The 66022-nt window shown below is 52.0% G+C and overlaps 1 protein-coding gene across 1 annotated transcript; it reads left to right on the top strand.

The window, feature by feature from the left end:
- Window positions 1-27402: 27402 nt before the first annotated feature.
- On the top strand, window positions 27403-60723 carry H6PD (hexose-6-phosphate dehydrogenase/glucose 1-dehydrogenase). The gene is made up of 5 exons (XM_032630622.1): window positions 27403-27715; window positions 43779-44415; window positions 45577-45694; window positions 57104-57373; window positions 58633-60723. Exons 1-5 carry the CDS (start codon window positions 27711-27713, stop codon window positions 59994-59996), a joined length of 2394 nt encoding a protein of 797 aa, XP_032486513.1. The 5' UTR covers window positions 27403-27710; the 3' UTR covers window positions 59997-60723.
- The last annotated feature ends 5299 nt before the right edge of the window (window positions 60724-66022 follow it).

Here is a 66022-nt window from a genome sequence, read left to right on the forward strand (position 1 = left end):
CTCATAAGAGGAAAGACAGGTTCTGAACCTTAATCAGATCTGCAGAGAATGGGCACAGCAGAGAAACCGCTGACTCTGCATTGGGTGAAAAGCAAAAACGGTCAGTGGGGAAGTGCCATGGGTCAGGACCTGGCCCTGGGGCCCTAGGGTCCCAGCAGCACCTTGGAGCCTTTTCCCACCACCCCAGCCTGCCTCCTGGCCCTCCCTGCCTTCGGGATTTGGGGTGCTACTCCTTAACCAGGTGGGGGCACCACCAGTGTCCCATTTCCTGCTGAAATCCAGGCCCGCCATTTGCTCTCACGGCCCTTACCTTTGCCTTATACCTTAGTCCTTGCAGGAGCCCCAGGGACTCGGCTGGCCAGTTGGCTCTGCCTGGAGGGCGCAGGCAGTCCCCCGAGAGCTGCCTGTCCCCACGTCCTTGGCAGGAAGACTGGCAGCCTCAGCACTGCGCCTGTCCCAGGCTGAGCAGGGAGGCTCCTCGTGTCAGATCTGTGCAGGCCCCCAAACTGATGACATCAACGGGGAGCAGGGTCTGCAGGCCCCACGACCCCTGACCCCTGCCATCTCCCCCTCCTCCTCCCCTTCTGCCATCTCCCTCCCCCTCCCAGCGCAATGCAGGCTCCAAGGGCAGCCTCCAAGGTGGAGACTCTCAAGCCAGCGATGGGAGGAAGCAGCCACCAGCACCCAGGCTCTCCCCGCAGAAGTCCGGCGTCCCGGACAGTGAGAGGCACCGGTCTCCGAACTGTCTCACAGCTGCGAACAGCCCCGGAAGAGCAGGCTCGTGTGTGCAGTGTGACATCACTTCCCATCTTGCCAGGAGACAGGGCTTTTGCCAGGAACAGGCCCCAGGGGACGAGTCGGGCAGCATTTTCATGCCACTGGCATAAACGAAGACCCGCACCAGAGGCTGCTGTTCTGGGCAGAAGGTGCTGTCTGGGCTCCCTGGGGCTGCCTTCTCTGTCCCCAGCCCCTGCCTCCTGCCACCTCAGCCCCTCACATCACCCAGGAGGGTCAGCAGCTACCAGACCCCACCCACATCTGCTGGCCCTGCTTCCCTCTGTAGGGGAAGCTGGACTTCTTCCACATCCAACTTTAACCTTCTGCAACTAACTCGACACTGGGAAAAACCCTTTCTGCCAGCGCCTTTGTGCCTCAATCTGTCTCCGGAGGCTTTCCCAGACATCCTGAGTGATGCATTCAAGAATACGTTCTGAGAAGGTCCCTCTGCCCTCACCCAAGAGGATGCCTGGGTTGGGAATCCCTTCTTACCTCCCCCCCCACCCCAATTGGAAAGACAGTCTCACTTTCCAGACCGGTGTTCACGATTCAGAGCTGGAGGTCCAAAGCCAGGGCCCAGTCACAGCATCCCTGGGCTCATCCCAAAGGCTTCATTAACCTCCCATCCCTTCCGAGGTGCCACACATCTTGTTCTTCTATGGAGGTTTCGGCAAATCACGCCTCACTCTTGCTGGGTGCTCCATACAGAAGCGCCTGTGAAAATGGCCCATCCAAGGATGCGCGAAGCCGGTCTGTACAAGAGCCTCCGTTTGTCATCCTTCCCAACCGGGGAGGCTGCCTCCGGCCCCAGCCCTCAACTCCGATGAAGTAGAGTCGTGCAGAAAATGTTGTATAAATAAAGCCCGAGACTCACTCACTGCACCAATCAGGGACCGAGTCCTGTCTCGGCGCTGGCTGCGCGCAGCCGCCGGGAGGTGGCCGTCGGGACGCGAGCGTGGCAGTGGCGCGCCGCCCGCCAGCCCGGAGCAGTGGTGCAGGGCCTCTGCACCGCCCGCTGCTGCAGCCCCGCGGCAGCCAGCACTGCTGACTTGGCCCGGGCGGCGGGGAGGGCGGGGGAGGGCCTGCAGCAGCTTGGGTTCCAACCGCCCCTGCGCAAGGAGACCCGGAGAACCAGCAGCACGGGCTCCGCGGGCCAAGGCCGGGGCAGGTGACGGGGCTGGGAGAGGAGAGCGCGCGGGAAGCACTGAGTCAGCACTGGTGCATTGCGAGCTGCCGCCGGGGAGCCTGGGACCAAGACGCACACCCGCTCCTGCCCCTCCAGGCACACCTCCCACCGAACTTAGGGACCAGCTGTAGCCTCACTGTTTCCCTGCCACAATTGCAGGGCTAGGATGCGCCTGCTCTAAGTGATCTGGGAGATGGAAAGAGAGAATTCTTGTTAAAGATCAACCCAGGCCCATGGCAGCCCCTAGATCTGCCCCGTGGGCCGGGCTGGGGAGAGTTTCTTCCTGCTCCCACCCTCCGGCAGCCCCTGGACTAGTGGGTCGGGCCTGGCGGAAATGGGGGCAGGGTAGTGGTCGTCATCAATTGCACTGGATTTTCTGCCTGAGGAAAACCTTGGGAAGCGCTGGTCCCTTGCTGTCCAGCATGGGGCCAGCTCTCGCCATACCAGTTCCTCAGCAGCTGGCTTCCCCATTCTACTCCCTGAGAGATGAGGGCGTCCAGGGGCCTGCAGGGGCTAGGACCCACCTGTCCATCCCTGAGGCTCTTGCGCCACTTCGCGCCACTTCTTCCCCGACTGCCTTGATGGGGTCACTTTGGCCCCGACAGCACCTGCTGAGGGAAGGAGAGCTCTCACAATGAGAAGCTTGTAGAAACCCCTTTTTTCATCTCATATTGGCAGTGCATGTCATTCATCTCACAAGCTCCAGTGATGTCTGAGGGCTGGGCTCTGGGGTCACCTGCTCCCCCTGGGGCTCATTTGTGAAGTTCCTGTCTCACCTGACCTCCCCTTAGGGGACCAGAGACTCGTGGATGTGGGTGGGCTGCTGGGGCCAACGGTGGCATTTGCTTTGCAGCCACGGACAAGAGTCCTTTCTCTTGGCTAATTCCAGATAGAAAGGAAATAATTCCAGGTGTAAAGGAGGCTCGTTTGTCATCCAGGCAGGGGAGGGAGGCACTGAATGGGAGAGGAGTTTGCCTGGGCATGCCAGCTCTAGCCTCTTGCTCCCCGGGGCAGAGAGCCCACTGACACCTCCATCCCACTGATGAGGGAAAATTCGTCAAGGTTTGTCCAAACAGCACATCCTAGCAGCTTTCTGGGGGGAGGGGCAAGTTCTGCCTGTTGCACCAATGAGGCTCCATCATCAGCACCACACGGTACTGACCACCAAAGACCCTAGTGTGCGGGACCCCAGTGATTCATCTGGGTACACCAGGCTCAAAGTGTTCCACATCCAAGGATGTCAGTCTGGAAAAATTAAGTTGCTCTATGTCTCAGGAGGCTCTGCAAGCCCATGCCACAGATCTATGAGCCGAGGTCAAAGATGGTGTTAAATACACAGGGAATATATAAAAAGCGGGTGGAGTGAGTCAGAGAGACAGGGATTTTGAAAGCAGAGAAGTATCAAGGTACTCCTAATTTGGGGGAGGTTTGTTTTCACCTGCAGAGGGCTTTTCCAATCTAGGCAATTATGTGGTCTAAGACCTTATAAAGTATCTGTCTATGAGCCCAAATTTTCCCAAATGCCTGCAGAGGTTTCAATGGGACCACCTCTCATGCCCCAAGGAGCTTCAGCTGTTGCAGCCCCTGCCAGAGTGCAGGCAGGGTTTTCTAAAGATGAGACTCCAAGTCTGGCTCCAGTCTACAGCAAGACCCAGAACACAATGCAGAACCCACAGAGGTCATGGCACGCTGCCAGCCTTGGCCCAGTTGCTGTTTCAGGGACTTGCCTGGATAATTTATATCTGAGAGGTTTGCTGCGCATCCTTAGAGCAGATTTAGTGAGAGACCTAAAGTTTTGTTTTGTTTTTTGTAAAAAGATACCGTTTTGCTTTGGGGAGAACTGCACAGGAGTTCAGCCCATCCAGTGCCCGGGACCACCTGGGTACATGCCACCATTGGCCCTGCGTGGCATCACCCCCAATGCAGACCTGGATCCAGGCACTGCACATCCCGGAATGCCACGCCAGTGGTGCCAACCTTGGCGCTCCTCCAGCCGGCACCTACTGAGGCATTGGCCAGATGGGGAGGAGTCTGGTCCCGGAGACCAGAGTTCAGACGCCTTGGGCTCCTTGTGCATTTCCCCCCCGGAAAGAGCCACTGCCCCAAGTGTGCTTTCTGCTGCTTCTGTGCGAACCCCATCCCCATCTAGATGGGCTTCTTCTGGAGCACCCCCCCCCCACAACGGCCTGGCACCCCATGCATCATAATTCAACACCCACTACTAACACGTCAGTGAATTCATCCGTTCTTAAATGCTACAGCCTCTGCCCCTGCGGTCGCAAATCATTGTTTCAAGTTTCCCTCCAAAGCACATCTCAATAAACCCACAAGAAGAAAACCTCCACCCCCCGTGAATAAGGCACTGAAGGCTGCCTCTGTGTTCCCAGGGTTCAAGCCAGGCTAGAAAGATCACAACAGAGATCAGACCAGAAATCTCCAGCCCGATTCCACACGGCTTAAAGAGCCAGTTAACCAGACACAAACGAACGCACGCACGCACGCACCGAGGCAAGGACTACGCTTAAACTCATCAGTTGAGTCTGTGGGGTCTCCCCCTGCCCAAGCATGTGAACCAACCCGAAGTCAGGTCCTGAACGCACTTTGGATTTCGCCCAGGGCTCGGCGCTCCCCAGTCTGAGTTACCCAACGGGCTGACCCGAGAGTGGGTATCCCTTTCTCTCTCCTCCTCCCCGCCGCTACTGAGGTTCTGCAGTCACTTGAAGGAGAAAGATTTCGCAGTACGGCATTCTTAAAGCTGCAGTGTCCAAATTCTCCTTCAAACCCCAAGTGTCACAGACATCAGCGCACTTACCGGGGTCCTCTGCAGAGGGTGGGTGGGCAAGGAGGTTGGGCATGGGAGGCCTGCTTGGAGAAGCCAGGCGGGTGGGAATCAGAGACTCAGACTCTAGCGAGGGTAAAGAGGAGAGGCAGACTGCACCGTGATAGCCTCTGCAGTTAAACCAGGTTGCTGGGACTGCAGCACGACTGCAATGGAGTAGTTTTTTTTTAAATCACAAAACCACCACCAAAATTGCCTCCACAAATTTATATTCATCGTAGCTGAATTAAAACACAAGGTGCAAACATAAAACCAACATGAGAAAGAAACCGAATTAAAAAAAATAATTCGAACAGCATTTAAAAATTATTTGGAAAATTTTACTCCTGTGAGCAACTGACTCAGCTTTCCTTGCACGGAAAGCCATGCGGGGAGGGACCTGGATGAACTTCATGGAGCCCGGAGTTGCTGTAAAGTGCAGGGAGAGGGCTTCAGCTTCTTAGAAAAGAAAGCTTTTTTAAAAACCCAAAGAAAAGGGAATCATTCTGCCGGCTACCTAAGGAGCGGGTAAAATGAGCTGATGATCTAGCATCAAGAAACCCACACACCCCTCCCGGAAAGTTACCTCTCTCCTCTGCTCAGCGGCTGCCGGCTGCCGTCCTGCCCCGACGCCGGCAAGTTGCAGACTTCTGCTGGGAAGGCAGGACCCAAAATAAGTGTCAGCTGGGTCCTTGCACCGAAATGATGCCAGGAGTCAACGCTGCAGGCGCGGGGATGGTGTCTCCCCTTCTCCCTCCCCCATCCTGGTTTAATTTAAACCCCTGACACTGCAAGATGCCCGCTCCTACAGAGGCGCAGCTCCAAAAACCCTCCTTACCACCAGGTCCAAGGCTTTGCTCCACCTCCCACGTTTGTTCACCTGAAGGTGCTTTTCCGGCAAAAGAAAAAAAACAACGAAATGAAGACAGGGGCTGCAGAATCCTTAATTCCTTCCTTCCTGGGACCACATTTTAGAGAAGGTGTGACTTGTTCAGAAGTTTGAGAACTGCAGCCTGATGCCCAGGAAGGAGCAGAAGCCACGAGTGACAAGTCTGCTTTGCTTCAGACAAAAGTCTACACCAACACTTTACCAAAAAAAGGACAGAGGTAGACACAGGGTAAGAAGAATAGGAAAAGTCCTCTCTGTCTGCTGGCAAATTTTCAGCAGTTTGGGGAAATCTCTATTTTTGCTTTCCCTTCAAGAAAATCCCGTTTTAAAAATTGGCAGGCACATGAAATATACAAGATGGCCACAAAGTGTAAATTTTTGCCCTGCCGCGTCTGTGATTCTTAAAGTTTCTGCTCCTACCTCTGTGAAAGTTAATATCTTTTAAGATTGAGATAGAGATTTCATTGGGAAAATTCCAGGAAAGAGCAACACTTTAAATGCAGTTACGGTTAAAATAGCACATCTTAATATAATCTACGAGAGATAAAGCAGAGTAGATAAATTGAGATGGAGAGCAGGGTGAGGGGAGAAGAAGGGATTCCCAGATTTTGAATTTAATATAGACTGAGAGTCTGAGAAAAGTCAATTAAGGAGAAAGGCGGGGAGAGAAACTAAGACTCCTAAACCAATTGCTCAGAAGGACCAACTGCATCAAGTTCATGTACATTTCATTACTGAAGTAAAACCTGGCGTGTGACTGGTTTCTAAACAGACCCAGGGGGAAGGCTGTGCTCTCGGCATCCTGCCTGGGGCACACAGGGCCACCCTGCTGCAGTGCGCCAGCGCCGAAGTGGGCACCGCATCTGCCGGCCACTCACCCACTTTCCTGGCTCTCAGGCTTTGGCAGACAGGTAAGGCTGTGCGGCACGGGCTATGCTGGCAGGCAGACCCAAGGACCAGCCACGGTCAGGCTGTTGGCACCCTCCACGCTGCACCCCTTGTTGTGGCAGGGGTGGCCGCAGACTCACGGAAGGTCCCGGTGGAAGGGACCCCAGAGAGCACACAGCCCCATCCCCCCATTTGACAGACAGGTAGTCCTGACACCCAAGAAACGGCAGGGCCTCACGCAAGGTCACCTGGCCAGTGAGAGGCAGAACCTGGATTAGAATTTGGATCTCCAGATCCTTGGTCCTGTGAACTTCGCACTGTATTTGCCATCCCCCTGCCCCTTAGATAAGCCGACTCCCTCTGCCCCTTCTTCATATGACCTTGAGGATCACCCCTCTGTTCTGTGAGTCAATTCCCCCTCCCTAGATGGTATGCCAAGGAGTTTCAGCTCTTTGAAAGTGGGAAAAATACCAAGTCATTTTCTCGCCTTCAGAGGTAAGACCATACTTAAGGCTTAGGAACCAAAGCAAGTGTTTTTCCGTCTCCTCCGATTTTGAGACCTACAGGGTCATCTGCATTGGGGCTACTGGAGCGAATTGCCTCAAACTTGGTGGCGTAAAACAACAGAAGTTTATCGTCTCACCATCTGGAGGCCGAAAGTCTGATATTAAGATGTCAGCAGGCTGGTTCCTTCTGGAGAATTCAGTCCATGCCTTTCTCCCGGCTTCTGCCGATTGCTGGGAATTCTGGGCATTCCTTGCCTTGTAGATGCATCGCTCCATTCTCTGCCTCTCACTGGCCAGGTGACCTTGCGTGAGGCATGGTCTTCATGTGCGTGGCCTCCTCCTCTGTGTGACGTCTTCCCTTCTCATTTGTCTCTTCTCGTATAAGGACGCATGTCATTGGATTTAGGGCCCATCCTAATCCAGCATGATCTTGTCTTGAGTCCCTTAATTATATCTTCAGAGACCCTTTTTCCACATAAGGTCATCACAGGTTCCACATCTGTTTTCCGTGGTGGGGGGCGTCCTTCAACCCACTGTGCTGTGCACTGAAAGGTTTCACGTGAGCGGCACCAGCAGTGGAATATCACGGTCTGATCCCATCCCAGCCTCTGGAGGTGCCATAACACAGAGCCCTTTAATGCCATTTGCAGCAACATAGTTGGACCTAGAGATGATCATACTAAGTGAAGTAAGTCAGACAGAGAAAGACAAATATCACGTGATATCCCTTATATGCGGAATCTTAAAAAAATGATACAAGTGAACTTATTTACAAAACAGAAGCAGACTCACAGACTTTGAAAACAAACTTATGGTTACTGAAAGGGAAAGGTGCAGGGAGGGGGGGAATAAATTAGGAGTTTGGGATTAACATATACATACTACTATATATAAAATAGATAACCAACAGGGACCTACTGTATAGCACAGGGAACTCTACTCAATATTCTGTAATAACCTATATGGGAAAAGAATCTGAAAAAGAATGGATATATGTATATGTATAACTGAATCACTTTGCTGTACACCTGAAACTAACAAAATATTGTAAATCAACTATACTCCAATATAAAATAAAAATGAAATTAAAAAAAGAGAAGTTTGGAACTCCCTGGAAGTCCAGTGGTTAGGACTCTGCATTTTCACTGCCGAGGGCCCAGATTCGAGCCCTGGTTGGGGAACTAAGATCCCACAAGCCTTGCAGTGAGGCCAAAAAAAAAAGGAGTTAAGAGCTCCGTGTACGGAATGCTTGGCCTCTAAGTGCTCTACTTGTGTCGACTTAGTTAATTCTGTCAACAACCCTCTGTGGTAAGTACTGTCATCATCAACCCCATTTTACAGTCAAGGAAACTGAGGCACAAAGAGGTTTGGGTCACACAGCTACTGCGTAGCAGGATGGAGGCCGTCTGGCTCCAGAACCCGTGCTCTTAACCACACTTCTGCTCAGTCGCGCTGGGGTTGTAGATACTTCTCTCTCTCTCAACTGGACACCATTGATTTTCTATCCAACCCACATCTCTGATTTGTTTCTTTTACAGATATTTATTGGGCATGTTTGAATGTGTGCTCTGTGCTGATCTAAATTCTGGGCCTTGTCCTTTGCCATCCCTACCAGGGATGCCTCTGCAGCCTTTAGACACATGGGAGGGAATCAGGAAAGTAAACCATGCAGATAAGCCCACGAGGTTACCCTAAGAACGGAGGGGACACGTCACTGCACATCTTTATCCCTCATGATCAACAAGACACCCGTCAGGTCAGTAATTAACACGAAACAAAAACAAGCATCCAGGCTTCCCTGGTGGCGCAGTGGTTGAGAGTCCGCCTGCCGATGCAGGGGACACGGGTTCGTGCCCCGGTCCGGGAGGATCCCACATGCTGCGGAGCGGCTAGGCCAGTGAGCCATGGCTGCGGGGCCTGTGCTCCACAACGGGATAGGCAACAGCAGTGACGGGCCCGTGTACCGAAAAAAAACAAAAACAAAAACAAGCATCCATTTTCAAAGCAACAAGAAAGAAGAAACTTGGGAACAACGGTGGTCTTTGGGAGATGCCAACATTGTGGTTCTTGCATTGGATCCTCTTTCCCAGGCTGTTTTAGCAAATCTGGTGAGTCTTTCACTTTCTTCAAGAACAAGTTCTAGGGGACTTCCCTGGTGACTCAGTGGTTAAGGATCCACCTGCCAATGTAGGGGACACGTGTTTGAGCCCTGGTCCAGGAAAATCCCACATGCTGCAGAGCAACTAAGCCCATGCGCCACAACTACTGAGCCCCCATGCCACAACTACTGAGCACGTGTGCCACAACTACTGAGCCCGCATGCCGCAACTACTGAAGCCCATGCGCCTAGAGCCTGTGCTCCGCAACAAGAGAAGCCACGGCAATGAGAAGCCCGCACCACAACCAAGCGTAGCCCCCACTCTCTGCAACTAGAGAAAGCCGCACGCAGCAACGAAGACCCAATGCAGCCAAATAAATAAAATAAATAAATTTTAAAAAAGAAAGAACAAGTTCTAATCCATGTTAGATTTCTTCTTAGGCCTGGAGAAATAACTTGAGCACTTTGCACCCAAACTGCTGGGTGGAAGGCAGACACAGCCCCAGTGTTTTTCATTGGCTGCCTTATGCGGGGTTAATATGCAACAATACCACTGTCTCTTATATTATATGTTCAGTAGCAGTAGTAGAAAACTAGGTTCAACCTAGGGAAAGTGTCCTATCTGGAAGTTGTTCTAAAATATTACTCTAGATCAGGGTCTTTCCCTTTTAAGGACAAGGCAGAACCCTTGAAGGCCCAGGAGAAGTGCTGCCTGGAGATAAGCTCGAGATGGCCATCTGACTCAGGAGATTCCCTGCCTCTTACATCATAGAAAGTCCCTTGACCTTTACATAGCAAAGCATCTGGGTTGGGCCTGGAGAACATCGTTGAATGCATCACAGTGGCTTTTCTTTGCGGATGAGTAAAGCTTTCTGTGATGACTGCCATGTGCTTGGCCTTTTCTCCATCAACACAAAATCACCATCACTAGGGAGGGGTCCAAGAGGGTGGCTTTCATCGTCTTCAACAGAAGATAAAGGCTTTGCCCACCTTGAATCTCCTACATTGTTTGACAGCTGCACTGAGCAGAGTTCTTTCTGCTCCGAGCAATGCCGTGTGAGGGCACAAGGATGGCAGAGTCAAATGCATTTTATAATTAGTGAGAACTCTTCCACCCCAAACAATCACACTGCTTCTTCCTCCTCCTTCTTCATGGTCAGCTGGGGGACAGCAATCTCCTACCCTCCTGATCTGCCTCGTAGTCTGTTTAAACACAAAACCCATAAATGCTCAAATATTAGATCTGCCAGCTTACATATGCACTTTGGGAGTTTTCTCAGTTGTTCATTTAAAAAGTGTTAATTGAGGGACTGCCCTGGAGGTCCAGTGGTTAAGACTCCGAGCTTCCACTGCAGGGGGCACGGGTTCGATCCCTGGTCGGGGAACTAGGATCCCACATGCTGTGTGGCACGGCCAAAAAAAAAAAAAAAAAAAAGTGTTGATTGAGCGCCTTCTATGTGCAGAGCAGCAGAGAGCCACACATTCTGTCCACACTGGGCTAAAGGGGAGCTTGTGCTCCATAGATTGTTAATGTATCTTTGCTGAGACATTGGAGGTTCACAGCTTAAGCTGAGATTCTTCCCCAGGATGTCTGTGTTAACTGCCAAGGGATGATGGGGGCATCTTCAGGCCGTGGCTGCCTGATGAAAAATATTTTCGGTGCAAGGAAGCCTTCTTGGGGTCCTCGGCCATAAGCATCTTTCACTGTGCCCATGGAACCTGCATCTCTTGGCCTGTGCCCAAATGTCCCCTTATCAGAGTCACTCTCTTCTTCAAAACAGCACACCAGGACCACCTCCTCACTCTATTCCTTGCCTTCTGAGCAGGTATATCAGCACCTGACATTGTACACCGATTTGTTTATTTGTTAGCATTTGTGTCCCTGCACCGGGGTGCCACCTGCCCCAAAGCAGAGAGGTTGGCCGTTTCACTCACTGCTGTGTTCACAGCACTAGGACGGTGCCTAGTAGGCAGTAGAGGCTCCATACGTTTTTGTAAATGAATGACTGAATGAACAAACATATTCCATTTCTTTTCGATCTGTGCCAGTGGAATTCTTCATTTCCGGGCAAACCTACGATCTCCACCACTTGGGGACTTCTAATTTTCCCCCATAAGTGAAAGCTGGCTTCCCACAAGCCCACATGACGACTCTGCAGATCACGTCCCACGGAAAGTCACTGCTGTCCTTCCCCGACACGCAGGCCGGGGGGAAGGGCGGGCCGAGCAGGCCGTCCCTCTGCCATAGGGCACCCCTTTGGAGTTGCCCTTCATCTCAGAATAAAATGCAAACACCGTACCAAGGACCAGGAGTCTGTGAGGTCCAGCCTTGACCCCTGCCTCCAGCCTCCCACCTCCTCTTGGCCGACCTCTCCCTCCTGCTCAGATTCAGCAGTTCCAGCAGCCCCTGGCCTCCTCCTGCTCTCCCTGAACAGCCCCTGACGGCTCCTTCTCACCTTCAGCTGTCAGCCCAGCTCCCTTCCTGGAAGAGCCTCTTTTGATGGGCTCCCTGGAGTGGCTCTTGGCTCCCTGCTCCTTCCCAATCTGTCCCCGCAGCCCGGCGTCTGTCACTGTCTGTGATTCTCTGGTTCATCTGTTCTCTCAGGAGAAGGACAGTGTTCATCCCTGGATACCCTGTGCAGGAGGAATACCTGGTATCAATGCCAGCCCCACCCCCCTCCAACATCAACGAGAATGTCTGTTGGATCAAGGGCCGCATGACTGCTCCTGGATGCTCAGCCTATGTCCGTGTTGCCACAGCCCTCTCTTTCGACACCTGTATTAACCTGTTGGGGCCACCGTAACAAAGCAGCACAGACTGGGCAGCTTACACGACAGAAATGTGTTCTCTCAGTTCTGGAGGCTGGAAGTCCAAGATCCGAGGTTTCGGCAGGGTTGGCTCCTCCAGAGGCCTCTCTCCTCGGTTTGCAGACGGCCGTCTTCTCACCGTGTCCTCACATGTTCTTCCCTCTGTGTGTGTCTGCGTCCTAATCTCTTCTTCGTATAAGGATGCCAGTCAGACTGGATCAGGGCCCCCTAAGGACCTCATGTTAAGGTAATCACCTCTTTAAAGACCTCATCTCCCAATACAGTCACACTCTGAGGTACCGGGGGTGGGGTTTCAGCATACGAATCTGGCGGGGGGCACCTAGTAACACACCTGCTATCCACTCACCCCCGCCATCACTGGCTGCCTCGCGTGAGCTCTCCCACTTTCCTCTGACTTTGGCCTTCGGCCCCCATTCTCCTTCCCACTCCTACTTATCTGAGTGTCCCCATTGCTCGTGTTCTGCTTATAGAAGCTTTCTGCTCAGAACCTTGTTTCTCGGGCTTGGCCATCCGGTTGCTCAGCCCACCACACAGCAATTACCCCGTCTGCTGAGCGCTCACTAAGGGCCGGTGCTGCCCCCGCACTTCCCACATTTATGCCTCACATAACCCAGGAGGGGGCTCTGACTGCCCCCATATTATGTAGGCAGGAACCAAACTTGGACAGGTCGAATGAGCTGCCCCAGGTCATAGAGTTGAAAGTGGGGGGGGGGACCTGGAGTGGAACCCAGACTTTCAGCTTCAGGGAATGTGCTCCAAACACCACGTTTGCCCACAGATTCCCAGGGCACATCATCGGTGGGGTGAGGGGCTAGGACAGGCAGGCTCACTTCGAGAGCAACAGACAGGGCAGTCGATAGACTGGCAACCAAAGAAGAGATGGCAACATTAGAAAGAGCGGAATAGGAATAAAAAGCATGGCAATCTGGTCCATTTCCATAAGGGCTAAGAGCCCTCCAAGCCTCTAAAGGTCCCCAAGGCATCACCATACACCTGATCATAGAGAACAGCAGGAAAAGAGCCTGTGCAGGGAGGACTGGCAGAGTCAGCAAAGAAAAATACAGGACTCTCAGTTAGATTTGAATTTCAGATGAACAACAAATTATTTTTTTAGTCTAAGTATGGCCCGTGTAATATTTGGGACATGCTTTTACTCCAAAACTATTTGTTGCTTATCTGAAATTCAAGTGGACTGGACATCCTGTATTTTATCTAGCAACCCTAGGTTCACTACATGTTTGATTTTAAAAAGGAAGAGAATGTACAACGCATTCTAGAGAGAGTTCCTACCAAAATGGGTAAAATAAAATGATGGGTGCTTAAGTGATCCTTTGTAACAGATGTAACAGGTAAGAACTGTGTAAATGGGGGCTTCCCTGGTAGTCCAGTGGTTAAGAATCTGCCTGCCAATGCAGGGGACACAGGTTCAATCCCTGGTCTGGGAAGATCCTACATGCCTTACGGAGCAAGAGAGTCCGTGCGCCACAACCGTTGAGCCTGCGCTCTAGAGCCCACGAGTCTCAACTACTGAGCCCATGCACTGCAACTAGTAAAGCTCGTGTGCTGCAACTACTGAAGCCCATGCACCTAGAGCCTGTGCCCCGCAACAAGAGAAGCCACCTCAATGAGAAGCCCACGCCCCACAACAAAGAGTAGCCCCTGCTCGCCGCAGCTAGAGAAAGCCTGCATGCAGCTACAAAGGTCCAGCACGGCCAAAAAAAGAGAAGAACTGTGTAAATGACAGAAGCCATAAGTAGAGACTTAAACAAAATAGAGGTTTATTTCTCTTTCATATAAAAAAATTCCAGAGGTCAAAGGTCCACAGTGTCATCAGGGACCTGGGCTCCTCCTACCTTTTTCTTCTCTCATTCTTAGCCTGTGACTTCCAGACTCACTGTCACCTCATGAGCCAAGAGAGTTGCTGGAGCCCCAGCAATCACATCAGCATTCCAGGCAAGAAGCAAGGAGCAGGTGGAGGAAGAATATGAAAAAAGCACATGCCAGCTGTCTATCCCCCTTTTCATAAATTCTGTAATACTTGATAACTTCTGCTTACAACTCGTTGGCCAGAACTTAATCACGTGGCCCTATTTAGCGGCAAGAGAAGCTTGGAAATGTAGTGTTATAACTGTGTACATTGCCACACTGTAAAAAATCAAGGATTTGTTAGTAGAAGAAGGGGAGAATGGATATTAGGTAGGCAAGTAGACAATAAAACACTATGTCTTCTTTCCTTGCATATTAGGACACCTGGCCTTTCCGCAGGACGACTTTAAGGGCCCACTTTTGGAAAATATAGGCAATTTTAACACACCTGCTATTTTGTTTTATAGACTTCACTCGTTACGATCCTAAGCCCCCAACGGTTACAGTTTAATATGACAGAAGAGTAATAAAAAAGCAGCAGACTGATCTTTTTATATCTAAAATCTAACTTAAAAGAATTTAAGGAGAATTTAATTTTAAGGAGAAGAGTAAACTCCTTGAAGAATAAATTTCAGGTCTCTGTGGCTCTCCCCTTAGATTGTAATCCAATTCAGGCTTTGCCCAGATCCTGCTATGTGCCCGACACGGTGTAGAAGCAGGGGATAAAAGGAGGGTTGCGTGGCGCCCACCCACGGGGTGCTTGCTCTCTGGGAGGTGATACATGGGTGTGAAATGGCCTGAGGTAGTGCCTGGGTTCCTTCCTGATTAGATTAGGTGAGGAAAGAAACTGGTTAGGTTGGGTGGGGAAATCACTCATATTCCTGACAGAACTCATCCAGTGGAGGAGAATTCCGGTCCTATGATGCTCCACGCGGGCTGTACAGACCTTCATTAGCAGCTGCAGCTCTTCTCAGTGACTCAGGTTTTGGGGCAATTTTCTGGGTCTCCTGAAATCACTCAGTGATTTGCATGGGTCTCTTGAATTCTGAGAATATTTCACCTTTTAGATTTCGTACGAAGCAAAACTCTTAAAAGATGGAAAAAAAAAAAAAAGAAATCCTTGTTTTGCCCTCAATCTTTGGATCATTAAAAGCGTGTGTAATGAGATGTTCTAAAGGGACTCATCGGCTCCGTTTCAGTCATGGGTCCAGTCTTGGGAGGCCACCATTCCCAGCTCCACGGGGACAAACATGCGAAGGAGGGGTCAAGTGACTGCTTTGCATCCATCAGCTCAATAACTACTCTGAGAGAGAAAAAGGTGCATCACATTTGAGACGAGGGAAGAATGCTTTTCAGGGGTCATTGTCCCATGAGTACCGCCCCCACGTGGAGGAGCGGGGACTTGCTTCCCCTTACCACCAGCTGGCTGAAGGGATCTTTACGTAAAGAGCTCAAGAGGGCAACACAGGTGCCCCAGGGCCCCGTGCAACTCCCGCCTGAGAAATCGAAAGGTGGAGAAGGGACGCCTGGCTAAAGCACCCCCTGGCAGTGACATTCTTTCCGTGAGAGCAGGTTCAAGGTGGGAGCTTCTAGGGACCAGGTGTGCGTCTGGGAGAGTCTTTGATCTTCCCAATAGATCGCCTGGAGGGGAAAAGAGACCTCAGAGGAAGAGGTCTGATCTCCAGGGACTGGGGATGGAATTACAAATAACAAAAAGCCAGCCAGAGAAGGCATTTTCACAGGAGTCAAAAGAACAGCAGGTGTCAGCTCTTCCCTGTTGAAATATCCAAAGACCCTTCAAAGTGCCTGGTGTGATAAGCTTTGAATATCTGCTGAGCCCAGGTAAACCTCACCTGTCACTTTCTCGTGTCTTCTTCCTGCAGTTCGAGAGCAGGCAGAGGCCACAGCTAGCAACCGGAGGGCCGCCAGGTAGAAAAACGGTACCCTAGCCCCTCCCCTCCAGGAGCTGGGGGCAGGGAAAGCTGTAACTCTAGGGTTCTGACTATGATATGGGACTAGACATTTTAAATCCTGGCTGGAGAGAGAGGCTGAGAAAGTCAGATCTCATCCAAGATTTCAGTTTCATATTTCACCCAGAGGTGGAGTAAGCGTCCCAGCAGGTTTGAAGCGGCAGTGGGGCGAGATGAAGTCGTGTCTTTTGCACCCAATGAGTCCCACTTGTTCAAGGTAGCAGCTACATGTGAAAGCTTTAAAAACATCTCAGGGTTAATCTCCCAGTGGCAGCAAAGCACAACAAGGCATTAATTAGGGCTCCATTTACACTTCCTGCTTCACCTCTAAGCACCTGTTTATGGGGAGCTGGTTCTTCTAATGGCTGCACTCATTCCTGTTCTATTTGTAACTCGGATTTCTTTGAGTACCTGGGAGCCATGCTCTAATATTAGCCAACTTTCTGGAACTTAATACAGATAAACTCATTTGGGGGTCTCATCCATGTGGCACTTCATTCTAGAAGAATTAGGAGAACGTCATTAGCCTGTTACCCGATTGCATGGGTTCTAAGAATGAAGTATTTCAGAGACCCTGGCACGTGTTGGAGTTTCATATGCCTTTTACTTTGTAATGGGGACTCACGTACTCAACATTCTCCTACACTGGACTGGTGTTGATATCAAGGCAAAGTGTCTGATTTTAGCTAACACATAATTACCTTTTACAATAACATTGCAGCTGGACAGTTGAGGAGGCGTTGAGAGGGTTACAGAAGTAGAAGCGAGAACTGGGCCCTTGAAGAGGTTTTTGCTGTGTGGACATTGGCTGCTGTCCCAGGTCTGAAAAGTGTCAGTCTTGGGGATAAACTTCTGTGTGTCTAGCACTTCCCATACAAAGGTCAAAGGATGACTGACGTGTTCTAATCCCAGGGCACAGGGGAGACAGGCAGGCAGGGTATCCTGGGCTAAATGATACTGCACAAGCCAGACGCCTCTCAGATCCTCATCCACGGGATGCTGCCCCGATGTGACTTTCTTTTTTCTTTTCAGTATTTTCTTTTATTGTGATAAAGCACACACAACATAAAGTTCACCACTTTAATAATTTTAAGTGCACCGCTCAGTGGCATTAAGTATTCACAGTGCCGAGTAACCATCACCACCATCCATCGCCACAACTTTTTTCATCTTCCCAAAGAGAAACTCTGTACCCAGTAAACACCGACTCCCATTTCTCCCCTCCCCCAGCCCCTGGCAACCACCATTCTACTTTCTGTCTCTATGAATGCGCCAGTTTTAGGCATCACAAATAAATGGAACCGTACAACATTTGTCCTTTTGTGTCTGGCTTCTTTCACTTAGCACAGTGTTTTCAAGGTTCATCCACGTTGTAGCATGTATCAGAATTTCGTTCCTTTTCGTGGCTGAATAATATCTCATGGTGTGGATGTACCACATTTTGTTTGTTCATCTGTTCACGGATACTTGGGTTGTTTCCACCTTCTGACTATTGTGAATAATGCTTCTACGAATGTTGGTGAACAAGTATCTGGGTCCCAGCTTTCAGTTCTTTGGGGTATGTAACTAGGAATGGAATTGCTGGATCATATAGTCATTCTGTGTCTAACTTTCTGAGGAACCTCTAACCTGTTTTCCCTATAAGCAGCTGCACCATTTTACATTCCCACAAGCAGTGCATGAGCGTTCCGATTTCTTCACGTCCTCCCCAACACTTGTTATTTTCCCTTTTTTGTTTGGTTGTTTAAGTACAGCCATCCTAGTGGGTGCGAAGTGGTGTCTCGTGGTTTGACTCACGTTTCTCTAATGACTAATGACGTTGAGCATCTTCTTATGTGCTTTTTGGTCATTCCCATATCTTCTTTAGAAAAATGTCGGTTCAAATCCGTTGCCCATTTTTGAATTGGGTTGTTTGGTTTCTTTTGTTGCTGAATTGTGGCGGTTCTTTATGTGTTCTAAACACTACAAATTTACGAATATTTTCTCCTATTCTGTGGGTTATCTTTTCACTCTCTAGGGTCCTTCGATGCACAATCAAATGGGGCTTTTTGCATACGCTGAAAAATAAGTTGATTTGACAAAGATCTGCCAGCTGACAGCTATGTCATGTCAATTAATTCATCCATTTAACCCACAAGTGTGTATTAAGGAGACCCTCGTTCTGGGGTTTATGTTCACAAGATATAGTCGCCGCTAGACAGCTCCCCTTCGAAGCATTTATAGTCTAATTAACAAGTCACTTCCCGTAACACAGAGAGGCTGAAAAACACCCACAGTGGACGTTGGCAACTGACATGCGATCATTTCAAATGTGTGAATTCCAAACGGATGTGACAGGAAGTGCCCCCGCACCAAGGGAGGTTGGTCGGGTAAAGCCACACAACTCCGCATCACTTGCCCCAAACCACACGATCACATTTACCACCAGCAATCGATATAGCCATCCTCACAGTACGGCATCTGGACCGTATGCCATACGCTGTATGGCATCTAAGCTAGCAAGAACTTGAGAACATTAACTTTAGGTGTTACGGCATTCCCAGCTCAGTTGGTCCCTAACCAGGTCAAGATTATTATATTCTGGGGAAAGAGCTCCTTTGTAGCTTTGAAACATATAAATACATCAGCAGTCCCACCGTTCATGGAGGCTACATCATCAAAATTACAGGAACAGGGCTTCCCTGGTGGCGCAGTGGTTGAGAGTCCGCCTGCCGATGCAGGGGACACAGGTTCGTGCCCCAGTCCGGGAAGATCCCACATGCCATGGAGCGGCTGGTCCCGTGAGCCATGGTCACTGGGCCTGCGCGTCCGGAGCCTGTGCTCTGCAGCGGGAGAGGCCACAACAGTGAGAGGCCCGCGTACCGCAAAAAAATAAAAAAATAAATAAATAAATAAGAATTACAGGAACATTTTTTATTGAGCGCCTAATTTATGTCATGGGTGCTCTGTTTTCTTAATCTTGATTTTAAAATAATAATAATAATAAAAGTTATTTACTGTTATATATCATTGAGTTTAACAGAAATAGATCTTACAAAACCAAAAAGTTAAAAGGCAGTCATTTATATAATCAAAGGAGTCTGTAGCTTTGAAAGCCCTCATCTTAAATTCTTATGAAGAGGTTTTCTGGCACAGATAAGATGGGTTTATAGAAGCATTAAATCTCTGGACAGGGCTTCCCTGGTGGCTCAGTGGTTGAAAATCTGCCTGCCAACGCAGGGGACACGGGTTCGAGCACCAGTCTGGGAAGATCCCACATGCCACGGAGCAACTAAGCCCATGCGCCACAGCTACTGAGCCTGTGCGTCTGGAGCCTGTGCTCTGCCACAAGAGAGGCCGCGATAGTGAGAGGCCCGCGCACGGCGATGAAGAGTGGCCCCCGCTCGCGCAACTAGAGAAAGCCCTCCCACAGAAACGAAGACCCAACACAGCCAAAATTAAAAATTAATTAATTAAAAAAAACATCTCTGGACAATATCAGCAGAGACCCTCATCACAAGTCCTGGGCCTTGGACAAGTAAAAGCCAATCAGAAATCATGGCTGCTGAAATGGTGATACAAGTACATGAGGGAAATATTGTATCTGAATTACACGTTGTTTTCCAGCAACATTTTTGTGACTTAAGGCAAGGTACACTCATATTTCAGGGAGCCTAATGGCACTGACTTAACTTGCCAACTGTCCCTACCTGAAACCTCGCTCCCCTATGAGAGTTTAAGCTCCTTGAGGGTAGCTGTGTCTCCTGGACCCTCAAAAACTTGCTTGAGAGGGACTTCCCTGGCGCTCCAGTAAGACTCCACACTTCTACTGAAGGGGGCATGGGTTCGATTCCTGGTCAGGGAACTGAGATCCCTCATGCCGTGCAGTGCGGCCAAAATAAATAAATAATAAAGTATTAAAAAAAAAAAAAAAAAAAGACTTGCTTGAGAGTGGGGGGACCAATTGCTCAAGCCAAAAGGCCAAGCAGCATCCTTGATTATTCCTCCTCCCTTGTCACCTACATCTAACGTATCAGCAAATCCCATCAATTTCCTCTCCAGAAGCCTCTCTTCACAGAATACAGATGTCCCTTGTATGTCAACCATGTGTTTCTGATCCTTTGACATCCGGGGCTTGCTGACCCTGGAGGGACTGCCCCTCCCAGGGCTAGCCAATTCCTAGAAATAGTCTGTGATTCACTCTGGCGCAAAAAGTGCCTTTCATATGCAAACAAACCCATCCGGATCCCTGAGCTCCAACCTCCTTCTTTATCAGGCTCTCAGACTCAGGGCCACTATCTACCTGTCTTAATCACCCTGGACCAGATACAGCCAACTAGGGGACAGCCCCTTTGCCCCGGAGCCTGCTGAAACTCTTCAAACTGGCCAATCCTAAGCCTGCTGACCCTGCCTTGCCCTTGGAAACCACTATAAAGGCCCTTGTACACATTTTCCCTCACTCCCTCTGCCTCCTGGCTGACCCTGGTGCATCCCAACGTGGCCCTGCGTGGGCAGCAGGGCGTGCCCACTCTTCTTGGGAACTGGAACAAACTACCTTCTCAATGGCAGTCATCTCCTGATCTGTTGGCCTTGCCGTACCTGGATAGTAATAACATCTACATTTTAATACATCCTGGAGTTGTGCCCCTAGCCTGTCTGGACCCTACAATAACCCCCACCCACTCAATGTGCTTCTCCTCCAGGCCTGCAGCCCAGAAGCCCAGGGACTTTCCAAAATGAAAACGGATTGTGTCCTCTTCTTTAAAATTCCCTAGGGGCCTCCACTACAAATTAGAATGAAATCCACATTCCTTTCCGTAGCCTGGAAGGCACCACGTGTCCCAGCTTCTACAACCTGTTCTTAGGTCTCCCCTTGCTCAGTGCTCCAGCCACACTGGCCTCCTTTCAGCTCTGCAGAGATGCCAAACTATTTCCTGCCTTGGGGCCTTTGTATGTGCTGTTCTCTCTGCCCGGAACACTTTCCCTAGCTTTTGCGTGATTGGCCCTTTCCCCTCTAGTCTCAGTCAAATATCACCCCTGGAGAGGCCTTCCCTAACTGTACAGTCAGACATCCTGTTCCATTATTCTGTTTTATTTTCTTCATCACACTTCTCACTCTGTAATTATTCTTTTGCTGCTTTATGGTCCACCTCTCTACCACACACCCCGACATGGAGTAGAACATAAGCTCCTTGAGAACGGGAACCTTGTTCATGGCTGTGTTCCCTGAGCCTAGACAGCCTGGCATGTCGTACTGGATGAATGAATGAGGGGTAACTTACCTATGTTTCCAGGACTGGAGAGGGGAGTGGCAGGGGCTGAGGAGTAAGGAGTTGTCCCCTGCTGTGACCCTGCAGCCACTTGGAAGCTGCTGGCTCACCAGAGGCTCCCCAGCTCCTGGCCTCTTATCAGGCTACTGCAGTGTCAGGGCTGAGAGAGACAGACAGTGCCTGCTTCCTGGAGAAGCCAACGGGAAGCCAGCCTCTGTCTCGTGAGGTTCTGCTGACCAGCACATTTTCTCTGCAAGGGTGCCTTCTCCTTCCGCAGACCCCAGGTTCATCTGTCCCCTGCTCCAGAAGCTTGGCTGTCCCCAGGCTGCGTCTCCACTTGGCCCAAAGGATATGATGCAGCTTTTGCCGGTGCAGAGATGTCTGGGGTGGCTGCCAGCACTTTTATCTTTTCATTTCATCTGCCAGCCAAGAGCTTTCCCCTGCTTTTGCCTCTTGAAGCTTAAGGCAAGAAATGTTGACCTTGAGTACAGGTGCTTCTTCATTTGTTACTCAAGGTCCCCTGTCCTGTTTCACATCCAAGCCAGCTGCTCCCCAATCTTCTCTCTTCCTTTCCCTTGACCCACCATGTTCCCTGGCAGCCTCAAAAAAAAATTTGGGATTTTTTTCCCTGAGATCTGGTTCAGGCAGTAGGAGCACTGCTAGTCTGCCCCCTTTGCTCAAGGGTACCAAGGCACCTCTTTAGACTGTGGCCAAGTGGCCGCTTGGAGGAAATATTTCCATTGTCATGCACAGAGTGAAGGGGACTCCAACCCCTGAACTTGGGGGCATTCATCTGACAAACATTTTTTGGCCATACTGGGTGGGACCTGAGAGGAGAGTCAAGGAGCCAGGTCCCTGCCCGGCTGCCTCCATAGCTAGAAGTGGGTGGTTGCTGCTTGCCAGGCATTGGTCTGCTGGGGTCTGTCTTACTGGACCAGGGAGGGACTTTGGTCATGTCAGTGTTGCATAGAAATCCAAGCATATGTGTTTGGGGCACATTATGCGACAGTTCAACAAAGCATTCTGGGACAACTGGATAGTCACATGCAAAAGAATAAAGTTGGGGGACTTCCCTGGTGGCGCAGTGGTTGGGAATTTGCCTGCCAGTGCAGGGGACATGGGTCCGAGCCCTGGTCCGGGAAGATCCCACATGCCATGGAGCAACTAGGCCTGTGCGCCACAACTGCTGGGCCTGCGCTCTAGAGCCCGCGAGCCACAACTACTGAAGCCCGTGCTCCTAGAGCCCGTGCTCTGCAACAAAGACAAGCCACCCCAGTGAGAAGCCCGTGCACCACAACGAAGAGTAGTCCCTCCTCGCCCCAACTGGAGAAAGCCTATGTGCAGCAACGAGGACCCAATGCAGCCAAAAATAAATTAATAAATTAAAAAAAAAAAGAATAAAGTTGGACCTCCTACGTCTCACATCATACACAAAAATTAACCAAAAATGAATCAAAAGCCTAAACATACGAGGTAAAACAAACTCTTAGAAGAAAATGTAAGCATAAATTTTCATGATATTGGATTAGGCAAAGCCTTCTTAGATATGATTCCAAAAGCACAAGCAACAAAAGAAAAAATAGATAAACTGGACATCAGAATAAAAAATTCTTACACTACAAAAGACACCATCAAGAAAGTGAAAAGACAACCCACAGAATGGGAGAAAATTTTTGCAAATCTGGTAAGGGGCCTGTATCTAGAATATATAAAGAATTCTAACAACTCAATAATAAAAAGATAACTCACTTGAAAAATGGGCAAATAATCTGACTAGATATTTCTCCAGAGAAGATATACAGTCAGCCAATAAGCACCTGAAAAGATGCTCAATGCCATGAGCCATCAGGAAAATGCAAATCAAAAAAACACAATCAGATCCACTTCACACCCACAAGGATGGCTAGAATCAAAAAGTCAGATAATAACAAGTGTTGGCAAGGATGTGAGAAATAGGATCATCCATTGTTGGTGGGAATGCAGACTGGTGCAGCCACTGTGGAAAATAATCTGGCAGTTGCTCAAAAAGTTAAGCACAGAGTTACCATATGACCCAGCAGTTCCACTCCTAGGTATATACCCAAGAGAACGAAAACATTATGTCCGCATAAAAACAGGTATATGTTCATAGCAGCATTATTCATCATAGCTCAAAAGTGAAAATAACCCAAATGTCCATGAACTGATGAATGGATAAACAAAATGTGGTATATCTGTACAATCAAATGCTATTTAGCAATAAAAAGGAATGAAGCACTGATACATACTACAACATGGATGAACCTTGAAAACATTACGTAGATACACATTATATATATGTGTCTATCTAACATACTATATATACACAAAAGGCCACATATTATAGGATTCCATTTATATGAAACATACAACATAGGCAAATCCACAGAGACAGAAAGTAGATTAGTGGTTCCCTAGGACTGGGAGTGTTCAGGGAAAATAGGGAGCAAGTGCTAATAGGTACATGGTTTCTTGTTGGGGTGATTAAAATGTTTTTTTCTCCTGCGGTACATGGGACTCTCACTGCTGTGGCCTCTCCCGTTGCGGAGCACAGGCTCCGGATGCGCAGGCTCAGCGGTCATGGCTCACAGGTCCAGCCGCTCCGCGGCATGTGGGATCTTCCCAGACCAGGGCACGAACCCGTGTCCCCTGCATCGGCAGGCGGACTCTCAACCACTGCGCCACCAGGGAAGCCCAATTAAAATGTTTTTAATTGATTGTGGTGATCGTTGCACAACTCTGTGGCTATATTAAAAAACAATGAATAGTACACTTTAAATAGATGAATTGTGTATTATGTGAATTATATCTCAGTAAAGCTATTACCAAAAAAATCATGTGATAAAGATCCTGGACAATCAAGAGAGTCTGAGAGTCTGGAGATTTATAATCTGTGGTAGGCAGAATAATGATTCCCTGAAGATGTCCAGGCCCTAATGTCTGGAACCTGTGAGTATGTCACCTTATATGGCAAAAGGGACTTTGTAGCTGTGATTAAACACATGGAGTCTGAGATGGGGAGATGATCCTGGTTTGCATAAGTGTGCCCAGTCTAATCATGAGTCCTTAAAAGCAGAGGTCCTTTCCCAGATGCATTAGAGAGGTGAACCTAAAAATAGTGATGAGAGATACAGAGCACTTGACCTGCCATTGCTGGCTATGAAGATTGAGGAAGGAGGCCACAAGCCAGGGAATGTGCTAGCTTCTAGAAGCTGGGAATGGCCCTCAGCTGATAGCCAGCAAGGGAACAGGGATCTTAGTCCTAAAACCACAAGGATCTGAATTCTGCCAACACCCAGATGAGCAAGAAAAGGGCTCCCCTTGAGAGGAACACAGCAGCCCTGCCACCCCTTGGTTTTAGTTTGGTGAGACCCACATCAGACTTCTGACCTAAAGGGCTGTAAGATAATATATTTGCTTTGTCTGAGCCACTAAATGGTAGTCAACTGTTATGGCCACCATAGAAACCAATATGTAGCTACTTTATGTAGACTTTATGAAGCTAATCTTAAAAAATAGAGAGAGAGGGGCTTCCCTGGTGGCGCAGTGGTTGAGAGTCCGCCTGCCAATGCAGGGGACGCGGGTTCGTGCCCCGGTCCGGGAAGATCCCACATGCCGCGGAGCGGCTGGGCCCGTGAGCCATGGCCGCTGGGCCTGCGCGTCCGGAGCCTGTGCTCCGCGGCGGGAGAGGCCACAGCATTGAGAGGCCCGCGTAACGCAAAAAAAAAAAAAAAAAAAAAAAAAAAAAATAGAGAGAGAGAGAGAGAGAGAAAGAGAGAGTGCTGGGCTTTCTCATGCCTGGGGATGAAAAGATGTACTGGTGGTTGAAAATCCATGACACCTGTTCTTTCCTCCCCACCCTGTACAAAGAGCAGAGTGAAGAAGTAGAACTGACTTAGTGACTGCTGCCCCAAAATAGAAACTGCAACATGATTTTATTTCTAACTCCACTGCCCTCTCTTGTGAGTCACTCGTCTCTCCAGGTCTCACTTTCCACATCTGGGAAGCAGGCTGAATTAACCCTGACTTCTGCCTACCCTACAGTTTAGGAAGACAAAAAAAGTCAGCTTCAAACAGAGCTCCAGGGCGCTCCTTGCAGACACAGTTCAGGTCACGGGACACCCTCCATCACCACCACAGGGCATCACTCCTTTCTTCCGGCTTCCTTCAGAGGGTTTTGGGCATACCTGGTCCGATGGGATATGGAGTACCTTGTGATGTGGCATAACCTGTGACGTGGCGTATCTTGTGATGTGGCCTTGTAGCTGCTGTTAGCAAAGAAATGAGAAAAGCTTTAGGTATGCAAAGGTACTAAAGCTCATCATAAAGCCCCGTGGACAAGCTTTGAGATTTTTGGTTTTAGGGGGCAATGCTCTCACACCTGGATGAAACCAAATTGTTTTCATGATGGAAAGAAAGCAAAGTAATGGTCCAGATCAGACTAGAAGGTACAGAGTCAGGAAGAGACTGAGATAAGGACTAAGAGTGAGGGAGGAGGATAGAGAAATGAAAACATCTCAACTATGTGTGGGCATGGAAGTACTGGCAGGGAGAACAGCTGTGACACCCTAGGCTCATTTCATGTCACTCCCCAGTCCCCACCCCACTGACACCTAAGTGGACACATGCATGTTCTTAATAAGCTGGTTACTGCTGACTTGGCTTTGGGATGTTTTGAGAGGTGCCCTCGAGGTAACGGATGTTGGCTGTACAGGGATCTGGGAAACGTCCCCACCGCTCATATCAGTCTCTGAGCACTACCTTCTCCCATCTGTGCCTCCTTTGGCCCCAGTTTACATGCTACGCGAGTGCACCGTGCACCCAGGGTTACGAACATGGGAAGGGCTCTTGGCCAAGTCCTGGCATCGTCCAGCACAGTTTGGCTGGCCGCTGCCCTAGACCCTCCCACCCACTTCCAGCTATGGAGGCAGCCGGGCAGGGACCTGGCTCCTTGACTCTCCTCTCAGGTCCCACCCAGTATGGCCAAATCCTTGCTGAGGCCCAGCAGCTCCGTGCAGGCCCCCAGATGGCCCCCGGCTTTGATGACAGTGGAGCCCAGCCCCCCTTGGCTCCCCAGCCTTCCTGGAACCCTCTTGCTTAATATCCTGTGTGGTAATCACGCCTGTTGGCCCTACTTAGTTCTGCTGGCCACTGCCAAGTTCCTTCTGCTAGTTCCTGACATTCCTACCTCTAATGGAACCTTCATGGAATCAAAAGTTGCTAAAAGTCTTCTTTCTCTGGTCAGAATGCCCTCTGTTGGGTGGTCAAGCGCTCTGCAGCACAGGTGACCAGGCATTCTCCTGTCTCTGGGATGGTAGGAAGGTGGGTCTGAAGAAGGGACAGAGCTAAGATGCTCAGGAGTAGGGATGAGACCATCCAGGAGGTGGTCCTGGGTGGCCTGGCTGGTCAAGGTAGCAGCAGCCCTGCCTTATTTAACTCAAGGTCACCCAGGGTCTGCTGAGAAGCGGGAAGGAGCAGCAGCTTCTCTGATGGCTGCGGCCCCACAGGGGGCACTGACCACGCTGTAGGGCTGGGAGGAAAGTGGGCATGAAGGTGAGAGTGAGGGTCAGGTACTGCATGATAATGGAGAAGAGTGGGGCAGAGGACAGGCATACCACCCACTGAGTGCTCAGAGAGGTAGCTCACCCTGTCATCTCTTTGTAACCTCACCATCACCCCGCAGAGAAGGCCTTTTGCCCATCCACGATCTTGCTAATAAAGCCACACAGGTGCAAGCTACCACTTCCTGGGCACTTATCACAGGTTAGTGTCTTCAAGGTCACACGAGTGTAGTCAGAGAGCTGAAGCTGTCTGGTGGAGACACGGCCCATAGCCTGCTCTCCCACCCGTAAATCACTACTTCTGGATATTAAAAATGGGACGCACCAAGCCGCTCGTTCCATAGATGGAGAAAAGCGAGGTCAAGTGACCTGTTCCAGGTCCCACAGCTTGTGCCAGATCGTGGGCAACCCGGCTCCTCGACACAACCACTTCCCTCGGCCCTCCTGTGGCCCAGAAGGCGGCCTCTACGATGCACAAGAGAACCCAAGGCGACAGAGAAGGGTTCGCTCACTTCGTTCTTAAGTCCAGCCCATCCACGGGAACCAAGGAATCATGTGGGAGGGCCCAGACCCCGACCCCTAGCCCTACCCACAGCGACCGGAGCTAGGGGGCGTGGTCTCGCCTGCGCCTCCGCCACCCGCCCCTGGTTCGGCCCCACTGCGCGCGCCCCTCGCCTGGTCCCACTGCGCGTGCGCGTCCCTGACCCGGTGGGGGGGCCCTTCTGCGCGCGCGCGCCGAGACCGCAGGGGTCTGAGGCCAAGGTCCCGCGGCTGCAGCGCCCTCGCGGACAGTGACGAGTCTCGGGTTGGGCCGGGAAGGGTCGGTCGGGCCGGACCTGGCCTCGCGCCCTCCCCGTTCGCCGCCCCCGGCGTCGCTGGCGAAACCCGAGCGCGCGTCAGGCGCGGGGCCGCGTGACGCGCCCCTGCTAGGGTGGGCCCGGCGGGCGGAAGAGGATGCGTGGGGCCCCTGCCTGGCCTGAGCTCGGCCCACAGCACCAGGCGCCCTGCGCAGCCCCCGACGTTTCCCGGAGAAGCGGCCGGCTCTGACGGGCGAGATGAAGTAAGCTGCATCCCCCGCTTTCTCTCCGGCTCCTTTGGCCGCAGGAATTATTTACAGCCGGAGGGTGACCGCGTGCTCGCGTCCAGCCGAACCTGCAGGCCCGGGAGGCCGGCCCCTCGTGGCTGTGAAGTCCTTGGGCGTTCAGTTGGGAAGAGTCACCCCAGACACCACCCACCCGCCCGAATTCCCTTCTCCGCCTTCCTTCCGCGAAATAAATTATTGTTCGCTTCTGCCTCCGTAGATCCCCTGACGCGGCAGTTGTGTTTGGTGGCGGGTGGGGAGGAGGCAGCCGGGCGCGGCCGAGGCTGGTCCGGAGGGGCCGGCGGCATCCCCTTTCCTAGGCCTTCTGCAGTTCAGATCAGTGAGAGGAGGAACTTGCGGCTTCCCCACTCCCCCACCCCGGAATCTGCTTAATCTTTGGCATTAGCGATCAGGTTTCGATCAGCGTTTCAAACACATCCATCCAGTGAATGGTTTTGCAGAAGTAAACCTATCTGGGTCTCTGAAAATCTGCTCACTCAAACTTGTATGTGTAGCTGGAAGTGAGAACTTCTGGAAAAATCATAAGCCGAAATTGCTTGTCCCCCAACCCTCTGTCCCCACCCCCCACCAGGCCCGTAGCTCGTGAAAGGTAGCCAATGAGGGAAACCTGGGTAGACCAGGTGTATTTTTTTTCCATGTATATATTTTTTATTTTTATAGATCTTTATTGGAGTATAATTGCTTCACAATACTGTGTTCGTTTCTGCAGTTTCTGCTGTACAACAAAGTGAATCAGCCATATGTATACATATATCCCCATATCCCCTCCCTCTTGAGCCTCCCTCCCACCCTCCCTATCCCACCCCTCTAGGTCCTCGCAGAGCACAGAGCTGGTCTCCCTGTCTATGCTGCTGCTTCCCACTAGCCATCTATTTTACATTTGTGTCAATGCCACTCTCACTTCACCCCAGCTTCCCCCCCCGCACCCCGTGTCCTCAAGTCCACTCTCTATGTCTACGTCTTTATTCCTGCCCTGCCACTAGGTTCATCAGTACCATTTTTTTTTTTTTTAGATTCCATATATATGCGTTAGCATGCGGTATTTGTTTTCTCTTTCTGACTTACTTCATTCTGTATGACAGACTCTAGATCCATCCACCTCACTACAAATAACTCAATTTCGTTCCTTTTTATGGCTGAGTAATATTCCATTGTATATATGTGCCACATCTTTATCCATTCATCTGTCAATGGACATTTAGGTTGCTTCCATGTCCTGGCTATTGTAAATAGAGCTGCAGTGAACATTGGGGTGCATGTGTCTTTTTGAATTATGGTTTTCTCAGGGTATATGTCCAGTAGTGGGATTGCTGGGTCATGTGGTAGTTCTATTTTTAGTTTTTTAAGGAACCGCCATACTGTTCTCCATAGTGGCTGTATCAATTTACATTCCCACCAGCAGTACAAGAGGGTTCCCTTTTCTCCACACCCTCTCCAGCATTTATTGTTTCTAGATTTTTTGATAATGGCCATTCTGACCAGCATGAGGTGATACCTCATTGTAGTTTTGATTTGCATTTCTCTAATAGTTAGTGATGTTGAGCATCTTTTCATGTGCCTCTTGACCATCTGTATGTCTTCTTTGGTGAAATGTCTATTTAGGTCTTCCGCCCATTTTTTAATTGGACTGTTTGTTTCTTTGATATTGAGCTCCATGAGCTGTTTGTTTATTTTGGAGATTAATCCTTTGTCCGTTGTTTCATTCGCAAATATTTTCTCCCATTCTGAGGGTTGTCTTTTCGTCTTGTTTATGGTTTCCTTTGCTGTGCAAAATCTTTTAAGTTTAACTAGGTCCCATTTGTTTATTTTTGTTTTTATTTTCATTACTCTAGGAGGTGGGCCAAAAAAGATCTTGCTGTGGTTTATGTCAAAGAGTGGTTTTCCTGTGTTTTCCTATAAGAGTTTTTTTTTTTTTTAATTTATTTATTTATTTTTGGCTCCACTGGGTCTTCGTTGCTGTGCACGGGCTTTCTCTAGTCGTGGCGAGCGGGGGCTACTCTTTGTTGCAGTGCGTGGGCTTGTCATTAGGGTGGCTTCTCTTGTTGCGGAGCACAGGCTCTAGGTGCGACATCTTCAGTAGTTGTGGCACACGGGCTCAGTAGTTGTGGCTCATGGGCTCTAGCACGCAGGCTCAGTAGTTGTGGCACAAGGGCTTAGTGGCTCCTCGGCATGTGGGATCTTCCCTGACCAGGGCTCGAACCCATGTCTCCTGCATTGGCAGGCAGATTCTTAACCACTGTGCCACCAGGGAAGTCTTCTTCTAAGAGTTTTGTAGTGTCTGGTCTTACATTTAGGTCTTTAATCCATTTGGAGTTTATTTTTGTGTATGGTGTTAGGTAGTGTTCTAATTTCATTCTTTTACATGTAGCTGTCCAGTTTTCCCAGCACCACTTATTGAAGAGGCTGTCTTTTCTCCGTTGTATGTTCTTGCCTCTTTTGTTGTAAATTAGGTGACCATATGTGCGTGGGTCTATCTCTGGGCTTTCTATCTGTACCATTGATCTATATTTCTGCTTTTATGCCAGTACCATACTGTCTTGATTACTGTAGCTTTGTAGTATAGTTTGAAGTCGGCGAGCCTGATTCCTCCCTCTCTGTTTTTCTTTCTCAAGATTGCTTTGGCTATTTGGGGACTTTTGTGTTTCCATATGAATTGTAAACTTTTTTGTTCTAATTCTGTGAAGAATGCCATTGGTAGTTTGATAGGGATTGCATTGAATCTGTAGATTTCTTGGGTAGTATAGTCATTTTCACAATATTGGTTCTTCCAATCCAAGAATATGGTATATTTCTCCATCTGTTTATGTCATCTTTGATTTCTTTCATCAGTGTTTTATAGTTTTCTGAGTGCACATCTTTTGCCTTCTTAGATAGGTTTATTCCTAGGTATATTATTCTTTCTGTTGTGATCGTAAATGGGATTGTTTCCTTAATTTCTCTTTCTGATTTTTCATTGTTAGTGTATAGGAATGTCAGAGATTTCTGTGCATTAATTTTGTATCCTGCAACCTTACCAAATTCATTGATTAGTTCTAGTAGTTTTCTGGTGGCATCTTTAGGATTCTCTGTGTATAGTATCATGGCATCTGCAAACAGTGACAGTTTTACTTCTTTTCCAGTTTCTGTTCCTTTTATTTCTTTTTCTTCTCTGATTGCCATGGCTAGGACTTCCAAAACTATGTTGAATAAGAGTGGCAAGAGTGGAATCCTTGTCTTGTTCCTGATCATGTGGAAATGCTTTCAGTTTTTCACCATTGAGTATGATGTTTGCTGTGGGTTTGTCATATATGGCCTTTATTGTGTGGAGGTAGGTTGCCTTTATGCCTATTTTCTGGAGAGTTTTTATCATAAATGGGTGTTGAATTTTGCCAAAAGCTTTTTCTGCATCTATTGAGATGATCATCGATTTGTTAACGTGCTGTATCACATTGATTGATTTGTGTATATTGAAGAATCCTTGCATCCCTGGGATAAATGCCACTTGATCATGGTGTATGATCCTTTTAATATGTTATTGGATTCTGTTTGCTAGTATTTTGTTCAGGATTTTTACATCTATGTTCATCAGTAATATTGGTGTATAATTTTCTTTTTTTGTGGTATCTTCTTTTGGCTTTTGGTATCAGGGAGATGGTGGCTTCATAGAATGAATTAGGGAGTGTTCCTCCCTCTGCAATTTTTTGGAAGAGTTTGAGAAGGATCAGTGTTAGCTCTTCTCTAAATGTTTGGTAGAATTCGCCTGTGAAGCCATCTGGTCCTGGACTTTTGTTTCTTGGAAGATTTTTAGTTACAGTTTCAATTTCGTTACTTCTGATAGGTCTGTTTATATTTTCTAATTCTTCCTGGTTCAGTCTTGGAAAATTGTCCCTTTCCAAGAATTTGTCCATTTCTTCGTGGTTGTGCATTTTATTGGCATATCGTTGTTTGTAGTAGTCCCTTATAATCCTTTGTATTTCTGCAGTGTCAGTTGTGATTTCTCCTTTTTCATTTCTAATTTTATTGATTTGCGTCCTCTCCCTCTTTTTCTTGATGAGGCTGGCTAAGGGTTTATCAATTTTTGTTTATCTTCTCAGAGAACCGGCTTTTAGTTTTATGATCTTTGCTATTGTTTTCTTCATTTCTATTTCATTTATTTCTGCTCTGATCTTTATGACTTCTTTCCTTCTATTGACTTTGGGTTTTCTTTGTTCTTCTTTCTCTAGTTGCTTTAGGTGTAGGGTTGGATTGTTTATTTGAGATTTTTCTTGTTTCTTGAGGTGAGATTGAATTGCTATAAACTTCTCTCTTAGAATTGTTTTTGCCATGTCCCGTAAGTTTTGGGTTGTCGTGTTTTCGTTGTCATTTGTTTCTATGTATTTTTAAATTTCTTCTTCGATTTCTTCAGTGATCTCTTGGTTATTTAGTAGTGCACTGTTTAGCCTCCATGTATTTGTGTTTTTTTCAGTTTTTTTCCTGTAATTGATTTCCAGTCTCATAGCGTTGTGGTGAAAAAAGTTGCTTGATACGATTTCAATTTTCTTAAATTTTCTGAGGCTTGATTTGTGACCCAAGATGTGATCTATCCTGAAGAATGTTCCATGTGCACTTGAGAAGAAAGTGTATTTTGCCACTTTTGGGTGGAATGTTCTATAAATATCAATTAAATCTGTCTGGTGTATTGTGTCATTTAAAGCTTGTGTTTCCTTATTTATTTTCTGTTTGGATGATCTGTCCATTTGTGTAAGTGGGGTGTTAAAGTCCCCTACTGTTACTGTGTTATTGTCGATTTCCCCTTTCATGGTTGTTAGCATTCGCCTTATGTATTGAGGTGCTCCTATGTTGGGTGCCTAAACATTCGTAATTGTTAATATCTTCTTTTTGGATTGATCCCTTGATCATTATGTAGTGTCCTTCCTTATCTATTGTGACAGTATTTTAAAGTCTATTTAATCTGATACGAGTATTGCTACTCCAGCTTTCTTTTGATTTCCATTTGCATGGAATATCTTTTTCCACCCCCCCCTTCACTTTCAGTCTGTATGTTTCCCTAGGTCTGAAGTGGGTCTCTTGTAGACAGCATATAGATGGGTCTTGTTTTTGTATCCATTCAGCCAGTCTGTGTCTTTTGGTTGGGGCATTTAATCCATTTACATTCAAGGTTATTATTGATATGTATGTTCCTATTACCATTTTCTTAATTGTTTTTGTGGGTCTTTTTCTTCTCTTGTGTTTCCCGCCTAGAGAAGTTCCTTTAGCATTTGTTGTAAAGCTGGTTTGGTGGTGCTGAATTCTCTGAGCTTTTGCTTATATGAAAAGCTTTTGATTCCTCCGTTGAATCTGAATGAGATCCTTGCTGGGTAGAGTAATCTTGGTTGTAGGTTTTTCTCTTTCATCACTTTAAGTATATCCTGCTACTCCCTTCTGGCCTGCAGAGTTTCCACTGAAAAATCAGCCGATAACCTTATGGGATTCCTTTGTATGTTATTTTGTGTTTTTCCCTTGCTGCTTTTAATATTTTTTCTTTGAAGTTAATTTTTGTTAGTTTGATTAATATGTGTCTTGGTGTGTTTCTCCTAGGGATTATCCTGTGGGACTCTCTGTGCTTCCTGGACTTGGGTGACTATTTCCTTCTCCATGTTAGGGAACTTTTCAACTATAATCTCTTTAAATATTTTGTCAGACCCTTTCTTTTTCTCTTCTTCTTCTGGGACCCCTGTAATTCGAATGTTGGTGTGCTTAGTGTTGTCCCAGAGGTCTCTGAGATTGTCTTCAATTCTTTTCATTCTCTTTTCTTTATTCTGCTCCTCAGCAGTTATTTCTGCCTTTTTGTCTTACAGCTCACTTATTCGTTCTTCTCCCTCTGTTATTCTGTTATGGATTCCTTCTAGGGTATTTTTCATTTCAGTTATTGTGTTGTTCATCTCTGTTTGTTCTTTAGTTCTTCTAGATCTTTGTTAAGCATTTCTTGTATTTTCTCAATCCATGCCTCCATTCTATTTCTGAGATTCTGGATCATCTTTACTATCATTACTCTGAATTCTTTTTCAGGTAGATTGCCTATTTCCTTTTCATTTATTTGATCTTGTAGGATTTTACCTTGCTCCTTCATCTGTGACATATTTTTTTGCCATCTCATTTTTTTTTTTTTTATGAGTTGGATTGTGTTGTGTTCCTTTCGTACTGGTTGTTTGGCCTGAGGCTTCCAACACTGGAGCTTGTAGGCTGGTGTGTAGAGCTGGTCTTGGTGCTGAGATGAGGAGCTCCGGGAGACCTCACTCTGATGAATATTCCCTAGGGTCTGAGGTTCTCTGTTTGTCCAGTGGTTCATATTTGGAGCTCCCATCTCAGGAGCTTTGGCCCAACACCTGACTCGTGAACCAAGGTCCAGCACTCCGTGTCAGGTGGCAAAAAAAGAAAAAAGAGAGAACAATAACAAAGTAAAAAAATTAGACTAGGAAATGAACAGGTATGTTAGAAAGAATATAAAAATAAAAATATAGATGAAACAACAACCGGAAGGTAAAACAGAACTGCAGTAGTAAAAAAAAGGTGGAAAAGACCTTGGCTGTGGAGGGCACGGCCTAAGCAGGGGCGGGGTTTGGGTGGTGGGCGGGGCCTATGCTTAGGACCACAAGGCTGGAAAAGGCCCCGGGAGGTGTGGGGGTGGGGCTTAGGCTCAGTGGAACAGAAGGGACCCAGGCGTGCCTCACGCCTCTAGTCTCAGGGGGCGGGGGAACCCCACCTGGGAGCCCAGAATGCTTCCCAGTGTCGAGTGGGTGGGGCCAACACCCTCTGCTCCTCTCCCACTCCCGCTCCTCCGGTCATGGAGTGCCCCTCCCGCCTGCCTTTCCTGTTCTCCTCCGGCCTCCCTCCTACGCCCCCAGGACAAATGGAGCCCTGAGGGGGCCTCTGAGGGCGGGCTTAGGACCCAGCCCAATAACTGGGCAGGGTTCCCCAGCCAACTGGGCAGAGGAAATGCTGGGCGTACTCCCCCCTGATACGAGCCCCCAAGGGTACCTCCAGGTGTGGGGACCCCTCCCCCCTCTCAGCCACCCCCCCCAGGGGTGCCCTCCGGCCTCCAATTCTCCTCCCTGCTCAGTCCCCCCACGTCCTACCGGTTCGTTTGGGGGTTCCTCCTGTCTCCTTGGGCGTCGAGGTCCCCCACCAGCATCCAGCAGGCTGTGTTTTAAATTATGTTGTACATTTTCTACAGTGATCAGCTTATGAGGCTAATCTTTTGGCAAGTTTTAGGAGCACCTGAGATAAAAAGGCTCAGTGTTTGGCATGCACAGAGCTCATTCTTAGGCAGTATTTTGTGTACATGTTTCTTTGAGGTACATAACTGCTCAGCAAATAACCACTCCAGGCAAACATTCAAAGTTATTTTCATCCAAAGACTAGAATTTACTAAGTGACTCTTATTGTCAGATGGTTTTAGGCTGTTTAAAAGGGAAACAGTCAAATCTGTGGGCACAGGGAAACCAGGAGGCACCTTTGGTCCTCTGTGGCCCACCCACTTCTCCCTTTATTGATGGAACGAGGCAGAATGTCACTGCTTGTTGCCAGATTCCACCATGGACTCTGCCAGGCCCTAACCCACGGACAGAGCAGGATGTCTGGTTTTGCTTTTTGTTGCCCCGAGCTGGGAGCTGGGTGGCTCTCTGTCTAGGAGACCTCTTACCACCATTACCTCTCAAAGTATTTTCACCGTCATGATACGGGGGTTTTTCCCCCCAGACATTAAAATGAGGTGGACGATCCCCATTTTCCACCTGGAGAAAAGGCCCTGAGTAAGTTAAGTGAAAGGCCCAGGGCTGCAGAGTTAGAGGTTTACTCTACTCCTGTATTCTTTGGGCCAGATTATAAACCCCTCATGGGCTGGGGTGGGGACTTTTTTTTAACCATCTCAGCATTATATCCCTTTGATTTTTTTCTGTTGTGGGAAGTTAACTGGTTCTATGGCAGTTCCAGGAGACGAGCGGGAGAAGTCGCCTTACTCTGATGTTCTTGGTTTGATAGTGACAGAGGCTAACATTTCTCGGGTGCTACGGCGTGAGCGTGCCGAGCACCGTGCCAAGTGCTTTATATGGACTGTCTCCTTTCGTGCTTCTCATCGACTTGTTTTCCCACTCTGTGGTCGAGGTTGGGAGGGGTTAAATAACTTGTGTAAGCTCACACAGCTACTAAGTGGCTAAGGAGTGCAGAAACGAGCCCGTCCCCGGCAAAGGGCCTTCCAGGTTTAAAGAAAGCAGCTCAGGCTTAAATACAGTGTTTTCGTGACGTTAGAACGAAGGTGAGCGAATCACTGTTAGAGTGGACGTGGGAGGCCACGGCCATTCACAGCAGGGAAGCAGAGCTGCCGACCAGCTTGGGTCGCTTACGTGAGTGTTTAGACCACTGTCATTCCAGTCTTGGAGGGGAGCAGAATCAGTGTCCACACTAAAACAGTGGGGTTTTTTTGGTTTTTTTTTTTGTGATTTACTTATTTATTTTTGGCTGCATTGGGTCTTTGATGCTGCTGTGCGTGGGCTTTCTCTAGTTGTGGCGAGCGGGGGCTACTCTTCGTTGCGGTGCGCGGGCTTCTCATTGCGGTGGCTTCTCTTGTTGCAGAGCACAGGCTCTAGGCGCACGGGCTTCAGTAGTTGTGGCGTGTGGGATTCAGCAGTTGTGGCTCAGGGGCTCTAGAGCTCAGGCTCTGTAGTTGTGGCGCACAGGCCTAGTTGCTCTGTGGCATGTGGGCTCTTCCCGGACCAGGGCTCGAACCCGTGTGCCCTGCATTGGCAGGCGGATTTTCAACCACTGCCCCACCAGGAACGCCCCTAAAACAGTGTTTTAAATTTGCTATTTGGGGTTGTAGTCACACGTTTTACAGGTAGGTGGGAAGTAAGTGCTGGAACCAGGCTGCCTGTATTCAAATCCTCTCACCTCTGAGCTGCCTGACCTTCAGTAAGTTATTTTATCTCTCTGCACCTTAGTTTTCTCTCTACTCATTCTAAAAATGGGGACAATAATAGTACCTGTCTCATAAGCTGTGGCAAGAATTAAATGGCCTGGTGCCTGTGAAGCTCTTAGCCCAGTATTTGGCATTTAGTTAAATGCTCTATATTCTCTTTTATTGTTCATAGTATCATTTCAGGTAGTGAGCTGCTGCCATTGTGTGCTGTGTCACAGTGCTTGAAGTCACCATTAGAGATTTATTCCTTCGTGCCATCATTCACACGCAGGTGCTCATACACAGGTGATGGTGGTCTTGGGCAATGGGAATTCTTTTGTTCATTTAGCAGATATTTATAGTGTACCTTCTGTGTGCCAGGCCCTGGAGGTGGGCAGTGAACAAAACACAAAAACCCTTGTGCTCATTGGCACTTACATTTTTGAGCGGGGGGGGGGGTGACAGACAATAAACAAAATAAATATACTTATCACATACAGATATGTACTACGGGGGAGAAATAAAGCAGGGGATGAGATGAGGATTGGAGGTTTACGCTTTTACTCAGAGTCGGCTGAGAAAGCCTCACTGAGAAGGTGACATCTCAGCAAAGAATTGCAGTTAGTGAGGGAGTGGGCCACGTGGACACCTGCAGGGAAAAGTAGGTCAGGCAGCGGGAACAGTAAGTACAAAGGCCCTGAGGCAGGAGGATGGGTGGCTGGAGCCCAGAGAGGGGCAGAGAATAGGAGAAAAGATCAAAGAGGTAATAGATGGGAGGCCAGAATGTGTAGACCCCGCAGGCCACCGAACAGAAGAATGACATGATCTGACTGATGCTATAAACAGATCACTCTGCTGGGTTCGGGCGAAGATAGAAACGGGAGGCCAGTGAGCTGGTTCCTACAGTGGTCCAGACAGAGGTGATGGTGGCTGGGACCAGAGTGCAGAGGTGGAAGGAGGTGAGAATGGTGGGAAGTAGTTGTATGCTAGATAAGTGTTGGTCACAGAAACTATAGGACTTGCTGACAGATCGGATGACCCCAAGGTTTCTGGCCTGACACCTGGAATGTTTGAGGTGCCGTTTGCCATGGATGGGGAAGATCTGCATTTGGAGCATTTGGGGGATAAGGCAGTTCAGCTTTGAACGTGGTTAAGTCTTGTGGGCACCCAGCTGTTGGTGTCAGAGTAGTAGTTGATTGTACGAGAAGGGAGTTTAGGGGGAGAAAGTCCAGACTGGAAATTACCACTTGGTGTATGGGCATTTGTGTGCTGGTGAATGTTTAACAACCTCTGAAAGGGTGGCGGTTGGTGGTGGGGAGGCAGGTTGATGGCATTTGCCGACAGACACCTGCTGTGTAAATGTTCCCACTCTGGCCAGCCTCCAGCACACGTTACAGAGTATCTATCTTCACCTTATGGACACAATAGGTTAAATAATGTCAAGAGCATAGATAATAGTAAAATGAAGTAAATCAGTTAGGGAGTGTTGAGTATTTAATACCTTTGTTTGTTTTGTTTTTGTTTTAAGAGTTTTATTTATTTATTTTTTTCTTTGGCTGTGCCACACTGGCTTGTGGGATCTTAGTTCCCTGACCATGGATTGAACCCGGGCCCTTGGCAGTGAAAGCTTGGAGTCCTAACCACTGGACCACCAGAGAATTCCCCTAATCCCTTTGTTTTTAACTTCTTTGGTTATAAATTTGTGTAATTTGGTTTTTAGTAATGGCTGTGTTTAACAACTGACTTGACAAATGCCTGAAGATTTAGCCATGGCATCTTGTGTGCAGGTATGCGGTGGCTCCAGCACGCCATTTGGGTCACAGGCACCCAGGAATGATACCTAACGAGGTGATATGAATAAGGATTCTCTGAGATTAGGGAAGAAAAAGCCTCAGAGCTGATCTTATGGATTCTGTCCCCTGTCCAGCCTTGAGGCGGACGCATGCAGGTCACAGTTCATCGTGAAGGGTCCGGCTGGCATCTGCTTGGGGATGTACGGAGGACCCAGAACGCAAAGGAGAGAGTGCAGGAAACACATTGGAGTTGGCGAGTGTAGAAGGGACGGGGCACTTCCCCTTGTACTTTAGCTAAAAGTCACCTTTACTTTGAACTCTTGTTTTACTCCCATGCATTCTGCTAAACATTCCGAGCTCCTGAGCTGTGATTTGAAGGAAATCTCCCTTCCTCCTGCTGGGCAAACAGAAGGTAGAGGTCAAAGGTGTCCACGTGGCATTGGGAAAGGGATCAGAGCGGCAGCAGCCACTGGCGTTCACCTCCCAGCTCCTTTCTCCTGCCACTTGTCTGCTGGGACCAGAGGATCAGAGGTGCTTCGTCCCGTGGCTTCCCAGAAACGGCTCTGCCGCTGGAGCGCCCGCGCAGGCTGGGGCTGTGCCGGGACTGGTCCTGGGTGCACCCCACATCTGCCTCTTTCACTTTGGGCAGAACAGACGGGAAGCCCGCTTCTGGTCCATACCCTCTGGCTGGCCACGTCAGTGCTCACAGCTTTGGGGATGTTAGCAGAGCCGCACTTTACAAGGTGAGTCTCCCAGGTTGCCCGGTAGGAACCCCTCACCCTGGAGCTGGGGGCAGCGAGAGGTGCCCTGGACTCTGGACGTGGGCCCGGTCAGTCCCGACTCTGGGATGAGCCTTGTCACCCCAGAGGATGCCTCCGCGGCACCGCACTTGGTACCGTAGTGTGTTTCTGGCAAGTATCTTGAATAATAATCGTCGTAAATGAAATCGCATCCTCCACACACTGAAGTTATAGCTTCGAAGAGTTTGGCCTTAACTTCTGGGTGACACTCAGTTATCAGCTCCATGCTTCCTATTTCAGTCCTGTATTTCCGGGCCTAAGGCTGCAAGCGCTAAAGTGCCCTTACAGAAAGGCTGTGGCCGTCTCCCTGATAATAGAGATGTTATCTCCTTTCCTTGGAAAACAGAGTTTAGGGGCAGGAAAGTGCTGTAGAGGTCCTTTAGCTCCATCTCTTCACAGATGGGGAAACTGAGGCCCGCCAGGGTACATGCATGTTCAGGGTTACGTGGTGTTTAGATTCTTCTGGGGAAGGACCATCATATGTTCCAATCCACAGTCTAATACACTGTCCTCCTGTCCTGGAGCAGCTCAAACTTTGCACTAATAGTTTTCTTATTTATTAATTAAAAATAGAAGCGATGCATAGCAGGATCAGCCGTTGGAATGCCACTTCCGTGTCTTTTGGCTAAGTTCAAGTATGTAATCTTAGTAGGGGTTGTATTTCACAGCCCGTTCCTCTCAGAGTAGGCAAGGAGGCAGGAGGAAGTGCTTCAGAAAATCCTTCAAAAGCAGAGCCTCGCAGCCTAAGAGCAGTTTAGGCCACAGGTGGATGTAGAGCCGTTTGGTTCCCTGTTACCTCCCCTCTGCTCCAGGGTGGGGACCCTGACCTCGACTTCGACGTAATTGGGCTTCTCTGAGCCTGTTTATTCTCTGTCGGGGCAGCAGGGAGGACACCTGTGCACCCGTCTTCCTCCTCTCAGGGTGTAAGGACCAGCAGATGCTGGGGTGTGTCCTGTGCTGTCTGCAGGGCTGGGCTCTGTAGACCCTGAGAGGAGGAAATGGCAAGGCTTTTACCATCTCAGCTCATCTTTGCAAGCCTCCATTAGTTTGGGGGTATTAGCCCACTTGTAAGGTGAGGACTGCCTGGGTGACTTAATTGGGTTACACAGCTCAGAGGTGGCCTTGAGCCCATCCTCTTACCCAAAGGCCCCCTTCCTCCACTCGACTAAGGGAGCTGTTTAACACAGTGACTGGGGCCTCAGGCTCTGGGACTCAACAGTTGACTTCACCTACCGTTTCCTCATCCGTAAAATGGGCATCCTTGTAGAACTCCTTCCCAACAGTGTTTTTTCTATTTTATTTGTTTTGCGGTACGCGGACCTCTCACTGCTGTGGCCTCTCCCGTTGCGGAGCACAGGCTCCGGACGCACAGGCTCAGCGGCCATGGCTCACGGGCCCAGCCGCTCCGTGGCATGTGGGCTCTTCCCGGACCAGGGCACGAACCTGTGTCCCCTGCATCGGCAGGTGGATTCTCAACCACTGCGCCACCAGGGAAGCCCCCCAACAGTGTTTTGAGGGAAGGTTGAGATAGTGCATTTACGTCGTCTGGCACACGCTGACTGCTTGGTAAATGTCAGGTATTAGGCTCGAGGTCGTTAGCAACCAGGTTTTGCAGGGGGATGGGCAAGTCTCAGCGGTTGGAGACTGCTTTGAAATACCCGTGCTTGCATCTGCCCTGGGCCTGCTGGATCAGAGGTTCATTGCCTTGGTGAAGGGAGTAGGAGGCAGGTTGAAAACCTTCCAGCTCGTCTGATGCTCCGCTGACAACAGCCCTGGCTCTGGGCTTCACCGCTCCGTGTCCCAGAGTCCTTCTCCTCGCAGTGGGCTCTTTGGACCAGCTTTCAGCACCTTAGGCCCCATCCCCGTATCCTCTGCGTCAGAATCTGCGTTTTGAAAAGCTCCGCAAGAGATTCATAAGCACGTATAAGTTTGAGAAACACTGTTAAGGCTAAAAAACATGGTGATAAGAAAACCAAGCACACAGAGCCACACCCCTGACTTGTTTAGGAAAGGGTGGTTCCCTGGTTGGTCAGCAACCACAGAGTAAGCAACCGTGTTGCAGTAACTGATATTTCTGATCTGTGTTTGTTTAAAGGAGGCCGGGGGACGTAAGCAGGAGATAAGGGCGTCTAACCTGGGAACTGGGAGCCTGGACAGGGCTGGGCAGGGAAGACCGAAGCCGACTTCAGAGTCAGAACAGGGTTAAATAGAGGCCCGGGGGTCGGCTCAGGCCAAGTGGCCAAGCGTCACGGCTTTCTGCAGTTTTCTGGGCTGGGGTAGACGTGCTGGCCCTCGGGGCTCCCTCACCTGCCCATCCAGGGGCATCCAGACCTCTGGCTACCAGTATCCAGGCAGGAGCTCTGAGACGCGGCTGCCAGCTGGCCGCTCCTCCTTCTCCAGGCTGTTCTCTGGGCTTCAGATTTCTCGCTGCCTCTTTCCTGCGCTGACCTTGCAGCTTTCCCTTCCCTCCAGACAGGGGCGGCTGCCAGGTGAGAAAGAAATGCTTGCAGGGCCAAGGACAGGACAGCAGGAGGAGAAAGCGGAATGGTTCTCCGGGCCGTCTGTGGATTTGGGCGTGAGCGCACATAAAGGGACAGCGGAAGAGGAAGCTGGGGGGCTGCTCATGTGGTCCCTTGGTCCCTCAGTTAAAGCTCCAATGATGGGAATGTCTGGTGTCCTATAGAACTGGTGCAGACACTGTTGCTGGAACCTCATCTTGGTTTGGCCACTAACCAGGGCCATCTTGGAGATGGATCTCAAGAGAGATGGGGAAGGGGCAAAGGGCAAAGTGAGAGGAGGGGGTCGATGTCAGAGTCAGGGGCAGGTCTGGCCCCTTGATACAGGGGATGGTAAAGGGATGTGGGAAGGTCTGCAGGGCCTTTGCAGAAGTCCTGCTATTTCTTTAAACCTCAGTGTCCCTATCTGTATAACTAGACCGTAGCATCATAGTTGAGCATTTTGTTAATCCTTTGTTGGTAGAATATTTGCCATATAATAATTATTATTGTTCCTTCTTCAGTCTTCCACACCCCAGACTGGGCCCCGGTCCCCCCACCTATGTCTGAGAACCCGTGTTGCTTTCCTCCCGCTTCCTCTGCCTTTCCTTCAAAGCATTGGCCTTGGCAGGAAACTGGAGAATGGGAGAGCCATGGAATAGGAATCAAGCGTATCAAGCCCTACAGCCTTGGTCAGAGCAGAAGGCCAGAGAAATTAAACCCTCTGGTGCATTTGTGACAGGTCCAAGGCCTCTCGCCTTTCCTGCATGTCAGCTGCTTCAAATTTGAGGCTGAAAACTAGCCAAGAAGTTAGGCTAACCTTGGCGAGGCTGCGGTGCGTAATTGCTGCCCGTCAGCCCTGGAGCCAAGGAGCCTGGTGCCTGCCCGGCTCCCCGCTTTCCCACCACGGGACCTTCACCTTCTGAGCCTCAGCTTGTCTGTGTGCAAAATGAGGGGGGGTGCTATGATAGTACCCCCTCCACTGGTTCTTTTCAGGGCTCTTGCCTGGATTCAGTGAGAGCCAGTGCACAGAAGTGCTTAGCTCCGTGTTGGGCCAGGCTAGCATTCAGTGTTTGCTGCTCTTAGCAATATTCCATAATGATAGCTGCACTTATACAGTGCATTATAGGAGATAGGCATTTTCCTAAACATGTTTTCAATGTTCGCTCATTTTATCCTTTTAACAGCCCTACGGTGTAGGTACCACTAATACCCCTATTTCCAATGAGGAAACTGAGGTACAGAGAGGTTAAATAATTTTTTTTGAAAATGTTGGTTTGTTTATTTATTTATTTTATTTTGGCTGCACTGGGTCTTAGTTGCGGCACACGGGATCTTTCAATTGTGGCATGCGTGCGGGATCTAGTTCCCTGACCGGGGATCAAACCCAGGCCCCCTGCGTTGGGAGCATGGAGTCTTACCCACTGGACCTCCAGGGAAGTCCCAGAGAGGTTAAATAATTGTTCAGAGTAAGGGTTGAGTTGGGATTCAGACTCAGCCAGTTGGTTCCGGAGTCCGTGTTTTTGATCACTGTGCCGTAGCAGTGATTAGTGATCATTTTGTGCTTGGAGCCCAGTTGACAAGGGAAGAGCAGAGGAAGAAGTGAGGGGGCAGTGATGAGTCCTCCCAAAGTTCCAGCCATCATCCAAGACCAAAGCCTGCTGCTCCGATGGTCCCGGCCACCCGTGCTTGGTGGACGAGACTGGCACGGCTGCACTGGGACCTCCCTGGGGGCTGGTGCCACCTTGCCCTGCTCCTGCAGCAGAATGGCCCACCTCTAGCAAGTGGCGTCGTCCTTGCGTACGGGGCAGGCTTCTGACCCGCCGAGGCAGAGAAGCCAAGCTGCTGAGGAGGGAGAGGGAAGCTACGGGACTGTAACACCTTCCTGAGAACAAGGTGTCTGCTTCTTGCCGGGCAGGAAGCGTTTGATAACCTAGAAGTGTGCTTCCCTCCTGCATCGCAGCCGCCTGAGCCGTGTCTGATCCTTCCTTGTTCCTTGTCTGTCTCCCCCATGTGCCCCAGGCACGCAGGCGCTTGGAATATGCTCACGGCAGCCGTGTGCATGGCCCTGCTGGGCTGCCTGCAGGCCCGGGAGCCCCAGGGACACGTCTCCGTAATCCTGCTGGGAGCCACCGGGGACCTGGCCAGAAAATACCTATGGCAGGGGCTGTTCCAGCTGTACCTGGAGGAGGCGGGGAAGGGCCACAGTTTTCGCTTCCACGGGACTGCTCTGACGAGCACCGAGCAGGGCCAGGAGGTCATAGCCAAGGTCCTGGAGTCCCTCTCCTGCCCCAGGGACACAGCTCCCGGTCGCTGTGCTGAACTCAGGGCTCAGTTCCGGCAGCTGAGCGAGTACCGCCGCCTGAAGACTCCTGAGGACTATCTGGCCCTGAGCAAGGACATTGAGGCCCGGGTCCAGCACGAAGGCCTCCGGGAGGCCGGCAGGATTTTCTACTTCTCGGTGCCACCCTTCGCCTATGCAGAGATTGCCCGCAGCATCAACAGCAGCTGCCGTCCAGGCCCGGGTGCCTGGCTGCGCGTTGTCCTCGAGAAGCCCTTTGGCCGTGACCACCGCTCAGCCCAGCAGCTGGCCACAGAACTTGGGAGCTTTTTCCAAGAGGAGGAGATGTACCGGGTGGACCATTACCTGGGCAAGCAGGTGAGCCTGCAGCTAGGAGCCTGCTGGGGTGGAGGGAGCTGGTGCAGGTAGACCCCACCCACAGGGCCACACTGATGGCGGAATTGGTCCTGAAGGCGTCGTGAAATCGGGGCTCCCACGGTCATCTTGACTGTGGGCAGGAGGTAAGAGGCCGGAGGAAAGGCGGTGAGTGGCAAGGGCAGGACTGCTTGGCCCATGTCCACGTGTCCAGCCACCTGTTCTTTAGTGTATCCTGTCCTCTTTGTTTCCCAGCCAGGGTTCGGGCTCTGATGTCTCCACGTTGCCCTGCATTCTCTGCAGAGGGGGCCCTGAGGCTCTGGGGTGTGGACCTGGCTTCCAGCTGGGCGTGCTGCGGGAATTAGATGTAACCACCTTACTCCGCACCCATCGGCTCTTTCTCAGTATCTTTTTCTTCCTGAGTTCTGTTTTGAACCAGAAGGCTGGTAACGAGATCTTAAAATGTAATAGGGACCCTAAGTCCATGCTTCTCATCCAGGCCCTGTGGTGGAGCGAGGGGCTAGCCTCCTGGGCGATGCTAGTCAGCTGGCCAGTTCTCTCTGAACATACCTTCAGGGCCCCTTCGGGACGCCTCTTCCCGGAAACCACAGCAGAGAATACACGAGCACCTGTGTTCTCTGGTGCCGACCAGGACGTGGGCCCAGGGCCACGGGGGCGGGGGGGGCGGCGCACCATGTAGTCATCTGGGGCAGAGGCATCGCCTTCCGTCCAGCCCTATTTGGAGTTGCAGTATTCCAAAGACAGGTCCTCAGGCCACTTGCCCATCCTGCTATGTTTTTTCACTTGTTTATGGGAAAAATTAGAAAAACAAAACCCAAAACTGGATGGTATTCAATCTGAAGCTTTTCTTGCTCCATTTTTAGTGTTAAAATATCTCTTTTATTAAAAATTGATGATAACAGAAGATAGAGAATCCTTAAATATTTTCTTTCTTTGCAAACTAAAAAGCTGGTAACCCTGTATAGGTGACGGAGAGGCTTCTGGAGTCCCTACTGGGCTGTGAAGCCCTGGCGTCCAGGGACCGCTGCTCCTGAGAGCGTCTCTTCTAAGCAGGGGGCAGAGAGGCTGGGGGCCCTTCCTTGGGTCAGGGTTCCCTCTTCGTTCTGAGAGGAGCCACAGCACCACAGTCTCCTTCCCTGGCAGGTGGTGGCCCAGATCCTGCCTTTCCGAGACCAGAACCGCAAGGCCCTGGACGGCCTCTGGAACCGGCACCACGTGGAGCGGGTGGAGATCATCATGAAGGAGACCGTGGACGCAGCAGGTGTGTGAGTGGTCGCCGCCCCGCGTCTGCTGTGAGGCGTCGGCCCGCGGGACTGGAGGGTCTGCCAGGCCCCCGCACCTTGGCCAGTGCTCAGAGGGGAGCTTTTGCCGGTGTGTGGTCTCCCTCCAGGGCCTGCCGTGTGCCCAGCTCTGGGTCATGCTATACCCCGGGGTGCCTGCAGGCAAAGCCCACGTGGTCGTCGCTGCCCTTAGGGAGCGTGCAGTCCCGTTAAGCAGCCTTGGCCCAGGTGCTGAAACACTGGCCGGCAGTGAACCCTGGGAGGTAAGCTGGCTTCCCTGTGAGTGCGGTGGAGACCGGCAGCTCGCACGAGGGCTCCCGGGCTCGTATGCAGTGCTCGTACCAGCGGCCCCCTCTGCCTTCTCCTCCCCCTGCTCGCCTCCTGTCCCTCCTGTGCATTCACTGTCAGCTCACTGGTCACTCGGTTGGGGCGCCCTCTGCTGACCGTCCCGACAAGGTCCGCTTCTGCCGCACGCTCAGCGCACGTGCCTCCCTTCCCTGCCCCTCTGTGCTCTTGGCCTCGTCTCATCCCCGCCCCATCTGTCTTTCCCAGCGCCTCGCTGGCACCTGGCACACCTGGGAAGTGCTGACCAAACACCACAGGAATGAGCGGTGTTGACCTGGGAGTAGGGACACCTGAGTGTCAGGCCTGTGTCTGCATCCGAGTGACCTCAGCACGCCCATTCCTGTCCCTCATCTGTGAGGCCAGCAGGTTGTGTCAACAACAGCAGCTGAGGCCCCTTTGAGCTCCAGCGTTCCGTGATTCCGTCACGTCTTGTGAGCATTGACTGTGTGTGTTCAGAGCATCGGTTCTAACCCCAAATCATTAAAGCTAATTCTTACTGTGTGCTGATGCCCCCAGTAGCCGTATGAGATGGGCATTGTTATTACCTTCCACCTACAGATGAGGTTTGGTGACGAGCCCAAGGTCACGGCCGGAAGTGGTGGAGCCGGGTCCTGGTCCAGGCAGTCTGGCCCCGGCACCAGGCTCTGCACCACTGCAGTCAGCTCGTCCCCACCACTGTGTTCCGCAGACTGGGCGGCAGTGCCGGAGGCCACCGTCCCCACCCCACAGTGTGTGCCTGGGCGGAGGAGAGGGCCCCTCGGGCCTGGATGGGGGACCAGGAGGTCTGTCTCTTTCTCTTTCCCTCGGTGACTCTCTTCAGCTTTCTCCCCTTTGTCTTTGAACGTGTGTTTAGTGCTATAGAAGCTCTCCGGGGGCTGCAGTGATAGGGAGGCGTGAAACCCAGCCGCAGTCCCCTGATACCTCGGGGGTTCACTGGGGGAGGTGACACATCAGGACAGGCTCCACAGTGAACGATGCACATGGTGCTTTGGGGCCGGGGCGGTGGGCTGGGGTGTCAGGCAGGAGGCAGCCCTCGAAGGGCTTTGCTGTCCTTTAGGGGAGCTGCGTTTCTCCATCTGGAACCCATATGAGAAAAGAGGTGCTCTCCCCACTGCAGTGAGCCTTCGTGGGTCTCGGGGATCCTTCCCAAGCCTCCCACGTTTCCCCTCCTGTCCTCAGCAAGGGCTCAAGCCGTGGGTTTCCTCCTTGTGCCTGTGTGTGTTGGGTGTCGTGGCAGGACTGAGGGCTGGGCTGTGCCCTGGCTTCATCTGCAGAGAGATGAGCTATAGATCCGGCCCTGAGAGTGTAGGGCGGGATGGGAGGAGGCCTCTGTCACCCCAGCTGTGGGCCAGGGGCAGGGGCCAGCACCTCTCTGCCTGGGCTTGACACGGGGTCTTCTCTCCTAGCCCATTTCTGGCAACTCCTTCCCGGGCCCACCCTGGGTTGGGGAAGAGCCGTGATGTCTGGAGTTACCAGTTGGCGTTGTTGCCTCTTGTTTCTTCCAACCCTGCCACCCCATCCTTCTTGCTATCTGAGGTCATTTGCAGGATCCCTGTGGAGCCAGGGGCTAGGCAAACTGCAGGCCTGCTTATCCTTGCAAAGGTACCTTTGGATGTTGGAGAAAGGAAAACAGAAGGCAAAACAGAAAGGCAGGGAGAGGCCTGGGCAGGCCTACGGCAGGGAGAGTCTCGGGTTTGAACGGCAATGTAACAGCTGAGGTCCAGGAAGGAGGGTGGCGCCGCGCCTCTGCCTTCAGGGCTGCTGTGTGTGACCAAAGCTCAGGCCCTGTTGCCTTCGGGGTGTGGGCTCCGACAGTGGATCTCACGGCTGCTAACCCCAGAGCACGTGCTGCTCCACTTGGCCCAGAGGCAGAGAGAGACAGAGCAGGGCAGGCGGCGGGGACCCACCAGCCCTGAGGGGCTTGCAGCCAGAGGGGGATAGTTCAGCCCACTGTCCTTGTCAGAGGTGGCCAGCAGGACTGCAGCTGTCCTGGGTGCTGGGTCTCCCTGGTTGGCCCACTTATCTGCTGGTTGGATACACAGGCGTTGGTAGTGTATGGTGGGATGACTTCCTGCCTCTTGCTCATCCCCGCAGGGTGGGGCTGTGGACTTGGGTCCTCGGTAACAGTGAGAACAGAGGGTCTCTTCTCCTCTGTGCCTGTGTCTGTCTCTTTCCCTCCCTGCCCCCCACCTTCTGTCTGCCTGTCTCTCTTTCCCCTGGGGCTCGGGGACCCAGAATGACAGGCTTCTCTGCATCCCGAGGAGCGGCCTGGTACAGCCCTGTGGCCCCAGCACAGATCCTTGCTCTCCCCTCTGCGTCCTGTTTTGGAGCCCATCCCCCAGGGAGGTCCTGCAGGAACTGGGGACCCTGCAGCCGCCCCACCATGGCCAGTAGGCCCTGTCCCAGCACATCAGGGCCTTGGCTGTGCCTCCTCGTGGGGTTGGGGGTGGGAGGCTGCAGGAGGAAAGACTGCCCTCCCCGCCAGAGGTCACAGTGTCTTGATGTCGTTTGATGAGCTCAGCAGGCGAGCTGCCGCAGCAGGACTGAGCATGGCCAGCAAGCGTCCAGGCAGGATTCCGAGCCGCGTGGTCTGGCCATTAAGCAGGAGGACAGAGTGTGGCGGCACTCCCCCTCCCCCGCCCCCCTCGCTGACTCCTATGCCGGGAGGCCCGGGATGGCCCAGCTCCTGGTGGCAGCCTAGACTGTGGCCTGAGTGCTGGAAACGGAGGGGCTGCGGGCGCTGGCACGGGGGCTTCTGAGCTGCACGGTGGTTTGGATGTCTCCCCGGCTCCTCCACTCCACGGCCGTAGCCTCTGGCCCAGAGGAGTTTGCTGCAGTCAAGGCTGCTGCATAGGCAGGAGGGGGAGAAAGCAAAGGGGAGGTGGGAGAAGTGGTCCTTCTGCAGCCCCAGCGCCCAGCTCGCTCTCAGCCTCATCTGGGGTACCCCTCTGGGGAGTCCCCATCCAGCGAGCCCCTGAGCGCCACAGAAACCCTGGGTACCTGCCGGGGTCTCCTGAAGCAGCACTCCGGGCTGTCCAAAGCGTGACCTTGTCTGGGCCACTAGCCTGTGTGTGGAGGTGACCCCTGCCAGCCCTCATCGCGGCCTCTGGGAAGGGCTCTGCTGAAAGGGGGGCTGGTCACTCATGGACTGAGGTGCAGCTGTGCAGGCCAGGCTGCCCTTTCTTCCGGGGGTGCTGGGATGTGGTCCCAGGTCGGTGGCCCCTCAGAACCCAAGCTCCTAACCACTGCGCCTGCAGCCCCTCTGTCCAGGCCGTCGGCAGTTGGCCTTCCTGCCAGGGTGTGCTCGGGCTGTCTCTCTGCTGCCCTAGATTCCCCTCTGGCTGGAAGGCTCTTTTTTTTTTGCAGGGGAAAGGAGGGAGACTTCTTGAGGACAGTGTAGCTGTCACTGCTTTGGGAGGGTCCCTGTTCTGACATTGGCATGATGCACGTTGACCTCTGAGGGTTGGAATGATCATTCCGTACCCCTCACTGAGGGACCAAGGCAGCCAGCACCCTCCCAGGTACGCACCAGCTGTCTTGCCTCCCAGCCTGGTGTGTGAGGAGGGGCTGAGAGGTCGCTCAGCTCCCCTACCAGCCGTCTGTAGGGCTGTCTGCAAGGTGAGCCCAGGGCAGCTGCCGGGCCTCCAGCCCGTGGACCCTCACTCTCCTTGGCCCTCCACCTTTTTATTTTTAGCCGTCCCAGAAGCTACTGGTAGAGATGGCAGCTGGCTTTTAGTTTTTTTGTGTTTTGCTGGGAAGATCCGGATCTCCCACAGTGTGGAGGCAACGAGGAGGGGGTTTCCGGTCCCAGCTCTGAAGGCTGCATCTTGAGCACAGTCTCTGCGTAATGATGGTAACGCCTGTTACCTCTCTCGGGATTGCTTTAAGGATGAAAGCAGATAATGTGCATGGAAAGACTACAAAAGGACATGCTCTTCTCCTCCCAGGTTGGCAGGGAGGGGAAGCAGCAGTGTTCTCCGTCTCTCTGGGCTCCACGTGGCTTGTAGGTGACTTGTGTTGTGTTATATAAAGACCCGTAATGGATCTGCAATTCTCTCTTATGCCCATTTTTTTTTTTTTTTTTTTTTTTTTGCGGTACGCGGGCCTCTCACTGTTGTGGCCTCTCCTGTCGCGGAGCACAGGCTCCGGACGTGCAGGCTCAGCGGCCACGGCTCACGGGCCCAGCCGCTCCGCGGCATGTGGGATCTTCCTGGACCGGGGCACGAACCCGTGTCCCCTACATTGGCAGGCGGACTCTCAACCACTGTGCCACCAGGGAAGCCCTCTTATGTCCATTTTTCACGTAATATTATCTCTCTCTCTCACTTACATATGTATTTAAATTTCCATGTATTGACAATTTGTGCAATATATACCTTTCAGTAGCTCTGTGTTTCTGTTCAATTCTGTTTATATCACAGAATATGAATTATTCTATTACTAGGCATCTCAGTTTCCACTTTTTGCTATTTTAAATAGTACTTTGCACGCTTAAAAAAATTTAAGATACGATTGACACACCGTAAAATTTACCCTTTTCTAAAGCGTACAATTCAGTAGTTTTTAATATATTCACACAGTCACGCAGCCATTATCTAATTCTAGAACATTTATGAGTGTTCTAAGAAGTATTTCTTCTTAAAGTATATACTTCTGAAGTGGAACGACTAGGCCAGAAGGGTGAAAACGACTTCATGGCGGTTATTACATCTTATCGGACTGTTTTCCAGAAAATTCTCAACAGCAGCGTCCATCACTAGTGGTATTCCTACAGCTTTGCCCGCATCGGGTGCCCCTGTCTCCCCTGTTCCTGCCGGTTTGGTAGGTTTGCAGCAGCTCTTCTCAGGCATGTGGGACACAGCTGCTTCTGCCTCACGTGGGGTGCCGCCCCGTGAGGTTTCAGAGGGCAGCACGACCAAGGGGCAAAGTGACGGGTCTCCTGTGCTTGTGATCCTGTGACTTGGACGAGCTCTGGGTTTCAACAGTTTGGGAGCCAAGTTCATAGGGGTCTTTGTTCCTGTCGTCCCACCTGGTCATGCTTTATTCTGTCCTTGTTCACGTGTTGATGGGTTTTTACCCCTCAGCTTTCAACCTAGGAAGGATGCTAGGAGTCATTGTGGATCATTTTCAGGAAAAATCAGTCCACAGTAACTGGTGGTAACCAGAAGAAATCACATTGTTGGGTGCCGTCAGGAGGACCAGCCCCTACTTTCCTCTCCCTGCCTGTCCCCTCCGCCATGAGGTGCCAGCCCTGGGCCTCATCACTCCACGTTAACTGGAAGTACAGCTAAGCAGGAAAGGATCAAAGTCCGCAAATGTATGGGCCGTGCTAAACACAGGCGCACCTCCACCCCATCCCAAAGCTTGAGATTAAGGAATGAAGGAAGCTCTCTTTTACACAGCGGGTAATAAACCTATGAATGCGTTCTCCCCAGGAGTGAGAGAGGATAAAAATAGGAAGGGGGCCATTTAGGGATTTGCTGAACTAATGACTAGTAAGCAGATAACAGGGCTTTTTAAGACTCTGCTGTATTCTCTCCATAAAGAATTCATCTGTTCTCAAAGCTTTAATTATCCTCTTTACACTCTTTAATCTCCTGTATTTCATTGATTCTAAGACACACATTTTTACATATTTGAACCTCTCTAAAGCTGGGTTTACTGTTGATGGGGTGATATCGTTGAATTGGCAGCCTGTTTCTTAGTGGTGACAAAATAATGATGCTTTCACCGTCATTGGCATCTTTGATGTGATGAGATTTAGTCTATCTCCAGCATTCATTGCCTTCCCAAGCCCTAGTATCATACCTCCAGCTGCCCTTTAGATATTTTCACTGGGTGTGTATCACCACGTCAGACCCAGCAGATTTAGAACTTAAACCATCATTGCATTTTGCTCATGAGATACCGTCTGCTTTTTCTAACTTCTTTATTTTCAAATGGTGACGGTTCTCTGAGTTGCCCAGCTGGTAGCCTTTCTCTCACAGCCCCTGTAGTAATAACGTTGGCCAATGTTCATTAGTGTTCCCTGCGTGCCAGGCACTGTTCCAAGCCCCATTAATCCTCACAGCAGCCCTACAAGGCAGGTACCGTGACCAGTCCTCTTTTAAATGTGACGTAGAGCCACTCGCCCGGGGTCACAGGGCTGAAAGGTGGCAGAGTGGGTCCTTGAACCCGAGCAGCCTGGTTCCAGAGACTCCAGATCACAACCCTTGCACTGCCTTTCATGGATCCAGCCCACGACCGTGCGGTCTTCACTCACGCACTGAATAACGTCTCTGTGTTTCACTGTTTGCTCTGGCCCCTGTTACTTCCTTTGATTGCAGCAAAAGCTGCCCCGTTGATTTCGTTTCCACCAGTCCCCTCTCTGTTCATCTTGCCAATCAGAGATGGCTTAATCTTCCCACAGCGCCTCCTTCAGGGGTCCACTTCCCTACTCTTCACACCGTTTTAGAAAAAGTTTTATTGATATACAACCCACATATCATACAGTTCACTTATTTAAAGTTTACAATTCAGTGGGTTTCGGTGTATTCACAGAGCTGTGCACCCGTCACCACGATCAATTTTAGAGCATTTTCATCACCCCGCAAAAGAAGCTCCGTACCTCTGATTTCCCCCTGCCCCCAGCCCCTGGCAACTGTTAACTTACTCTCTGTCTCTATGGATTTGCCTATTCTGGACATTTCATGTAAATAGAATATACAATATGTGACTTTCTGTGTCTGGCTTCTCTCACTAAGCGTAATGTTTTCAAGGTTCTCTGTGTCAGTGCTTCATTTCTTTTTCTTGCTGAATAACATTGTCGTGTGGATGGATGTACCACATTTTATCCGTTTATCAATTGGTGGACATTTGGGTTGTTTCTACTTTTTGGCTATTGTGAAGGGAACTTTATTTTTATTTATTTATTTATTTTTGGCTGCGTTGGGTCTTCGTTGCTGCGCGCGGGCTTTCTCTAGTTGCGGCGAGCGGGGGCTACTTTTTCGTTGCGGTGAGCGGGCTTCTCATTGCAGTGACTTGTCTTGTTGCAGAGCACGGGCTCTAGGCATGCGGGCTTCAGTAGTTGTGGCTCATGGGCTCTAGAGCGCAGGCTCAGTAGTTGTGGCGCGTGGGCTTAGTTGCTCTGTGGCATGTGGGATCTTCCCGGACCGGGGCTCCAACCCGTGTCCCCTGCATTGGCAGGCGGATTGTTAACCACTGCGCCACCAGGGAAGCCCTTGGCTATTGTGAATAACGCTGCTCTGAACATTCATGTACAAGCTTTTACGTGGACATATGTTTTCACTTCTCTTGGGTATGCACCGAGGAGTGGAATTGCTGGATCATACAGTAACTCTGTTTAACTGGTGAGGTCATGAACTTTTAATAGCTCCTCAAACCCCTCCGTCTAGTTTCCAAAGCCCTTTCCATCTGTTCTCGGTCTCTGCTATTCCGAATCACAACCTGGCCGCTTCTGCCAGACCAGGCTCACCCTCACTGTCTGACCTGCGTGTCGGGGCCTCTGATCTGCGGCCCATGCTCCTCACCCCAGCTAGGACATGGTCCAGGGGCAGAGGCAGCCCACACATATATTTCTTTGAGACACACAGCGGCTTAAAAAATCTGAATTATTTGTGCAAGTGAGATTATACTTAATGATCCAGATTTTCATGTTCTCTAAAAGTTGCAAGATTTGGTCACCGTGGGCCCACATACCTGTGAGGTACCCCCCGCCTGACTGCAGCTGAGGGACACAGCCCTACCTCGTCCTTCTCACACGTTTCCTGGCCTGCTAGGTGCTGGGGTCCCTGACCTCTTACCTAGACCCATCCCTCCAAGGCCCAGCTCGGCTTGCTGCTTTGACCATCGCGCTCCACTTCCGAAAGCCGCTGGAGCTCGTGCTGCTCGGCTCCACACAGGAGGCTGTTCAGATGGGAGTGCTGGGCGGCTACAGGGGGGCTGTGACAGCACGAAGAACTGCAGGCTCTGGGGCCAGCTGCCTGGGTGCAAATCTCACGTTTACCCCCTTCTACCAGCGGTGTGACCTTGGGCCAGTTACCTGACTTCTCTGAACCTCAGTTTCCTTACATTTTAAGATGGGGGTAGCAGTAGGGACCCTTTATCTATTGTTACTGTGTGGGGTAAATGGACTGATATACATCTGTTATTATCAATATTATCATTACTGTCTTTTTCCTGACGTCTTCTCAGTGGTAGTGTGCGAACTTTGGAGACCAGACCACGCCGGGGCTGGGAGCTCAGCCATGGCTTCTCAGCGGCGGGCACGCTGGGCTGGTTGTCCTGTGCGTCTGGGGTTCTGCCTCCTCGGCCAGAGCTGCAGCTTCACACTCCACCCCTGAGGACGAGGGCACCTTCCCACAAGCCGGCTGTGGGCCTCACTTCCTGCCCCGCAGCGCTGGCACCGCCACCAGGCCCAGCCTGTGGGGCTGAACTCAGGGCAGGTGGTCCCTGCTCCCCGTCCAGCTGGCTTGAGAGAGATGGCGAGCCGGGTCAGGGCAGGTGGGCCGGGCAGGTCTGAACCGGGAGCCACTTCTTTTTGTTTGTTTGAATTAAATATTGACCAGATAAAAGAGAATGCTTACACAATCTAGGGAAGATACGCAGAACTATGTGTGACGAATGCCAGGGTACCTGCCAACCTTGTGTCCCTCCCCCAGTCCCTGTCCTTTGCGTTCCAAGTTTCAGGTGGACTTTCCCCTTGCTTCTCTTTATTGTTTCTATGTGTGTCCGGTTCCCTAAACAACGTGCCGTTTCATTTCGAAGAGCCGTCACACTGTGTGTGTGTGAGAGTTGAGTCTTTCTGTCCCTTTAACCTGCATTCACCATAATCTCTCCAGATCTGTCTTCTAATAACTGACTTTATTTCCAGCTGTTCCTAATCCATAAAACCCATCTATGGAATTTCTGATTTCCCCTTGTATTTTCCATTGATTGAAATTCTGTTTATTCTGGTCATTTTATGTCATATTTTCATAGTTAATTTTTAGCAAAGCAATCAGGTTTCTTTCTCTCAGCATTGTGCCTTTGAGGTGGATTCCTGACGATGTGTGTGTGTTCACTTTCTCGGCCATACAGTGTTCCGCGATGTGACTGCAGCAGTGCATCTGGTGCTCGGGATGCAGCAGGGAGCAGACAGATGCAGTCCTACTCTGATGGAGCTTCAAGGGTTCCAGGGAAGACAGATAAACAGGCACCGAGTTAGTCAGGTGAACTGGCCAAAGACAGGACCCCCAGGAGGGGACGCCCGGAGGTCGGTAAAAATCTCCTAGAAGCTGAGACCCGAAGGGAGAGTAGGAGTTGCTGGGTGGGAGAGCGGGTCCCATCTTACAGGTGACGCCCGTGAACGTTGGGTAAATGACTGCTCTTCCTACTGTGATGGCACCTTTCTCTGTACGTAAGGCTGTGATTGGCCCAAATCTTGGCAAGTCAGCTGAATGTGAGCATGTCGTCTGAGCTGCTGTGCGTTTGGACCCTAGGCCTTCAGACCACCGCGTTGTATGTATTCGAGACGCTGATAATCAGAGTTCATGCCAAGGTCTGGAGGAGGGAGAGTAACGTGTGTGGTTAACCAGCTCCTGACTCTGCTTGTCCTAGCCCTGGGCCTCTGATTCTTTCCTCTCGCGTAGAGCCAGGACAGTCATGGTAACCTCCGCGCAGGATCTCGTGGGTGTGACGGGGACAGTCGTGGTACCCTCCAGGATCTCGTGGGTGTGACGGGGAAAGTCGTGGTACCCGCCGTGCGGGATCTCGTGGGTGTGACCGGGGGGCGGGTGCCTAGCATCTCCGCACTGTCCCAGGCACAGCAGGCGTCAGTGTTGTCACTGCCGGGCTCTGTGATCAGTGTTCTGTGTGTCACCCTCTTTTAGCCTCTCAGTAACTGTCCACCAGGCAACTTGCCGTCTCCACCTGTATGTCTAAAGCTTAAAACGAGCTCCTGGTTTCCCCTCTACCAGACCATCCCTCTCCTAGTCTCCTCATCTCAGTAGATGCCGCCGCTGCCCGTCTGTGCTGAGGCCCGAGTCCTAGGAGTTGTCTCTGGTCCCTCCCTTGCTCGTACTTGCCCGCATCGGTCAGCGGGCCCAGTCAGTTCTGACCCCAGAAAGGATCGTCCGCTCCGTCCAGCTGCCCTTTCGATGCCACTTTAGCCCAGGCCCCACCGTCTCCCGCTGGGCAACCGCACAGGCTCCTCCTCGGTCTCCTCTTTCTGTAGCCATTCTCCCCGCAGCAGGCCGGGCGGGCGTCCGTGAATGTACGGAAGAGCTTGTTGTGTGCTGCTTCCGACCCTCCAGTGGCTTCCCCTGAGCTTAGAAACAAGTCCAGCCTCGTCCCCAGGTGCTCCGAGCCCTGCCCTCCTGCCTGCTCTCTCCCGCTCACCTCCTTCTGGGCGCCTGGCGGCCGAGCTTGTTCCTGCCTCAAGGCTTTTCCTCTCAAAGCTCCCCTCCATCTGGAATGTTCTCCCCAGCTTCTTGCAGGGCTGCCTCTTCAGGTCTCAGAGGGGCCCGCCCGTTCCCCTCTGTCACGAGCTCTGTCTGTAATGTCTTTGTTGGCTTTTCTCCCTCCCATCTTTCCTCCCTCCCTCCCTCCCACCCACCCATTGTAAGCTGCCTGCAAGGACCTGTCTGTTGCCTGGCGACTTGTGCGCTTGGTAGCGGGTGGCAGTGAGCCCCATTTGATGGCAGGATGCAGAGCAGAGACTCAGAAGTCAGGTAACTCGTCAGGGTCGTGCGCTAGCAGGCCGCCCAGGCCCTCGCTGTAACACGCAGGGCCAGACCTGATGGCCAGGGCCCAGGATCCGCGCATGCAGTCTGGCCTCTGCGGGGACCAGAGCCTTCCCCAGGCAGGTGCCCGGAGACGCCCAAGGGGCCTGACACCTCCTGGCGGAACGGTTCTCGTTGAAAGGAGGTGGCTCAGAGACGCCCACGCTCCTTCCTCCCGCTGTGCTGCCCTGTGGCCCACTCTCCGCACTGGGGACCCGAAGCACAGGCGGGGCTCCTGGCGCTCGTCGGGGAGCTGCTTATGACCTTCGCCCTCCTCCCACTCAGGTCGCACCAGCTTCTACGAGGAGTACGGCGTCATCGGCGATGTCTTGCAGAACCACCTGACCGAGATCCTCATGCTGGTGGCCATGGAGCTGCCCCTCAACCTCAGCAGCTCGGAGGCGGTGCTGGGGCACAAGCTCCAGGCCTTCCGGGCCCTGCGGGGCCTGCAGAGGGGCAGTGCTGTCGTGGGCCAGTACCAGGCTTACCGCGGGCAGGTGCGCAGAGAGCGGCAGAAGCCAGACAGCTTCCACAGCCTGACGCCGACCTTTGCAGGTGGGCTCCGGGGCTGGGCACGGGCTGCGGGCCGCCCCCACCCATATCCCCCAGACGGAAGCACTGCTCCCGACCCGGGTGCCCTTCAGGTTGGGTTGGAAGGGACTTGAAGTGGGGTTTTCACAAGGGTGCTCAGTGGCGAGTAAGAAGTACCCCTGCCTCTCTGACCTCCCACCAGCTCAGAGCCGCGGGTCACCTGCTGGCTCCCTCTGGGCGGAGGGCACCTCAGTGGCGGTCTCCATTCAGTCCACGTCCACGGATCCTGCCAGGGCTCGCCAGTCTGGGCTCAGACCTCGCTTTGCCCTTGTGGAGCTTACATCAGCCCCCAGAGAGGCTGCAGGCCTGCCTGCTGCAGCCGGGGGCACCCCCAGCGGGCAGGCACCACGCGGGTCAGGCAGATGCCCGGCGGGGCCGTCCTCTGGACACTTCCACAGGCTCAGAGCTTTCTGGGGTAACAGCCGCCACAGCCGGAGCAGCAGCTGCTTGTCAGGCACTGACCACGTGCTGGACTTTATATACGTTATCTCATTTAACCCTCACGTGTACAGGCGCATCAGGCAGGTGTGATCATCACGCCCCGCTAGAGGTGAGGAACTGTGAGGCCCAGTCAAGTTGCCAAAACCTGCCCAAGGTCACGCAGAGACAGTGCGTGGGAACTTGAGTCTGGAGGGCACTCGGCGTCCGGCTCTTACCGCCGTGGTCCCTGCTGCAGGTCTCCTCACCTGCACGGCAGTTCCCCACTGGCCTGTGGCTGAGAGCCCTGTCCACCCTCCCCTTCTCCCTGTATGTGACGGCCTCAGCGCGTCCTGAGTGCTCTGCAAACAGGAAGGAAGTCCGTTTCCCTAGGAACCCACACCCCCCTCAGTCAGGATCGCTGCTGCCTTGCCCACCCTCCTTGAGACTCTTCTCAGAGCCTCTGGGTTGGAGCCTCTCAGTCCAGTTCCCCTTTGCTTGGGGACGATGACTCTGAGAGGTGCCTCAGGGAGCTGGGTGTCCGAGGTGGCCCCAGAGGCTGCTTTTCAAGCACCGACTGGGCAGAGATGGTAACAGAAGAGGTGAAAGATGGGGGTGAGGCCAGCGAGGCCAGGGGTGCCCAGAGGAGGGCTCGGAGAGGGGAAGGCTTGCTGGCAGGAAGGAAAGGAGAGGAAGGCGGGTGGGCCGAGAGGACCTGGTTCTTATGCTGGAGCATCACCTCCACTGCCCCCCGTCACCCCAGACGTCCTCGTGCACATCACCTCCACTGTCCCCTGTCACCCCAGGCGTCCTCGTGCACATAGACAACCTTCGCTGGGAGGGTGTCCCTTTCATCCTGATGTCCGGCAAAGCCTTGGATGAGAGAGTGGGCTACGTTCGGATCTTGTTCAAGGACCAGGCGTACTGTGCCCAGAGCGAGAAGCGCTGGGTCCCGGCCCAGAGCCACTGCCTTCCTCAGCAGATCATCTTCTACATTGGCCATGGTGAGCTGGGCGGCCCAGCCGTGCTGGTCAGCAGGAACCTGTTCAGGCCCTCACTGCCCTCTGCCAGCTGGAAGGAAGTGGAGGGCCAGCCTGGGCTTCGCCTCTTTGGCCGCCCTCTGTCTGATTACTATGCCTACAGCCCTGTGAGGGAGCAGGACGCCTACTCCATCCTCATCTCTCGTATCTTCCACCGCCGGAAGGACTCCTTCATCACCATGGAGAACTTGCTGGCTTCCTGGGTCTTCTGGACGCCCTTGCTGGACAGCCTGGCCCACGAGGTCCCACGCCTCTACCCAGGAGGAGCAGAGAATGGACACCTGTTGGACTTTGAGTTCAGTGGCAGCCACTTGTCCTTCTCCCAGCCACCACTGGAGCAGCTGGTGCTGGGGCCGGATTCTACTCCGATGCCCAGCGACTTCCAGGTTCTCAGGGCCAGGTACCGAGACAGCCCGCTGATATCGGCCTGGCCGGAGGAGCTGATCGCCAGGCTGGCCGGCGACATCGAGGCTGCAGCTGTGCAGGCTGTGAGGCGCTTTGGCAAGTTCCACCTGGCGCTCTCGGGCGGCTCGAGCCCCGTGGCCCTGTTCCAGCAGCTGGCCACGGGGCACTACGGCTTCCCCTGGGCCCACACACACCTGTGGCTGGTGGACGAGCGCTGCGTCCCGCTCTGGGACCCCGAGTCCAACTTCCAGGGCCTGCAGGCTCACCTGTTGCAGCACGTGCGTGTCCCCTACTACAACGTCCACCCCATGCCCGTGCACCGGCGCCAGCGGCTCTGCGCCGAGGAGGACCAGGGCGCCCAGGCCTATGCCGAGGAGATCTCCACCCTGGTGACCAACAGCAGCTTCGACCTGGTGCTGCTGGGCATGGGCACCGACGGGCACACGGCCTCCCTCTTCCCTCAGTCGCCCGTCGGCCTGGACGGCAAGCAGCTGGTGGTGCTGACTACGAGCCCCTCCAGCCCGCACCGGCGCATGAGCCTCAGCCTGCCCGTCATCAACCGCGCCCACAAGGTGGCGGTCCTGGTCATGGGCCGGATGAAGCGCGAGATCGCCATGCTGGTGAGCCGCGTGGGCCGCGAGCCCAGGAAGTGGCCCATCTCGGGCGTCCTGCCTGACTCTGGGCAGCTGGTGTGGTACATGGACTATGACGCGTTTCTGGGGTGACGGTTGCCTCTGCCCTTCGCTCACCCCCGCGCCTTCCTTCACCCGCCCTCTCTCCGCCCTCTCAGTCCTGCCCCAGCCTGCACGCCCTGCTCTCTGGAATCTGATGCCTCGTGGTCAGGCTCCCGGAGACGAAGGACAAAGGCCTTCCCCAGCCCCCGTGACCGTCCCTGCCTAGTGGTGGTGGGTACACACCGGAACAAGGAAGAAATGGAATCTCTGCCCTTGAGAAGCTTCAAATCCAAGTCAGGAGAGAAATGTCCACCTTAAGGAAAGACCGGCAGCAGTTAACATGTGAACACCAACCAGCGCAAAATAGGACGGTCTGAAAGCTCCCTGCGTGAGCAGGAATGTGGTGGGCCGAGGTTAATGGGGGGTTTCCTGCGGGCCGAGACCCTTCGACCAGCTCTGGTGGAAAAGCAGGACGTGGACAGTAGAGAGCAGGAGCCCAGGCGCCAGTGGCCCTGTGCCCCCCACACAGCAGGCTGCCGGGAACCCCCACCTCTGCTCCATCCCCTTCCTCCTGAGCCTCTGACTCAGCCTGCTGTCCTGTCTCCTCCGGGGCCACCTCCACCTGCTCTGCATCTCCGGTCTCTTTCTTTTCAGTCCCGACCATGGAGATCTTCCCACCCCCTCTGTTTCTTTGCTGTCCCTCAGACGCCCCATTTATGGACAATGATGACAGTAACACGGTGACAAACAAGGTGTTAAAATGGATCCAGAAATCGTGCGACTGGTTTGCAGCTCCTTTTCTCAGTAGATGGATTTCTCTGATGGCAGGAGGCTCTGGTTCCCCAGCTCTGTCAGGGAAGACCACTGCCCCCACGCTTGCGTTCCTGTCCCCAGCCAACTCTGCATGAAACACACTGGAGATAGATGATCAGGCCATTCCAGGGATCCCACGTTTAGGAGGGTCCTTTGTGTCTCAGGGGACTTCCCAGTGAGTGTTTCCACTCTCGGTGTCCCCTCTTGTTTTACCTGGGAAGATCCAGTTAAATCTTTCTCTGACGGTGACATCTCATTTGGGGGGAAAGATGTGACATCAGGTGATCGCGACCATCCAGGTGCTCTGATCTGGCCAGGCTGAGCCAGGCCTCCCTGGTGGGGCCCTCCAGCTCATGTCAGCACTGGCTGCCCACGTCCGTCTCAGGGACTCGACTGATGGTCAGCGCCGAGGGCGGCTGCCGCCTGCCCTTCTCATACTACCTCATGGCGGCATCGGCCTCCTGTCTGCCGGTCCCTCCTGCCAGCGCTCACCTCACCACTAACGCGTTGCTGAAGATCTGGGGGACACCAACAAGCTTCTCGTTAAGAGCAGGTGGGTAGTCCGCTCCTGAGAAGCCATGGGTCAGTAATACCTGATTTTCTGAAACCCCCAAGACGGGTGTCTCCAAAATTCTTTTCTAAAAATCAAGCTTCTCAGGACACTTCTTTTTTTTTTTTTTTTTGGCTGCGTTGGGTCTTCATTGCTGCTCGGGCTTTCTCTAGTTGGGGCGAATGGGGACTACTCTTCGTTGTGGTGCACTGGCTTCTCTTGTTGCGGAGCAGGGGCTCTAGGCGCACGGGCTTCAGTAGTTGCAGCACGTGGGCTCAGTAGTTGCAGCACGTGGGCTCAGTAGTTGTGGCTCACAGGCTCTAGAGCGCAGGCTCAGTAGTTGTGGCACACGGGCTTCGTTGCTCCGCGGCATGTGGGATCTTCCTGGACCAGGGCTCGAACCCGTGTCCCCTGCATTGGCAGGTGGATTCTCAACCACTGCAGCACCAGGGAAGCCCTCTCAGGACACATTTAATTTTTATTTCAATTTCCCACATAGCCATGTCCCCAAGATATGTCAATAAAGGATAAGGCAGGTGTCTCGGTGTAACTGTTTCCCCATCTTATAGTCACATTTTGTATCAGGCAGATACATCTGATCAGGCAGATACAAAGTGTCAAGGTCACGACAAGGGCTTTCCTGGGTGGGGAGGAGCATCATGAAATCTGTTTCTCTACATTTGATTGTTTACACTTTCTTCAAGGCAATTTACACTTCTTCAAGAATTTAAGAGTTCTTGCTGTGATTTGAGATGTGTGCCTGTGAGGTGGGCGCTGGCAGGGTGCCCTGCACCTGTTGATATTTGGCTTCCCCTGGTCTCCAACGACCCGGTCCAGACAGGACATCTCTCTTTAGGCCAAGAGAGCTCACCTTGGCCAAAAAGAGCACAGGAAGTCTCCTCCCTTTCTGAAGAGTCAACATTTTTTTTTTTTGCGGTACGCGGGCCTCTCACTGTTGTGGCCTCTCCCGTTGTGGAGCACAGGCTCTGGACGCGCAGGCTCAGCGGCCATGGCTCACGGGCCCAGCCGCTCCGCGGCATGTGGGATCTTCCCGGACTTTAGCTTTGATGCACCCGGTGGGCCGGCCCTGCAGGAGCGGACACATGGTTGTCGCCCGAGTGCCGCCTCTGGCCACGTGGGGGCGCCCTCGCACCATCCCTGCTGTCTGGAGCGCGGGGGCGTTTCCCCTCCGCGCAGGTTCCTGCGCTTCCCGGGCCGCTTAGCTCTGAGCAACGACCCCACCCCCACTCCCCACGCCCCCCGCCCCCGCCCCCGCCGTCGTTCTTTAGGAACTTCCTCTGCGAGAAAGAAGGGGACCTCCACATACCTGAGTGTTACTGCAAGACCATTTCTGAATAATAGTGAGTCACTGCGAGCCTGAGCCTGGCACGTCCTATTTTCAGAGGAGCGCCTTGCCTCAAAATGTACTTTCAACTGTGGAGAGCGCCTCTAGGGGCAGGGGCAGGTTTCCTTTCCGGAATCAAGTGCTGTCTTAAAGTCACACCAGGAAGATCCACTGGGAGACACTGTCGTATTCCTGCTTCCACCTGCTCCCTTTCCCCTTTCCCTCCCTTGCCCCGCGAAGGTGGTTTTCAAACTGTTTGGCTCATGAAGCACAGCAGAAAACACACTTTACGGCATGAGCGAGTGATCACGTTCATGCATGAATCTACGTCTCAGGCAAAAGTTTCATAAAGGAATTCTCACTCTGAGAATTCAGGATACCTTCTCTAATCTTTACTTTTAAAAATGCTGCTTGTAATTTGCTAAATTGAGTTGATCTATAGTTTGAAAAGTGCTGCTCTAATCTGACTTCACCCTGTGGTATAAGCCGAGGCCCCAGGGTTTGGAAGGGAGCACATGAGCCCACCTCACACAGGGAATGCTCATGACCGCCCTGGGACTGGTACCCAGGCTTTCCGTTCCTGCAGCTCCACGCCTCGGACCAGTCCCAGGTGATGCTGCGCCAGCCTCTGTGGTGGGATGCTTGCTTCCTCCGTCACGAGGGAGGGGAGGAGTAGGTGTTGAAGACAAGGTGACCAGAACCCTGGGGCTTGTGGGAGCGATGATGATGTGCGCTTTACAGAAGGGTGATACGTTCCAGGCTCAGTACTAAACGCTTTGCACTGTGTGGCCTCGTTTAATCTTTACAACGATCCTGTGAGGAGGTGGAGGAATCCTGATTTACCAGTGATTTTGAAACTGAAACTGGAGTTGTCTAATGACAACAGGCCAGTTGTTCTAAGCCAGACGTGGACCCCAAACCTTCAGGGTTCTAGACATGCGCTGCCACCACCTCCCCAGGGAGCTCGGTGCAGCCGCGGTGCCCAGAACCCAGGCTCTCGGAGCAGATCCCGCGTCAGAGGCCGTGTGGGCCTGTGAAAGGCAGCAGGGCCCCTCCTCCCGGAAGCCGGGTCAAATCCCCATCTCTAGAGCAGGCGTTACTACCATTAGCTGTAGGGAAAGAATTTGGGACTTTCCGGGTTGCTGTAAGCTAGATTCTGATTTTGCCCCGGGAGCAAAGTTTTCTGTTAACCACAAGTTTGAACAGTCCTGTTGACCTGCCCGGCTTCTCGTTCCTCTGCGGACAGTGCTTTCTTCCCAGTCCTGGGCCTCCCGCGGAGCAGTACAACCCAAGCTGTCTGCCAGCGGGCTCTGTTTCACAATACTCCCCGGAGGGCCGCTGTTCCGGAACACAGGGCTCCGTCTCCCCGGTCTGGGGGCTTTCTCCTCCCCATTTGAACAGAGAGCTGGGGACGGTGTGACTGAGAAGGGGAGGGAGACGCCTCTGCAGAACCTCAAGGGGCAGTTTCCTACAAGTTAGTTTTCAGAAACAAGGTTTTTTTTTCCCCTCCGCAGAAATACATGCAGCCTTGCAGGAGCAGCTTCTGCATCAGCTTTACCAGCGCTATTTTTATCCTTAGGAGACGGGCCCTGCGGACCTCAGTCCATTGGTAGAGAAGTTGCCGGGCAGCGTGTCCGTGTCAGAGAATGAGCAGGCCACGGGAAAGGCCAGTGGTGACCCGAGGGGGAGCTGGCCGTGGTGGCAGGCCCACGTGATCCGCGCCTGCCTGCCGCGCAGACATAGACTCCGGGGAGCGGGGAGGCCCCGGGAGGCTGCCCGTGTGGCCCACGCGGCCCACCAGGGGCCGTGCCTGCCGAGCGGAAGAGCAGCCCCATGCCCTCGGCCCCCCCCACGGCGCTGCTCTGGGCACCGCAGACCTCAGGGCCGCCGCTGAGCACTCGAGGTGCTCACTTTGCTCGGGGAGGTCTCCGTGAGGAGGAGGGCGGTTCCTCCCGCCTCATCCACATTTGGCAGCTGCTCAGAGCCTGGGACGAAGAGCTCTCGGAGGCCCCGAGCATTTTGGTCGCAGTCGCGGATTCGATCCTCTAATAACCCAGCCCTCTGCCCCCGCGGGCTGGCCAGTGTCGGCCCAGGTGTCAGTCTGCCGTCCGAGGTCCACCTTCCGTGGGTCACTTGAAGTTTCGGGTTGGGCGCCAGTGTGTGCTTTGTGGTCCTTTGCTAGGTAGTGTCCACACGAGATGAAAATCCCGCTTCCCACCCTTCCTGGTCTAGAGCAGGCTGCCGCCTCCTGTGTAGATCAGCCTTCGCCGGAGGAAGCCAGCCACACGCGCCAGCCTGTGTTCCCGGAGGACATGCGTCTTCTAGGACATCCCGGGACCCTCTTCTAGGGGCGCGCGCTCCCGGCCTCGCACCGTCAGCAGCCCGAGGTGGGGCCGGAGTGAGAAACTCCCAGGATTCCGAGGCTCATTGTGAAGCAAGGCGCAGACTTAACCGAAGCTGTTGTCAGCACCAGAGAGGAGTAGCCAGAGATTTGAGGAGGTGCTTCTGATAGCACAGCCAGCCAGGGAGAATGATCCCTTTGATGAAACTTCCTCTCCAGCCGACTTTCGGGAGAGCCCATCTGTTTGCAAAGCGGGTCCCCAGTGCTGTGTGTGTGTGTGTGACCCACAGAAGGGGAAGGGCGGGGCTCTAGATGAAGTACGCTGCTTTTATTCTTGATTCCCAGGGTGGTCTTTGTTTATAACTCTTACCTTCCTCTCAGGTGTTTTAAAGGAAGTCTCTGCATCTTTTCTGTCCCTCCAGCGTGGCAAGGGATAAACACGTTTTCATTCACTGAAAGCTGCATGGAGTATGTTTAAACGGCGAGTAGCTTTGAAAGCGGAAGTGTAAACAGAACTACATATATTTGTCAGTTTGGGTCTTTAGCTGTACCCCCACAGAAGTCTAGACTTGAGGATAAGAGGAAAGGACCCTGGAGGAGCTGGTAGTCAGGGCCCAGTTGCATCCACTTCTCCGAGATGTGGCCTGTACACTCTGCCCCTCCTGGCCCTTCATGTGGGAGAACGGGCTGAGAACAGACACCATGGGCCCTCTGCTGGGTCCAAGAGCCATTGCTGCCCATGGCTGAGTGAAGGGCCTCGTCTCCAGCACGTTGGCGCCGTGCCTAGCAGCGAGTGCCAGAATGAGACCTAGATTAGGGCGGGGGGTGGGCGTGTGGGCACTGAAATCAGGGCATGTTGCAATCTGGGTCGTGTCCGTGCGTGCTGTCCCGAGCTGGGAAAGCCAGCACAGCACGAACTTTTGCCGGGAGAGAAGAGAGACAGGAAGACTCTTTTCTCAGAGGGCCTGTCTGTTCCCTCATGTGCTGGGAGACCGTGGACGTGAACACCTCCACCCCCGCCCGCCGCC

This window comes from Phocoena sinus, chromosome 1, assembly GCF_008692025.1.
Source record: "Phocoena sinus isolate mPhoSin1 chromosome 1, mPhoSin1.pri, whole genome shotgun sequence".
NCBI classification, from domain to species: Eukaryota; Metazoa; Chordata; class Mammalia; order Artiodactyla; family Phocoenidae; genus Phocoena; species Phocoena sinus.

What these genes read in the sequence shown, in the direction of transcription:
- H6PD (XM_032630622.1), top strand. An exon ending in ACCATTACCTGGGCAAGCAG is followed by an intron (nt 44,416 to 45,576) that starts GTGAGCCTGCAG and finishes CTTCCCTGGCAG; the next exon opens with GTGGTGGCCCAGATCCTGCC. An exon ending in GGAGACCGTGGACGCAGCAG is followed by an intron (nt 45,695 to 57,103) that starts GTGTGTGAGTGG and finishes CCTCCCACTCAG; the next exon opens with GTCGCACCAGCTTCTACGAG.